Source organism: Peromyscus californicus, unplaced genomic scaffold (genome assembly GCF_007827085.1).
Source record: "Peromyscus californicus insignis strain IS unplaced genomic scaffold, ASM782708v3 Scaffold_8__1_contigs__length_139910024, whole genome shotgun sequence".
Taxonomy (NCBI): Eukaryota; Metazoa; Chordata; class Mammalia; order Rodentia; family Cricetidae; genus Peromyscus; species Peromyscus californicus.
The window spans coordinates 10504723-10576811 of NW_026294606.1; the positions used below are offsets into that span (position 1 = coordinate 10504723).

At 42.0% G+C, this 72089-nt stretch overlaps 1 long non-coding RNA gene across 1 annotated transcript; it reads left to right on the forward strand.

The window, feature by feature from the left end:
• The first annotated feature begins 23026 nt into the window (after nucleotides 1-23026).
• LOC128104033 (uncharacterized) lies at nucleotides 23027-43021 on the forward strand. The gene is made up of 4 exons (XR_008215846.1): nucleotides 23027-24195; nucleotides 29532-29608; nucleotides 30609-30694; nucleotides 42722-43021. It is a non-coding gene; the product is annotated as an uncharacterized LOC128104033 (long non-coding RNA).
• The last annotated feature ends 29068 nt before the right edge of the window (nucleotides 43022-72089 follow it).

The window sequence follows — 72089 nt, forward strand, 5'->3', positions numbered from 1 at the left end:
TAGCTGGATGGGATCTTGCCCTGAGGTCACCACTCCTTTTATTCTATTTCTTAATCTGTTTAATCTCCTTGAACACAGGACTTAGTTCCATTCCATTTCTTCCTCAAGTTTTACATTTTGTAATTTACCCCCCTCAGTTTGCTCCTTTTCATTATAAATCTTCATTAGAGTTACCACTAATAACCACAAGAGAGTCTGTACCAGGTTGTTTTGAGATTTCCTCTGCCAATGGAATTAATCCAAAACTCTTCACTTTAGCCTCAGGCACTCTTCAGACAAGGGCAAAAGGCAGCCACACTCTTCACCAAAACCTCTGAAGAACAATCTCTAGGCCACCCATTAATCTTCTTTTCTGAAACCTCTTGAGCCAGCCCCCTCACAGTTCTTCAAATCACACTCAGCACCACTGTCTTCTGTGCCCCTACTAGCAGGACCCATTAAGCAGCACTTCAAGTACTCAACTGCTCTTCTAATCCATAGTCTCAAAGTCCACATTCCTTCAAGCAAAAGCATGGTCAGGCCTATCACAGCAGTACCCCAGTCCCTGGTACCAACTTCTGTCTTAGTTAGGGTTTCTATTGCTGTGAAGAGACACCATGACCATGGCAACTCTTATAAAGGAAACACACTTAATTGGGCTGGCTTACATTTTCAGAGGTTTAGTCTATTATCATCATTGTGGGACACGGTGGTGTGCAAGCAGACATGGTGTTGGCTACATTTGATCAGAAGGCAATAGGAAGTGGTCTATTTCATTGAGAGTGGTTTGAGCATATATAAAACCTCAAAGCCAGACTCCACGGTAACATACTTCCTCCAACAAGACCACACCTTCCTTCAACGAGGCCACACCTCCTAATAGTGCTACTCCTGTTTGGATCCATTTTCTTTCAGATTACCACAGTCCATCTAAATAGTGCTTGGAGTTCAGTCTTGGAGCCACTCAGTGTTGATATGCCTGCCAATAGGGTGCCAGAAGTGGTCCTGGCTCAGTGAGGGCTGGGTATGGCTTTAAGCATAGAGTAGAGCTTCTGTAGAGTTAGGAGGTTCTTAACATTCATCGTCAGAAGTCTGAGGGTGGTTCCCTGGGAGTGCAGATCACAGGCATTAGAGGTGAGGGTGGCTATTGGGGATGGTCCTCAGGAGAAAGGGTGGGATGAATTTCTGAAGGAGGTGCTCAAGACACACCAAACGCACTTCTATAAGCATAAGCAGATATGCTAGTAGCAGTCATATGAGTGTAGCAGTTTTGAGTAGAGGAACTACATTCACAAAGAAATGAGCAAAAACATCCCAGTCATTGTGGTCGGTAGTTGTATGTACTAGTTTATAGCTGTGATCATCAAAAACACCCTGTGAAATAGCCTGTTCTTTGGTGGAACTGACCAAAATCTGAAAGTAACTGCTCCTGTATATGCAGTTGGCCAAAGAGCTGAAATGTAGAGAAACATACCCTTCACAAATGCAGACGTACAGAGAGGACATTTATTTATCAGGGAAGCTTGGAAGTGTTTGCACACAAAGAAAATTGTTGTGAAAAAGCACTGTCACAGAGTCACATCTACAAACACACATAAAACCAATTAGAAGTCTTCTCATAGTTTATACCTTTAGTATTGAAAATGACGTGAAGATGAAATACACAGCACAGAAAATTGTACAAAATAATTTTGGCAGTTTAAAAAGCTAAGCAAAATTGCCAAAAAAGAAACAGAAACAAAGGAACATTTAAAAAAACAAAAGCTCTTGACATCTGAAAGTCTACCCAGCGCTAGGCCTGCAGTGTGGAGGAGCCTGTGGGGGTGCACATCATTAACTGCAGTCTGAAGGTCCTGATATGGGAGAACACTTACGGTGCTTTTTTTTTTCTGGCCATGGCTTTCCTTACAGAATATGTGCACATGGTGCTATATGTTTTGAAATTCCGTGATCTGACATCCACTCTTAAGAATGCCCCCTGTTACAGCTGCTTCTCTCCTGTGCCATGCTTCTGTTTTGATTTGGGTACATGAAAGTCCATCCCCCAGATGTTAGTACATGGACCACCAACTTGGCAGAAATGATCCTGCTATTAGAACAGCAGCACCATCAAATGCCCCCTTATTCTACTGTGGACATGATGATTTTGAACTAGTCAGTGACTTCACTGGCTTCACGCACACACTTTGGACTGAGGAATTGAAGGGATACAGCTGGCACTGACCTGGAAGCCTCCTTCCTGAGGGTTAGCTCATAGAACTGGAAGAGGCTATTTATGCCTCCAGGGAGAAAAACCATCAATAATCTTACCCAGATGTAATGATCAGAAATGCAAAATAGCCCTAAAGGTGCAATAGAGGCACTTATATCCTGGGGGTGGGAGTTATTAATCAACAGCCATTCAATTGGACATAAGGCCCTCTAAATAGGAGAAAATTCATGTCTGTTACTGTAAACACATCCTATTACCAATGGCTGGTGAGGCCATGGTCCATGTAGAAGAAACTACTACTGCCATATTCCTAAACCAGAGTAATTTCTAACTGCATTTTAAAGTCCCCAGCTTTCGTCATCTAGAAGGCATATTTATACACCAAAGTCAAGTAGTGATCTCATATCTACAGTATACCTTTTCATGGTTTCAGTTCTTTCAAATGAACACCAGCCTGAAAATACAAAATGGAAAATAAAGAATTTGTAAGTTTCAAATTGTGTGCTTATCTTAGTTAGGACTTCTATTGCTGTGAAGAGACACCAAGACCACAGCAACTCTTATAAAGGCAAACATTTAATTGGGGTGACTCACCTACAGTTCAGAGGTTCAGTCCATTATCATCATGGCAGGACATGGTGGCATGGAGGCAGACATGGTGCTGGAGAAGTAGCTGAGAGTCCTACATCTTGCAAGCAACAGGAAGTAGATGGTCTCTAGGTGTGGCTTGAGCATATATGAAACCTCAAAGCCTGCCTCCACAGTGACACACTTCCTCCAACAAACCATACCTACTCCAACAAGGCCACACTTCCTAATAGTGCCACTCCCTTTGGGGGCCATTTTCTTTTAAACCACCACAGTGTTGATGGGAATGATGCAATAAAATGCCTTACTGTCAGATCATATCTTGCCCAGGAAGCAAATTCCCCGATTGTCCAGAGTATCTACAATATCCTGCTTTGTAGCCACCTGAATTATCAGATCAACTGACCTGGTACTGCAGGGCTGTGTTCAAGCAGCCCTTAGGCAGTGGCCCAACACTGTGCTGATGCCAATGTTGCTTCCCTCACCTTATCTCTTCACACAGGCGTTGAACCACCTAAGGTCTTCACAGGAGGAAGAGCAGTGATCAGGGAGCAGGAACTTACTTTCAGAGAGATCACATTAACTTCACTTACGTCCTCTTCATAGTTGTTCAATTTCATTATGTTGTTATATATGAATTCATAAATTAAACTTCGTTATAGGTATGCATATACAGCAAGAAACACATGTACTTCAGTACTGCGTGTTTTTTCAGGCATCCCCTGAGAGTCCTAGGGTGTATCTCCCACAGATAAAGAGGAAACGCAGCTCAGTTTCCTCCCAGTGTGGTCCCCAATTGTCTGCTCCTCTCGCTCTTCCACTGCATGTCCTGTGTGTGCCAAGAAGTGCTAGGTAGGCCCTAGAGTTCGTTGATAAGTAGCTTGCTTTTCATCTCAAGGAGTCCTTCATCCAGTGTAGAAACATAAGCCAGAAACTGCCTTCCAGTTCACTATGATGAGAGTGTTGGGTGTGTGAACCAAACGGAAGTGATGGCAAAGGAAGATGCCTGGGAACATCACGTGCTGATGGGCAGCACGGCTGAAAGCAGAAAAGTCTACAATGTTTCTGCACCCAGCTCTGCTGTAGCTGATTCCACATGGCCCACAACAACACTATCCTAGGGCCTACAAGGATTCTGTTCCAGCTATAAAGAGTGCCTTGCTTTTGCTGTAGGCAAAACAACGCTCCAGAGATTTTCCAAGTGTCTACCCCAGCAGTGCAAAGTCACCCAAAGCAAAGTCTAAGAATTTATATATGACATATATATGCTCCACAAATATTTGGCTAATGAGGAAGGCTAAGACCACATTTAAAACTATTCTAAAAGAAATGTTAGTTAAAATTCCTATCTAGTTGGTAATAGCTCTGTCACTGTTATCCTACTTTTCTTTTTTCCTTTTCATGTAAAATGTGCATGTCCACGAGCTCTTAAAGGGACCATAGACAGTTATTTAGGTTTTAGAACTGACTTTTGAGTGTGCTACCTTTACATCATATTAAGAACACCCTACCCCAGTGTACACTCTACTCTCACCACACAGCATACCATGACTGGTGATCCAGAGGAAGTTGTGACTCATCCAGCCCTTGATGTACACTGTTGCCACCTCATGTGTATCTTGGCTTTTAAGGCCAGATGTTATATGACTCTCTGCCTGCAGGACACATACTACCCCTTGAACACCTTGCTGAACTGGTCAGATCACAGAAGGTACCACCCCACCTAGTCCTCTTACACATTCCCTCTGAACTTAGCATACTCCAGTTGGTGAGGTTAGAGGATTGTGAGGGACCTGCCCTCAGCAGGTCAGAAAAACTGAAGAGGAGGTGTGGAGTTGGCCCAACTGAGTACACAGAGGAGACTTCATCTGAAGAGTCAAAACTCAATTCTTCATTTTATTTTTCTTCTTTTGTTGTTTGTTCCTACTTTATTCCTTTTCTGTTCTGTTCTTTTACCTTGATGTTCTTCCCCCATCTTCCCTGATGTCCTCCTCCTCCATCTTCCCTGATGTCCTCCTCCTCCATCTTCCCTGATGTCCTCCTCCTCCATCTTCCCTGATGTTTTCCTCCATCTTCCCTGATGTTTTCCTCCTCCATCTTCCCTAATGTCCTCCTCCTCCTCCATCTTCCCTGATGTCCTCCTCCTCCATCTTCCCTGATGTTCTCCTCCTCCATCTTCCCTGATGTTTTCCTCCTCCATCTTCCCTAATGTCCTCCTCCTCCTCCATCTTCCCTGATGTTCTCCTCCCCCATCTTCCCTGATGTCCTCCTCCTCCTCCATCTTCCCTGATGTCCTCCTCCTCCTCCATCTTCCCTAATGTCCTCCTCCTCCATCTTTCCTGATGTCCTCCTCCTCCATCCTCCCTGATGTCCTCCTCCTCCATCTTCCCTGATGTTCTCCTCCTCCACCTTCCCTGATGTTTTCCTCCTCCATCTTCCCTAATGTCCTCCTCCTCCTCCATCTTCCCTGATGTTCTCCTCCCCCATCTTCCCTGATGTCCTCCTCCTCCTCCATCTTCCCTGATGTCCTCCTCCTCCTCCATCTTCCCTAATGTCCTCCTCCTCCATCTTCCCTGATGTCCTCCTCCTCCATCCTCCCTGATGTCCTCCTCCTCCATCTTCCCTGATGTCCTCCTCCTCCATCTTCCCTGATGTTCTCCTCCATCTTCCCTGATGTCCTCCTCCTCCATCTTCCCTGATGTTCTCCTCCTCCATCTTCCCTGATGTCCTCCTCCTCCATCTTCCCTGATGTCCTCCTCCTCCATCTTCCCTGATGTTCTCCTCCATCTTCCCTGATGTTCTCCTCCATCTTCCCTGATGTTCTCCTCCTCCATCTTCCCTGATGTCCTCCTCCTCCATCTTCCCTGATGTCCTCCTCCTCCATCTTCCCTGATGTTCTCCTCTTCCATCTTCCCTGATGTCCTCCTCCTCCATCTTCCCTGATGTCCTCCTCCATCTTCCCTGATGTCCTCCTCCTCCATCTTCCCTAATGTTCTCCTCCATCTTCCCTGATGTCCTCCTCCTCCATCTTCCCTGATGTCTTCCTCCTTCTCCATCTTCCCTGATGTCCTCCTCCTCCTTCATCTTCCCTCATGTCTTCCTCCTCCTCCATCTTCCCTGATGTCCTCCTCCTCCATCTACCCTGATGTTCTCCTCCTCCATCTTCCCTGATGTTCTCCTCCTCCATCTTCCCTCATGTCTTCCTCCTCCTCCATCTTCCCTGATGTTCTCCTCCTCCATCTTCCCTCATGTCTTCCTCCTCCTCCATCTTCCCTGATGTTCTCCTCCTCCATCTTCCCTGATGTCCTCCTCCTCCATCTTCCCTCATGTCTTCCTCCTCCTCCATCTTCCCTGATGTTCTCCTCCTCCATCTTCCCTGATGCCCTCCTCCTCCATCTTCCCTAATGTTCTCCTTCACCTTCCCTGATGTTCTCTCCTCCATCTTCCCTGATGTTTTCCTTCTATATATTTTCTTCTATCTCTTCTGTTCTTTTTGCCTTACAGTTTGTATATATCCAGAAAAATCTTTTAAAACAATATAAAATTTACAATGTGGTTACATTCTATTTTTTCAAGTGAATGATTAAAATGAATACAAGTAAAAAAATAGCATATTCTCCTTTACCCGTACATGATTAAACATTTTACATATTACAGGCAAAAAACAAATTATTCCCAAGGACTGTCTAAGCAATTTGTTATAAATTAACAAAGTATAAACAAGCAAGCTATTTTTCTCAGCCAGTTCTTTTCCTGGCAGACTGCTGTTTTCATTTCCAAAGAAAGCATCAGTTTTATCATTTATCTCAAAAGGTAATCTTGCAAAAAAAAATCTTAAAAGAATCATAAATCTAAAGTTTTATATATAAAAAGCAACCAGTCATTTCTACTTTAAGTTCTGAGAGTGCACATCCACTCATCAACAATTTTTTTATGAAATCATAGCAGGAAGCTGAGAGCAAAATTAGGTACAAGAAATTAATCATCGCCTTTGGTCACCAACCCATCCTGGCAAGAAAGGCACATCAGCTAGTAATAACTAGGCTGCCTTTGTTCTTGTTCCTTGACCTCAATGAGCCCCTCACTCAACTATTAAAAGTGTGCCGTTCTAAACTTTAAATTGTTTCCCAAGATTTTCTACATCAAAGCCATTAACAAAAAACATCTTAACCTAACTTTACCGACAATCTATATCTCTAAATTCTTTCTAAGATTGAATCATTAACCTGCTCTAGCAGGGATGTTTAGAAAATATCAGTCACTATTATTCTAAGTACCAGTGACACTGCCCAGTGAGGAACTAGAAAGCCCCTTAGAGTTTTCTTACAACTCATAGATTATGAGGGACGTGGTGACTGCAAGGGTAATAAGTAGAGCTATGCTCAATGACAGCATGAGGTCCTCAGGACACATAGTCCTCCTATTCCTCAGGGCTCTGTCTCTCTGAGACATACCCTGTGGTGATATTGTGTTCCCCAAAATACTGTGCACCCTAATAAACTTATCTGGGGTCAGAGAACAGAACAGCCACTAGATATAGAGGCCAGAAAATGGTGGCACACATGCCTTTAATCCTATCACTTGGGAGGCAGAGATCCATCTGAATCTCTGTGAGTTTAAAGTCACACTGGAAACAGCCAGGCATGGTGACTCATGCCTTTAATCCCAGGAAGTGAGCCTTTAATCCCAGGAAGTGAGGGCAGAAAGCAGAAAGGTATATAAGGCGTGAGGACCAGGAACTACAGCCTGGTTAAGCTTTCAGGCTTTCGAGAAGCAGTTCTGCTGAGATCCATTTGGATAAGGACTCAGAGGCTTCCAGTCTGAGAAAACAGGATCAGCTGAGGAATTGGCAAGGTGAGGTGGCTGTGGCTTATTCTGCTTTTCTGATCTTCCAGTGTTGACCCCAATACCTGGCTCAGGTTTGATCTTATTAATAAGACTATTTAAGATTCATGCTACAATACCCATCATGTTAATGTTGACTAGTGGGCTGTTTTCCATGAGTTCCAAAGCTGCTTGCTGTTCCTCTTGTATGTCCTCCAAAAGAGGATGCAGAAACTGGCCCCCAACTCCCAACACACACTCCCTCTATAGTACATGCACCCCTGTTTGTAAAACCAGAGGATGTGTGGCCATGGTGCATACTCTCTTGGCACCATGCACATTCAGGTGGTCATGTTGGAGGACATACAACCCTGTCAGCACACACTTCTGCTGTACTCTATGGATCCCAGCTGATGAGGTCAGAGGCAGTAATCCAGTAGCTGAGCCAGGATCGTGTCAGCTACCTCATCCATGAATCAGCACTATGTGTCCTCAGGACTGTTCAGAAAGAACTGAGCAGAGCCAAGACTTGCCAAGGCAAGGTAACACCAAACACCAATCTAAGCGATCAATCAACACACATGACCAGAAAGAATTAAACAACTCCAGATGTGTAAGTTCCACTGAAAAACAAGTAACATGAAAAGCCTATTGAACATATCTCTTTCCCAAGTCACCAATCCAATAGTAATGGCGCCAGTCAGAGCAGTTTAGACAGAATTTCAGACAATTAAGAATGATCATAAATATGCTCAAAGAGTTGAGAGGACATGAATAAACTTGTGAATTCTAAGACAACATGAATAATCTCTAGAATGGATTCCAAAGCCACACAAACAGAAAATGAAATAAGGAAGTCTTTTGGGATATGAAAATAGAATTTATCAAGGAGAGAGAAATACTAAAGAAAAACAAATTAAATGATGTTGAAAATGAAAAATTCAATAATTCAAATAAACTCAATGGAAAGTCTGTAATAGAATAGATCATGTGGAGGACAGAATGTCTAGGGCTGAAGATGAGGTGGAGGAACTGGATCATTTGGTCAAAGTATGAATGGAACATATGAGATATTTGGGACACCATGAAAAGACAAAATGTACAAATTACAGGTGAATAATAATAATGATGATGATAATAATATAACACAAACACAAAAGTTAATGTCTCCATTTAAGAACAGAATTTAATTAATTAGCAAAGCATTTAAAATCTCAAAAGCTAAAAGTTATATAGTCTCAACACAATGGCTATTATTATTATTATTATTCCATGCCAAAGACATTGAAAATATTTCTAATAAACTCATAGGAAAACATTTCCCAAACCTAGGGGAAAAGATGCCAATGATCTAGGTATATGAGGCACACAGAACACCAAGCAGATAAGAACAAGAAAAATTCACCATGTCCTATTATGGTTAAAACACTACATATCCAGAAAAAGGAAAGAGTTTTGAAAGCTGTAGGAAGGATTGAGTTACATGTAAAGGCAAGACCATCAGAAAAATAGCTGATTTATTGAAGGAAACTTTCAAAGTCAGGAGGGCTTGGAAGGGTCTATTTCAAGTTCCGAAGATCACAGCAGCTAACCCAGGCCGCCTTTCTACAATGAAGTCAGGCTACAGGCATTTCTAACCACTATGTCAGCTCTGTGGAGGAATCCAGAAGAAGTACTTTGGTCTGAAGAAAGCTGAGAGATGACAGGGACAAAAAAGATACCAGGACAATTGTTGAGCAAAGAAGGACCAAGATAACACCACAAAATCAACGAAATTTCGAAAGGAATTCATGAACACCTGTCAATACTAACTGTGTATGGATGGACTAAATTTCATAGTTCGAAGACACATACTCGCAGATTGGATCAGCAGATTGTGCTGTGGACTGTAGCATGAATCTTAAAAGGTTCTTATTAATAAAAACAAACCTGGAGCCAGGTATTGGGTTAAAGCTGGAAGATCAGAGAAGCAGAAAAAGCCACAGCTTCCTCACCTCGCCAATTCCTCAGCTGATCTTGCTTCCTTAGACTGGAAGCTTCTCTGTCCTTGTCCAAATCGATCTCAGCTGAGCTGCTGCTAAAAGCTTACAAGCTTAACCAGGCTGTAGTTCCTCATCCTCATGCCTTAAAAATCTTTCTGCCTCCTGCCATTACTTCCTGGGATTAAAGGCATGAGTCACCATGCTTGGCTGTTTCCAGGGTGGCCTTGAACTCACAGAGATCCAAGCAGATCTCTGCCTCTGGAATGCTAGGATTAAAGGCGTGTGCTACCACTGCCTAACCTCTACATTTAATATTATGGCTGTTCTGTTCTCTGACTCCAGATAACTTTATTAGAGTGCACAATATTTCGGGGAACACAGTACCACCACAGTGGACCATACAGTACACACCATATCTGTTGAGCCTGCTTCTGTATCTACTCACTATTCTTTTCACAGGTTCTGCGGTGCAAAGCTGCTACTCTAACTCCGATCTTCAGTTTGTTTCCTTGACATCTGGAAGCCCTGTTGTCCATCTCAAAGACTGTCTCAATGCCAACTCCCTGAACTGTGCTTAGCGTAGTCCATACATGTAAGAATTCGAGCTGTGGCTCTTCATCATGTGTCAATGGACAGAAAAGCCTGTGCCGCTGGGGGGACTCCCACTGGGAGGACTCCTACTGGGGGGACTCCATGGCCCATCATAAAGACTGACTGAAGGCAAGAGAAACAGGGCCAAAGCATTCGTGCCCGGCTTTTTTGTCTCATTCAGAAAGTTCCACAAACACAAAAGTTAACTTCTCCATTTAAAAACAGAATTTAGTTATTAGCAAAACATTTGAAATCTCAAAAACTATGTAGTCACAACACAATGGCTATGATTTTGAAGTTCATCTTGCATATTTTACACAGTTGTAACCAGGCTGTGAATAAAATCTTGTAGCCTGCCTTATTTTTATAAATATTATTGACACTTCTATTTCATCATATGTCCTAATAACTGTAATTTTTAACAACAAAATAGTATTTCTTTGAGTGGATAAACTGTAATTTACTTGGCTGTTTTCCAGTTCTTTCACAGTTATGTGGTTGCTATATTTTGCTACTTTTACAAACTGAGTCAGGTAGAGCGAGCTAACAGAAACCAGTGCTGTGTAGTTAGGAAGCATGAAGGCTAGAGATGTGCTCACAGTTTGTGAGGGGTTCAAGAACTACAGAGTTTGGGCAGTTGTAGGCATCTGAAAGGCAGGGGCAACCTGACAGTCTGCTCTCATGGGTGCTGCTGGCGTGAATCAACAACATCAGCTGTGGTTTCCTGTCCTTGTACAGTTATTTCACAAAATACAAAGTCTCAAGAGAGAAGACATGTGCCAGACAGAAGAGAAATAAAAGCCATATGCCTAGATTCATGGTAGGGTCAAAATTGTACACAGTTGGGCAGAGGTAGAAACCTTTCAAAGAAAATAAAGACACTGGGATGGGTAAACAATAGGTCACATTTCCATTGTATGAATACTGCATTTTCACACACATTGCTTTTTTATAGGTTTTGGAACATTTTTCTTAGTTGAAATTTCTGAAAGTAGAATAATTGGGTAAAAAGGTAAAACTCTTGGGGTGGCTTGTACTGTGCATTTTCAGTTATGTGAATGTGTGTGTGTGTGTGTGTGTGTGTGTGTGTGTGTGTGTGTGTGTGTGTGTGTATACATGTCTGTGGAAGCACGGAAAAACCCTTGTCAGAGGTCAGCACTCCCCACAGACACAGGTTCTGCATCCACACATCCAAACAACTTGGGATCAAAACACAATGAGTATGTATGGATATTTTCCTCCCCACCATTCCCTGATAATACAGTATAACAAAAATTTATACAGCCTTCCCATCAAGCATCAGAAACAATCTAGAGACAATTTAAAGCATTTGGGTGAGCGTAGGTGATATTCAAACATTACACCATTGTATATGAGGAACTTGATTATAGTTGAAGTTTTCTCCGGTCCTGCACGGCCCTGTAGTTGGGACAAATCTCTCCCAACCGTGTCCCCACAGTCCCAAGTAAACACACAGTGGCTTTTATTATTTACAAACTGTATGGTCTATGCAGGCATCTTGCTAGCTAGCCCTTATAACTTAACCCATTTCTATTAATCTGTAAGTTGCCTCGTGGCTGTGGCTTTATCGGTCTGCTGGCATCTTGCTGCTCCTTTGGTGGTGGGGGCTGGCATCTCTCCTCTCTCTCTTCTCTTCTCTCCATATATCTGCTTGGATTTCCTGCCTGCCTCTGAGCTGCCTTGCCATAGGCCAATGCAGCTTTATTTATCAATCAATCAGAGCAACATGTATTCATAGCATACAGAAAGACATCCCACAGCACTTTTATAGGCGGGAGCAGGGAGAAGGAGCATGTGACCCTTCTCCAACTCCTTGTAAGAGGTCATGTACAACTAATTGCAGGAAGCACCACCTCCTTTGGGCCATATAGTCCAAGGTCATGGGTGGAGCAAATACCACTATACTTGATCAGCTGTGGATTTTAGTATCCATGGGAGTCCTGGAACCAATCCCCTGTGGGTATTAGGGAGTGGCTGTAGTTGGGAGTGGTAGTTAGTTGAAATGAGGAATTAGGAACTAAGTAGCCATGGTAAACATTTTATTCTAACAGCGTCTATGTCTAAACATTGTGCTGGTGATCTTCTGGTATAGGGCCAAGACTGTTGTGAGTATCATGCTGTTTCCTGCACAAGAACTGACGATGTGTGCCATTCTAAATTCCCAGTATGGAATTCTGTGAAAGGGATAGTTCTAGAAGAATTAGCTTTGTAAAGCAACTGGATTTATATATATATTTCTACTCAGCTCTGAAGCTCTCACTGTTGGCTCACCCACACCCAGTTCAACATCTATAATTTTACATAAGCAATTTGCTTTTTTTTGAGCCCTTCCAAAGCCCTCAATTTAGTTTTCATTGAAACAGCAACTCTCTTATTTATCCCACTTCTATTTAATTGGTTTTCATAACGTTTATTTTAATTACATAATTAGAAAGACAGTTCAAGGAGCCTTAGTGGGCTTGGGAACTAATAAAATTCATTCTTGGTAAACAGACAGCTCTGCTGGTGGGAGCATGAGAACACAGAGTGCCAGAGAGTATCCCAGGGTGGTGAGTGGCATTGACCCAGTGGGCATCAGCTTGCCTGCCTCAGAGTGACTGGCAAATAGGCTAAGTGGAGTGGTTTAGAAGAAATCTTCCATACTGGTTTAAATGAAATTCCCTCATGTCATGATAACAGCACACTCACTTCTCTCTATCAGATGGCTATATACAGATTCAATCAACTGCACGTCAAAAATAAATACGTAAATAAATTGCATCTGTACTGAACATGTAAACTTGTTTTGGTTGCTATTCCATAAAACAATGCAGTACAGTAGTGATTTATGTAGCATTTATATTGCTGGATATAAATAATCTAGAGATGATAAAGGTACCCAGGACTGCCCAGTTTTCATTGCAAACACTGTGCTATCTAATTTCAGGGACTGATTTGGGTATCCTCAGGAGGTTTTGGAACCAATAGGCCAATGGATGCCAAGGAACAATTGCACAGTGCAAAAGCCACAACTCCAGGGCTGGCGAACACGCATGTACAGTCAGTGTTACGGTAGAATGTGACTTTGGATACAGAGAAGATACAAGGCTGTTTCTGTACAGCATCTCTTTACATTTTTGCCCATCTTCTTACTGAGTAGTAGCTTGTTCCGTTGTCAAAATCAGTTACTTACGCATGAGCATGCATGAGGCTATTTCTTGGCCCTTTATTCTGACATATTTATGTATTTCATTCTACCAATAGTACAATCTTAATTTCTATAGCTACATAAGATAATAAATTTGAAACCCAGGTAGAACAAGATGACCTACTTTATTCTTTCATAGAATTATTTTATATATTCTAGCTTTTTACTTTTTTTTTTTTTTTTTTTTTGGTTTTTCGAGACAGGGTTTCTCTGTGTAGCTTTGCGCCTTTCCTGGAACTCGCTTTGGAGACCAGGCTGGCCTCGAACTCACAGAGATCCGCCTGTCTCTGCCTCCCGAGTGCTGGGATTAAAGGCGTGCGCCACCACCGCCCGGCTCTAGCTTTTTACTTTAATATAGGTTTTACAAGAATCCTCCTCTCTATTTTCTTGCCTTTCCACATGTTCTTCAGACTAAAGTTGTCATTCGCTACATAATCTTGAAACATTAAATCTGGATATCAATTTAGGGAGAATCAATGTCTCTATTTCTTGAGTTTTCTAACTCATGAACATTATATTTTTATTTCTGAGTTTTAGTTATCTGAAAATGCCTTGAGTTTCCTTAATTCCTGAAGAATATATCCATTGGCTATTTAACTCTGATTTGACAGTTATGGGAGGTATTTTCAGGTTTTTGATGAGAACCCACTGCCACTCCATTTGTCTCCAGCAGATAAGTGCCTTCACAGCTTGCTCTTCAGTTTCTAGAAGCTGGAATCTGATGGGTCTTGTTATGAATTACTGGCAGGCTCTATAGGCCTAGGTACAGCCCACACCAGACAGAATAACAGCACCTATCCCCTGGGCTCTATACTTTGGCCTACAACTTCAGAAGGAGACTTTAGCTTTATTTGAGGCCAGGCTGGATCTAGGCCTCCAAAACCCCAGTGGAGACACCCTATTGGATCTGAAGACTCACCAGTCACTGGAACCTTTGGTCACTTAGGCTAGAAGACCAGAGAGGAAACAGAAAACAAAGGAATGAAACACCCATCCAACAAAGACAAATGCAGGAATTAACACCTAGACCTACAATCACCCCAGATGCCTAAATGTCACTGTAAGAACACAATTAATAACCAAAAGGGCAATGTGGCTCCTCCAAAACCCAGTGATCCTACAACAGCAAGACCTGGAACACAAGAAAACAAACTTAAAAATAACATTATGAAGATGATAGAAGTCCTTAAAGAGGAAATGAATAACTCCTTTAAAGAAATCAAGGAAAAGACAAACAAAAATTTGGAGGAAATCAATAAATCCCATTGAAAATGCCAAGAAAGCCAAGAAAAAAGAAAAACAGGTGAAGGGAATGATTCAAGACCTGAAAATGGAAATAGAATCAATAAATAAAACAAACAGAGGGAATTCTGGAAATGGAAAATCTGGATAAGTGAATAGGAACTGCAGATTCAAGCATCACCAACAGAATATAAGAGATGAAAGAGAGAATCTCAGGTGTTGAAGAAACAATAGAGGAAATGCATTAATTGGTCAAAGAAAATGTTAAATCAAAAAAATTCCTAATACAAAACATTCAGGAAATCTGGGACATCATAAAATGACCAAACCTAAGAATAACAGGAATAGAAGATGGAGAAGAATCCCAGCTCAAAGTCACAGAAAATATATTCAACAAAATCATAGAAGAAAAATTTCCCAACCTAAAGCAGAACATGCCTATGAAGAATCAAGAAGCTTATAGAACACTAAATAATAGGCTGGACCAGAAAAAAAAGTCCCCTCACTACATGACAATTAAAACACTAAATATATAGAATAAGAAAGAATATTAAAAGGTGCAAAGGAAAAAGTAAAACTAGCATATAAAGGCAGACCTATTAGAATTATATCCAACTTCTCAATGGAGCCTCACTCTAAAAGCAAAAAGGGCCTGGACAGATTTCTTGCAGATGCTAAGAGACCACAGATGCCAACCCAAACTACTATACCAAGCAAAACTTTTGGTCACTATAGACAGAGAAAACAAGATATTTCATGACAAAGCCAAATTTAAACAATACTTATCCACAAATCCAGCCCTACAAAAGGTACTAGAAGAAAAACTCCAATCCCAGGAAGTTAGCTACATCTATGAAAACACAGACAATAGATAATCTCACATGAGCAAAACCCCAAGAAGGGAAACACACACACACACACACACACACACACACACACACACACACACACTGCGATTTTGTTCCATTCAGCCAATGGTTTTGGGGTACAAGCCCTAGGGCGTGGCTTTGTCTGTGTATGTGACCGCTTAAGAGCTGAGGGAGAGTTGTCTTTTGCTCTCTTGAGTGGCCAGGACCAGGTCAAGTGGCATGGAGCAGCTTGCAGTTGGTTCCCATCCCACCTGGGACAGAAGGACAGGACAGTGGCGGCTGGACCAGCAGGATCAGCAGCGGTGTCTTCCTTGTTCTGTATTAGTGAGTCTGTATTCTCATTGCACTCCCTTAATAAATTAATAATAAACCTCTGTGAATTGTGACATTACACACACACACACACATACTACCACCACCACCACCAAAAAAATAACAGGAATTAACAATCATTGGTCACTAATATCTCTTAATATTAATGGACTCTATTCACCAATAAAAAGAATGGATATGAAAACAGGATTCATCCTTCTGTTGCATACAAGAAGCACACCTCAACATCAAAGACAGACATTACCTCAGAGTAAAGGGTTGGAAAAAGATTTTTCAATCAAATGGACCTAAGAAGCAAGTTGGTATAGCTATCCTAATAACTAACAAAATAGACAAAAATATCCTAACATCTAACAAAATTAATCAAAAGAGATAGAGAAGGACATTTCATATTTATCAAAAGAAAAATCCATCACAATGATGTCTCAATTCTGAACATCTTTGTCACAAATACAAGGGAACCCACATTTGTAAAAGAAACATTACTGAAGCTTAAATCACACATCAAAGCCCACACATTAATAGTGGGAGACTTCAGCACCCTACTCTCACCAAGGAACAGGTCTTCCAGACAGAAACTAAACAGAGAAATAATGGAACTAGCAGATGTTATGACTCAAATGGACCTAACAGATATCTACAGAATATTTCACCCAAACACAAAACAATATACCTTCTTCTCAGCACCTCATGGAACCTTCTCCAAAATGATCACATACTTAGTCACTTCAAAAAGGAAGTTTTAACAGATACAAAAAAATTGGAATAACCTTCTGTAGCTTATCAGATCACCAGGAAATAAAGTTGGCATTCAACAATAACACAAACTACAGAAAGCCTACAAACTCACAGACACTGAACAACTCTCAACTGAATTACCAATAGATCAAGGAAGAAATAAAGAGAGAAATTAAAGACTTCCTAGAATTCAATGAAAACGAATGCAAAACCTGCTCAAACTTATGGGATACAATGAAAGCCGTGCTAAAAGGAAATGTCATAGCACTAAGTGCCTGCATAAAGAATTTGGAAAAATCTCATACTAGCAACTTAACAGTACACCTGAACGCCCTAGAACAAAAAAGAAGCAAATACAGCCAAGAGAAGTAGATGGCAGGAAATAATCAAACTGAGGGCTGAAATCAATAAAATGGAAACAAGGAGAACAATACAAAGGATCAAGGAAACGAAGAGTTGGTTCTTTGACAAAATAACAAGACAGACAAATCCGTATCCAAACTAACTAAAAGGCAGAGAATATCCAAATTAACAAAATCAGAAATGAAAAGGGGGCCATAACAACAGACACTAAGGAAATTCAGAGAACCATTAGGTCATACTTCAAAAAATTGTACTCCATGAAATCAGAAAACCTAAAACAAATGGACAAATTTCTTGATAGATAGCACATATCAAAATTAAATCAAGACCAGATAAACAATTTAAATAAACTTATAACCTCTAAGGGAATAGAAGCAGTCATTAAAATCTCCCAACCAAAAACGGCCAGGGCCAGATAGTTTCAGTACAGAATTCTACCAGAATTTCTAAGAAGAGCTAATACCAATACTCCTCAAATTTTTCCACAAAACAGAAATAGAAGAACATTGCTAAATTCTTTTTTATGAGGCCACAGTCACTCTGATACCCACATCACACAAATACTTAACAAGGAAAGAGAATTACAGACCAATTTCCCTCATGAACATTGATGCAAATATACTTAAAAAAATCCTCACAAACAAAATCCAAGAACACAACAAGAAGATCATCCCCATGATCAGGTAGGCTTCATCCTAGAGATGCAGGGATGGTTCAACATACAAAACTCTGTCAATATAATTCACCATATAAACAAATTGAAACAAAAAAAACCATATGATCATCTCATTAGATGCTGAAAAAGCCTTTAACAAAAACCAACACCCTTTCATGATAAAATTGTTAGAGAGATCACGGATACAAGGTACATACCTAAACATAACAAAAATAATATACAGCAAGCCATCAGCCAACATCAAACCAAATGGAGAGAAACTTAAAGCAATTCCACTAAAATCAGGAATAAGACAATGCTGTCCACTCTTTCCATATCTATTCAATATAGTACTCAAAGTTCTAGCTAAGGCAATAAGACAACAAAAGGAGATCAAGGTGATACAAATTGGAAAGGAAGAAGCCAAACTTTCACTATTTGCAGATGATACAATTGTATACAGAAGTGACCTCAAAAATTCTACCAGGGAACTCTTATGGCTGATAAACACTTTTAATGATGTGGCTGGATACAAGATTAACTTAAAAAAATCAGTAGTCCTTTTATATACAAATAATAAACAGGCTGAGAAAGAAATTAGGGAAACAACAACCTTCACAATAATCACAAATAATGTAGACTATCTTGGGGGTAACTCTATCCAAGCAAATGAAAGACCTGTATGATAAGAACTCCAAGACTTTGAAAAAAGAAATTGAAGAACATAGCAGAAGATGGAAAGATCTCCCATGCTCATGGATAGGTAGGATTAACATAGTAAAAATGGCAATCTTACCAAAAGCAATCCACAGATGCAATGGGATCCCCATCAAAATTCTAACACAGTTCTTTCTAGACCTTGAAAGAACAATACTCAACTTCATATGGAAAAAAAATTCTAGGATAGCTAAAACAATCCTGTACAATAAAAGAACTGGAGGTATCACCATCCCTGTTTTCAAGTGCTACTACAGAGCTATAGTAATAAAAACATCATGGTACTGCCATAAAAACATATGGATCAAGGGAATTGAGTTGAAGACCCAGACATAAATCCACACACCTATGGACACCTGATTTTTTGACAAAGAAGCCAAAATTATACAATGGAAAAAAGAAAGCATCTTCAACAAATGGTGCTGGCATAACTGGACATCAGCACATAGAAGAATGCAAATGGATCCATATCTACCACCCTACACAAAACTCAAGTCCAAGTGGATCAAAGACCTCAACATAAATCCAGTTACACCAAACCTGATAGAAGAGAAAGTGGGAAATAGCCTTGAACATGTTGGCACAAGAGACAACTTCCTGAACAGAACACCAGTAGCACAGACACTAAGAGTGACAATTAGTAAATGGGACCTCATGAAACTGAAAAGCTTCTGTAAGGCAAAGGACACTGTCAGCAGGACAAAACGACAGCCTATATAATGGGAAAAGATCTTCACAAATCCCACATCCAGTAGTGGGCTGATCTCCAAAATATATAAAGATCTAAAGAATCTAGATATCAAAAAACCAAATATTCCAGTTTAAAAATTGGGTATAGATCTGAACAGAGAATTCTCAACAGAAGACTCTCAAATGGCCGAGATACACTTAAAGAATTGTTCAACATCTTTAGGCATCAATGAAATGCGAATTAAAGGGACTCTGAGATTTCCATCTGACACCTCTCAGAATGGCTAAGATCAAAAACACAAATGACAGCTTAGACTGGAGAGGATTTGGAGCAAGGGAAGTACTCCTCCATTGTTGGTGAGAGTGCAAACTCATACAGCCACTTTGGAAATCATTATGGTGGTTTGTGGTATTGTATTCCCCCAAATATTTTGCATGCTAATAAACTTATCTGGGGTCAGAAACAGAGCAGTCACAATATTAAACATAAAGGATAGGCAGTGGTAGCACACGCCTTTAATCCTAGCATTCCAGAGGCAGAAATCCATGTGTTCAAGGATACAGATGGGCATGGTGACTCATCACGCCTTTAATCCCAGAAAGCAAGCCTTTAATCCCAGGGAGTGGTGGTAGAAAGCAGAAAGGTATATAAGGCGTGAGGACCAGAAACTAGAAGCATTTTGACTGGTTAAGCTTTTAGCTGGTTAAGCTTCAGGCTTTCGAGCAGCAATTCAGCTGAGACCCATTCTGGATGAGGACTCAGAGGCCTCCAGTCTGAGGAAAGAAGACCAGCTGAGGATCTGGCAAGGCGAGGTAGCTGTGGCTTGTTCTGGTTTTCTGATCTTCCAATTCACCCCAATACCTGGCTCAGGTTTGATTTTATTAATAAGAACTTTTAAGATTCCTGCTACAGTGGTTTCTCAGAAAATTGGGAATGGATCTACCTTAAGACCCAGCCATACCACTTTTGGACATATAACCAAGGGATGCTCAATCATACCACAAGGACACTTGCCCAACTATATTCATAGCAGCTTTCTTTGTAATAGCCAGAACCTGGAAACAACCTGGATGCCTCTCAACTGAAGAATGGTTAAAGAAAATGTGGTACATTACACAATGGAGAATTACTCAGCTGTTAAAAATAATGACATCATGAAAATTGAATGCAAATGGATGGAACTAAGAAAAATCACCCTGAGTGAGGTAACCCAGACCCAGAAAGACGAAAATGGATGTACTCACTTAGAAGTGGACATTATATGTAAAGGAAAGGATAGCCATACTACAACTCATAGACCCAGGGAGGCTTGATTGGTGACTACCCCAATTGTCATTAGAGAGCTTTCCTCCAATAACTGATGGAAACAGATGGAGAGACCCATAGTCAAGCACTGGGCCTAGCTTGGGGAATTTTGCTGAGGAGAGGAAGGAAACCATAGATACAGCTAACCTGGGCTTATTGGAGCTCATAGAGTCTGGACTGACAGCTAGGGAATGTTCATGGAACCAACCTAGGCTCTCTACTTATGTGTGACAGTTGTGTAGCTTGGTCTACTTGTGGGACTCCTAGCAATGGGAGCATGGCTGTCCCTAATGCTTTGACTGACCTTTGGGCTTTTTCCTCATACTGGGTTGCCTTGCCCAGCCTTAATACAAGCGGAGAAGCTTAGTCCTACTTCAACTTAATATGCCATGCTTTGTTGACACCCATGGAAAGCCCGCCCCTTTCTGAACAGAAATAGAGGAGGAGTGGATGGAGGGGAAGAAGGGAGGTGAGGGGAGGGAATGGGAGGAAAGAAGGGAGGGAAAACAGTCGTTGGGGTGTAAAATAAATGAATAAATTTAACTAATATAAAAAAGAAGGCAATAAAAAACTTTAAAATTGAGTGAATATATTTTCAACTTTCAATATTGAAATTCAGGTTCATTTACGAGTTGTAAAATACTTAGTAATTCATAAAATAAAAACTTAAAATTACCTTTTGAAAAAATAAATAAATAAATGCTTCCTTTTATCAGTTTCCTCAGTCATGGTGTTTCATCACAGCAATAGAACAGTAACTCAGACACCCAGACCCTGACAGAATCCCTGCTACCCTCTGAAACTTCATAAGCTGGCCCTCACTCACTGCCCACAGTTCTGTCAGCGTTACTGATTGCTAAGCATCACAAGAATGGCCCATTAAGCTCTGTCCACAGCACTCAATGACTTTTCTAGTCCAAAGTTTCAAATTTTTCACAAAATGATCAAAAGGCTTAAAAGCCACATGGTCAGGTTTGTCACCGTCAACCCTGTTTGTGTTATTACTTCTGTTATTCTTGGTTGCCCACCAAAACTAGATTATAAGACCTTACTGCTGTAACAAGAAATCTTGATACTGATTTCTGTGTTAGCTACTGTTCATTTGCTGTGAGAAAACATCCTGACAGAAAGAAAATGATGAAAGAAAGGGTTCGTTTGTGATTACAGCTCCAGAGGGACAGAGTCCACCATGGCAAGGTGTCATGGCAACAGGCAGGGGAAGCACAGTTGGAGTTAACAGGAAGCAGGATGGTTACATTTCATCCACACATGGGAGGCGTGGAGGTTTACATTATTTATTTACTTTTAATTCTTGTCAAGTTAGGGAATTTTCAGTCTTGAAAAAATCCATCTCTTTATTGTCAGGTCCCCTCCCCTCCCTGTGCCAATTCCCTTTCCAAAACTAGGAGTGTCCTGTGAAAGAGAGGCAGAATGTGGGGAAGGCCCAGTGTTCTGCACCAGGCATTTCACAGCCCTCTTCCTTATCTTCTGACTTATAGTTTTCCTGTCTCATCTTCTGCAATGGTCCCTGAGCCTTAGGAGATACAATATAAATGCTTTGTTAGGAGCTGAGCCATCATCACCTGCCACTTATTTTCAGCACCCAGTGTAGCCACGGAGTCTCTGCATTTGCCAACATTCACTGGAAAGAGAGGCTTCTCTAATTAAGACTGGGAACAGTGATTATTAATGAATGTAAATACATATTAAAAGTTAAAAGGCAATCTATACTATGCACATTTAGCTAAATAACGGACTTAGGCCTCTACCCAGGACCTTTGTCCTCCCCATCAGGAAATTTTGAATAGTTTTATAGGGCATGGATTCCCTCCTATGGAGTGAGCCCCAAGTCCAGCCAGAGGGCTGTAGGTTACCCCCACGGGCTGTGCCACCATTGCTCAAGTGGACACTCTTGCCTGGAAGGTTGATATCATAGTTCATAGAGTTCTCAGCTGGGTAAGACCACTGATGGCTTTCCCCACCCAGAAGCCTGCATAGAGCGCCTTTGAGCGCTGTGAAAGTTAGCTAGTCGGGAAGAAGGTTCCCAACTTGGTTCCAGCTTGATTTTTCTATTATGCAACCACAGTGTGTGGTGTCTTCAGCAGTAAGGTCTTATGATCTAGCTTTGGTGGGCAACCAAGAATAATGACAAAAGTTTGTATTGTTTTGGGGACTCCGAAACCTCCTAGAGTAACAACTCATAAGACGGTATTGTGTGCCTGGCACTGGGGTTTGCCTTAATAACCCATGGATTCTAAAAGGAGCTTTTGCTGGCTGTGTAGAGTATTTTCTTTTCAACACCCCCCCCTTTTTTTTTTTTTTTTGGTTTTTTGAAGACAGGGTTTCTCTGTATAGTTTTGGTGCCTGTCCTGGATCTTGCTCTGTAGACCAGGCTGGCCTTGAACTCACAGAGATCTGCCTGCTTCTGCCTCCTGAGTGCTGGGATTAAAGGCGTGTGCCACCACCGCCTGGCCCTTTTCAACTCTTTTTTTTTAAAATGAATTATAATTTTTAGCTTAGTTGCAAGATAGTAGGCTTCCATATGACTTTTCATGTCCTTTTCTCAGCCCACCTCCCCATGCTGAACACAATTAGAGATTCCAAACTAGGCTGCACATCTGAGGTGTGCAGTTCTTGTCTTCCTGTGCCTGGGTTGCCTCACTCTTTGTTTTGTTTTCTGGTTTAACCCGTTCTCCTGAAAATACCACGAATTTGCTTTTCTTTACAGATGCACAGAGTCCCACTGTGTAGTTGTGCTCTGTTCTTGTTTTCCCTTCATCTGCTGATGGACAGTACATCACCCCTCAAGGACGGTCAGATTTGGGACTTTGAATTTCTGGATTAGGGACATTCAGCTTGAATGTATCTTGAGATGTGTGAAGCAAAAGGATAGTCCAGAGAGCTTGCTGCAGTGATCTTCCCCGGGCTCCAAGGCTTCCTCTAGTCCACCTACCTCGCTCTTCACTGCCTCCTGTGTGTCATGTCTACAATTTAGGAGACTCAGAAGCACTTAGCAAGAGAAACAAGGGCAAGAAAATTGACTTCACCTTCCCAGAAGTGAAATTCTCTACCACTAACTCAATAGGTGAAAATCTGAATTTTCATTTTGAACTTCAAGAACAGAACTGGTTTTTGTTTTGTGATTTGCCTGCCACATCTTGTACCTATTTACATAAAGGTATTGGGGGGGGTATTGCATTTTTGGTGAAAGAATTTGTTTTACCAACAATTTTAGATACATGTATAATAAATATTTTGATTAATTAATCTCCAAAGGATGGGATTGTGGACTAGTGAGATAGTTCAGTAGATAAAAATGTTTCTGCGCAAATCTGATGACCTGAATGTAGTACCTGGAACCCATGGTGGAAGGACTCCTATAAGATGTCCTTGGACTACCACACCCATGCTGTAGCTTGTACACACTTGTGCTCACCCCCACACACTGTGGTTTGAATGTATTCATCAAAATTCAAGCAGAAATTGCATTCTCATTTAAGTTCTAAGTGGGGCCAGGCATATTGCTGGAATGTGATTGGGCCATGAGGATGGATTTATTCACTATGATTAGTGAGTTACTACAGGAGTACCTTTGCTAAAACAGCAGCTTCTTCCTGGCTAGCTGCTTGGTCTCACCATGTTATACTCTTCACACTGTGCCTTGCGGCACCACAAAGAACCAGATCCTGGTACCATGCTCTTGGACTTTTATCTAGTCTGTGGTATTCAGTGATAATTGCAGAAAACTGACCCCGGCAAGCTCCTTAGGAGTTTTTCTAAGACTTTGAGACTGTAATTGACAATAACAGAACAAGTGATTGACAGGACGGGATGGCGAACATCTTCAGTTTGGCAACCTCTGTGAAGACTGCCATTGGAAGACCACTTGATGATGATGGTAATGATGACGACAACAACCGTGATCATGTGTGTCGTCGGAGGGCGTGTCTATGATTCACCCAGAACGGTGGTATCCAATAGTGACAAATGAAGACCTGTGCTGCTCAGGAGCATTGGTACAGCATAGGGAGGAAGAGAACCAGAGAACTACTGTTCATTAAAAACCAGGCTCCGTCATGGGATTCTTGGGTATTCAGTACTCAAAACTGTCACCTATTGTAGTAGAGGGGGAGAATCTAATACAATTTCTTCTGAACTCCATACTCTTCTTGGCCACCAAAACTTAGATTTAGGTTGAATATAATTTAGAAAATTCAGAAAATGCATCATGACATTCTATTTTCTCCTTATGAACCTATGACAGACTTTTCTGCCCTTTCCTTTCATACAATGAACATGCATTTGGTTTTTGTTTGTTTTTTCAAGACAGGGTTTCTCTGTGTAGCCTTGGCTGTCCTGAAACTCACTCTGTAGACCAGGCTGCCTCTCAAATACAGGAATAAAGGAGTGTGCCACCACCACCACCTGTCAAACATGCATTTGTTTTAAAGGTAGGAAATAAAAATATCCTTATAAACATGCTGACCCTTTATGAATTCACCAGTCTAATATTAAGTGGTAATTTTAGGTATGCTCCTGATGAACAGAAGTTTAGAAATGCAGATTAGTTTAACAAACTTGTCAAAATTATACTAAAAGAATCTTCTAATCCTAAACAGTTAACAGCAATATTTACCACATAGGTGGTTGAATAAGTACTCAATTTTCTGTTTGCCTAATTTTTCTATGGGTCTATATTAGGTCATTTAAATGAGACTCATCTCAATTTCAGTTGAAGCATAAAGATAATCTAGCTTTGTTCGAGATATTGACTCCCACACAGAAATTTCAAACTAGATGCACTAAGAGTGTTGGACAACTTTATAATCTTTAGCTTATATCATGGTTATTAAGAAGCTGAGCTTAAAGCAGATTTGGGGGAAATTTGTCTGAAAGTTTTGAACGAATTAGAAAACAACTTTCAGCAGTCATTTGAAGGGCTGAATTGCAAAAAACCTGCATTTGTGGTGTTTAATTGTCAGAGAAAGTATGAGCACTGCCCATGGACTGGATGTGGCCTGGCAAATGGACGAGGAGAGATGCAGGGTGTGTGTGTGTGTGTGTGTGTGTGTGTGTGTGTGTGTGTGTGTGTGTGAGAGAGAGAGAGAGAGAGAGAGAGAGAGAGAGAGAGAGAGAGAGAGAGAGAGAGAGAGAGAGATTTGTCACCTAGCGTGACAGCTTGACATTGACTTAGGTTCCAAGAAATATGCCTGACATCAGGAAGGACCATCTAGGGACAGAGTCGATATTTGCAACCTAACTCGCTAAGTCCATGCCCATTCCCCTGACACAATTTCTCAAAAGACTGCCCTGAGGTGGGGCCAGCATTCAAAAACCAGACTCCTGAAGGGCCAACTGGAGGTTTGACTAATATCTGAGACCTAGTCTCAGGCACCAGTGTCCAGGAGGGTGACAGGCATCAGGGAGCCCTGGCAGGAATGTCTACAGACTCAAGTTGGGCTTTCTTTTCTGTTCTTCATTTCATTAATAAAAAGAATTTAGAAACGGACCCAAGAGAAAGCTCAAGGACAATTATGTCAGAGTTTGAGAGAAACCAATAGGGTAGGCAGCCTGTAAATCTCAGCAGCTGCCAGGAGGAGGGGGAAGGGGAAGAGAGGCCTTTTGAGTTAGGATTCAGGAAAGTGAAGGTAGTGTGTTCAGCAATGGGGATCATCAAGCAGGTTTATGGAGGGAGGGGAGGAGGCTTCAGATAGAGAGTAAGAATGCCAGAATATCAGGGCCAGTATGATCAATCAAGGGATATGGCTATATACATGAAAGCAATCTCTTAAGAGCAAGCGTGGCCCAGCAGTTCTGATGCTGAAGAGCCATTGGCTTGGGCACCATCATCTCCACTTTGCAGGAAGTTGAAGAACATTCAGGCCAGCTGCTTACTCAAGATCTCACAGGCAGAAAGTAGCACATTCAACCCACATCTGGGCACAGGCTTGGACCTCCTCCCCTTCCTTGCCTCCCTGAACATTACTGTAAGTGAAGAGGTGATTATGGACTGTGACTAGCAGGTGGGACTTGTTCTCTCAGGGGGGTATATGAGTTGAAAATGTAAACTGCTTGAAGATGTGCTTTGACAAACTCAAGGGTGAAAGATTTGCAACAGCTTATGAGCACCAGGGGAATTTCCAGTAATGTTTGTGAGCTCCGGTAATGGCTTTGTGTCAAGTCAGTTCCCTCTGTAGCTCACAGCATGCTCTCCTGGGTGTGGGAAGAACGTTCTCATGTTTGACACAACCCACTCTATAGCTGAGTATGGGTGGGAGCTAGGAGCGAGAGTGCCTGTTAATGCCTGCTGTATGCCGGATGATTTATACATATTACCAGAGTCTTCACTGCAGTTCTGGGAGATAAATATTATTACATAAATTTATTGTGCAAGAAAACAGAGCTCTGAGAGCTTGCCAAGGCTACCCAGCTTGGATGTGGCAGAGGCAGGTTTTCAGTTTGGTTCCAATGAATAGCTCTTTGCAAGGATGTAGAGTGCTTAGATTTTGGGTCATGTTATGCAGGTGGAGACACCATCTTTTTTCCCTCTCACTTCTTATGATTTCTGTGAAAAGATGAAGAGTGAGAGCGAAGTGAAGGGAATTACAGAGATATGATTTCCCTTCTCCTCCGAGGTTATACATTTTGGGAATTTGTTTATTATGACTAAGGAAGAGGATGGATCCAAGTCTGTGGGGCAGGGAGAAAGGAAGGCACCCAGTGGTACTCAGATGCAGGAAATGGCATCAGTGTCAAATCTCAGGGCAAGAAAGCCTGGCCGACTCCAGCCAGCCTTGTGATCCTCCAGCTTGGAGAGTCTGAGAGGGAAGGGGGCAGCTGCCAGGCTTCTGCAGTCACAGGAGAGGAGAGTGCCAGGCTGTAGTCATAGGAGAGTGCCAGCACGGCTCCCAGCTTCAGAGGGATACCTTGGCTGGTGTGAACTTAGTACTTCTGAAGCACAGAGTGGGAACTGTTGCCAGCACATGGAGGGCTCAAGGAAGGGCTCACCATAAGCAAGTGAAGTGATGTTTTTCTCTAAATTAAAAATAAAATATGTGTCTGGGTGTTTTGCCTGTAAGTATGTCTGTGACCCACAGGAGTGCTTGGTGCCTGTGGAGGCCAGAAGAAGGTGTCAGGTCCCATGAAACTGGAGTTACAGGTGGTTGTGTGCGGTCAGGTGGGTGCGGGGAATTCAACCTGGGTCTTCTGAAAGAGCAGCCAGTGCTCTTAACCACTAAACTGTCTCTCCAGGCCCCTTAATTTTTCTTGTGTTTACTGAGGTAAGGTCTACCCTAGCCCATTATAGATTCTAGTTACAAATTGATAGCCTTGGCTTTGAGTTTATTGAAACTACAAGTCGGAGGTAAAGTTATCTAGATTTGACACTCAGTAGAATTTATTAAAAATAAATTTATTAAAAATGAATTAAAAAACCTACTGGGTTCTTTTCATTAGCTTTTCTGATATTATGTACTGAAATAAGTGTATCCAAAGTTTAGCTCAAATAATTATTTTTTATTATTTATGTACATGTATCACAGTCTTCCCATTATGAAATCTCTCCCAAATTACTGAGTTTTATTGTGTCACCAGAAGGGGCCACATCATATATTAAGGAACTGGGAACAAACGTGAGTCATAGGAAAGGCAGGAAACTCACAGTTAAGGCTAACTGAAACAGGCTTCCAGTTGTAAAGAATGGGGAATTTTTGCAAGAGTCTGACTTCTTTTGATGTCCTGGACCAACGAGCATTGTCACGGTTCTCTATCACCAAGAGATAAGATGAAAAGCAAACCACATAAACCTTCTATGCCAACTAGAGGAGGTAGTGAGGCAAGGTCTAGGACAGTAAAATTGTGATGTAAATAGATCTGGAGGCTGTAATTAGATGACAAGGAAATGCAGGGGAGAATGCGCCTGACTTAGCTAAAGGTGGTTCTGTTTCAGGGTCTCCATGCATGGGTGCTGTTATTTTCCTCTGATTATCATGAGTAAATCAAAGGTTCGTTGCAGCACTATTCACAATAGACTATGAGAGCAACTCAAGCATTCCTTAACAAGTGAAGAAATTGTGCTCTCTATGACAGAATATAATTAAGCCACAGGATGGACTCCTGCCATTTGTGATGATGAAGATGAACCTGGCTAACAGCCAATGTGAACTCATCCAGATACAGAGAGTCACCTTCTCTCTTACATATGGACTCCCAAAACAAAAACAAACAAACAAACAAAATTCATAGAAGCAGAGGTGTTTTCCTGCTGGATCATAAGGGAAACAGGGGGGGGGGATGTCTGTTAGAAGGTACAGACTTTCAAGATGAGCCAGTTCTGGGGATGTGAGGTACAGTGTGGCAGTGATGGACATGCAGGATGGGTGGTGTTGATCATTATACGTGTCTCTATATATAAGTCATATAATCATCTCATCCACTTCCTTTGGTGACTAGATACTTAGGAAACTAAAAAAGGACCTAATATGAGGGAACAGGAGATATTCTTGGAAAAAGGACCTAGTCATAGGAAATAGAGAGCAAGCGTGGAAGAGACCTTAGACTGTGTCTTTGTTGGTTTGGAATGCTAGAGCAAAGCACCACGGACGGAGTGGTTCATAACAACAGAAGTTTCTCGTTGACAGGAGATGGAGGTCTAAGATCAAGACACCAGATGGTTCTGGTGATGAGTTCTCCTGACTCCTCCTTGTATCCTCACATGACAACAAGAGGACAAGAGAGTCTGGGGCCCTTGTATAAGGACATGAATCTCATTCATGAGGACTCCAGCCTCAAGACCAAAGTGACTTCCTACCATCACACTAGTGTACTACCAGGTAGAGGTTAGGATTTCAGCACAAGAATGGAAGGAGCTGGGGAGAAGGGGGTGCACACAAAAGTTCAGTACCTTGCACACGGTATTTTTAAATTTGTGCCAAACTTGTTCTGAGCTTCCTGATAACCTGGGTAAAGGGGGAAAACAGTAGGACCAAAGGCTGGTTTTGTCAACTTGACCAAACCTGGAATCACCTGGGAAGGGAGCCTCAATGAGGGACTATCTAGATAAGGTTGTCCCAGGGCAAATCTGTAGGGGATTGTCTTGATTAGTGGGGGAGACTGCCCACTGAGAATAGCACTATTCCCTGGGCAGGGCATCTTGGACTGTAAGACTGGAGAAGCTGAGCTGAGCTCCAGTATGCATTCATTTATTTCTTTTTTGCTGTTTCGTTATGTGCATAGTGTGTCCAGATGGCCAGAGGCCCTGCTGCTGTGCCTTGTCAGCACTGATGGGCAGTAACCTGGAGCATTGAGCTAAAGTAAGTCCCCTTTCCCCAAAGTTATCTTTGTCAGGGTCTTTTATCACAGGAATGAAGCCAAGACAGAGACTACCAGAGCTCTTACAATCTGGTGGAGGGAAGCTGCTAACCCAGAATTGTAGCTCTCAGCTGAGAGGGAGTTTGTCCCATGATTCTCCACTTTGGAACATCAAATGCCATATAATTTTGTGAAAAGATTTCTAAGCCAAGATAAACAATGAAGCTAGATGTCTCATTTTTTTATAAATGAAAGTTTACTACTGTCATTTTTGTATTTATTTCATGTAATACCACACCCTGCCATTTCATTGATTTGATGAATTATTAATTAGAAGTAAGTATCAATTTAATGATTGGAATTTTATAAATAAGTAAAAATGAATTAGCAAAATAAATTCATGTACAACATTCTGATGGGAAATATATTCACAGTTTAAAATATGAAGCCCAAAGTTACCTTTTTAATAGTTGTCCACTGGGGACTGTATGGTATCCCCTCATGGATACCCAAGTCCACAGCTGAGGTTCCTCATATACAATAGTACTATATTTGCATATAAATTATAATCATCCTCCGATATGATACTTGCAATCAGGATGTCCAACCTTTTGGCTTCTCTGGGCTATACCTGATCAAGAATTGTCTTGAGCCACACATAAAACACAAACACCAACTGCTGTGTATGTCTTTCTGTATGCTGTGAATATGTGTTGCTCTGATTGGTTGATAAATAAAGCCATTTGGTCTACAGCAAGGCAGGTTAGAGGCAGGCAGGAAATACAAGCAGATAGGAAGAGAAAGGAGAGGCAAGGCAGACGGGTTAGCCGCCGCCAGGAGAAGCATGACGTAAAGGTATCGGTAAGCCACAAGTCACGTGGCAAAGTATAGATTTATAGAAGTGGGTTAATTTAAGATATAAGAGCTAGCTAACAAGAGGCCTGCCATAGACCATACAGTTTGTGAGTAATATAAGCCTCTGTGTGTTTAATTGGGCTCCAGCAGCTGCAGGACCTGGTGGGACACAGGAAAACTCCAGCTACAACCAACAGAAACTGATGCCTTGATATCTGGTCCAGTGGAAGCAGGTACAGTTCTCAGTGAGTTCTCAATGTGTTAATTAGACATTTTGTTTCGAGCTTCACTCTTAGTGTGTGCATTCTTAAAAACAGTTGCTTACTGGGCTGTAAAGATGGCTCCATGGGTGAAGGCTCCTGCCCCTAAGCTTGATGATCTGTGTTTCATTCCCAGATCTCACATGTGGAAGAAGAGACTCGACTCCAGCAAGTTGCCCCTCAACATTCACACACTGGGGCAGGTGCATGTCCACACGCATGCACACAGACACATAAATACGTTATTAAAAGGTTAGAAAAATAGCTGCTCAGAGATACTGGTGGCAAGAACAGATGCGATTGTAAATCTAGAGATATTTTTCTTGGATAGACAGATCTGTAAAGATACAATCATGGCCTTTGGATGACAGACAAGTAGCAACTTTCACAGCTCTATTTTCTTCTTCACGTAGTAGCAACCACAATAACTGGGAACTTGATAAGGATGGTGTATTAGTGTTCTTTGGCTGGAAATTTGCAAGAACTGTAAACTCTAGAATGTAGTCCAAAGGGGAGATAACAGGAAGGTGCTGGGGGAGTCCCCGTATTAGTTACTTTTCTGTTTCTGTGACAAAACACCATGACCAGGGACACTTAAGGAAGAGAGAGTTCATTTTGGTTCATGGTTCCGGAGAGATGGGAGTCTGTGGTGGAGGAGCTGAGCAGGAAGCAGCAGGTCCGGTGGCAGGCGCAGGAAGTGAGAGCTCACAGCTTGAACTGCAAAAGCAAAGCAGTGCCATACTTCCTCCAGGAAGGCTGGACCACCTGTCCAGGCAGCACCACCACTGGGGGACCAAGCGTTCAAGTGCCGAGACTTAGAGGTCATTTGCTCTTCAAACCACCACATTCCCTAACCGTGGTAACTGGCATGTTAGGGAAAGCTCAGACCTAGTGTGCACTCCACAGTTTCCAGATCTGATTCCATTTGTCCCTCTAGGGCCCTGTGCACATCTGTGTGGATACAGAAGCCCACAAGACTAGTCTGTTTCCACTTCAGCCCCTCCTTAGACGTCGCTTGTGTCAAGTGCATGGCTCAGGTGCACACCACCTTGTGCAGAACCAGGCAAGAGATTCAGGAGGTCCTGGACATGGATTTGGGCTGTTCAGTCAGGAATCCCAGGTCATAGTACCCAGACCATGGTACAGGCGGACATAGAAAAGAAGTGTGAACCAGGTTATCATGCTGACTCCTGACCATGGGGAGGGCTATGACCAGAGGACAGCTGAGTAGGCCGTCTAAAGCGTGTGGCCCCGCATAAAGGTCTCTCATGTGGGTCTAAGGATGTTCTATGAGGAAGTACAGGGATGAAAAATGCCACCCATTTGTTACACATATATACCTCTGTATGCGGAAATCAGATAAACACAAGAGTCAGATCATGGATGCAAACGCCCCGTGTCAAGAGCTCCACAGCACATGTGACTCATGGTGTCTACATGGAGAGCTCAGGTGCAGGGCACTTTCATTTTCACAATCCTTCTACCGGGACAACTCTAGCCCTGGAGACTCTGAGAAGAGTGATTTGCCTATGGTCATGAAACAGAGGCCCTGGAGCTGAAATTTAAATCCAAATCTGTCTGATTCTGAATTCTATGTTTGTGTTACTTCCCTAACTTTGGAAAAATAAGACAGAACTTACTTCTTTCAAGCTGCTTTTAAAACTGTAAGGCGAAAATACACCCCTGTAAGAGCTGTGATGAGGGTTAATGAGGTCTGTGAAGCCAATCCCACAAGAGAGCAAACTGTTGTTTTCAGTAACTTTGGTTTCCTTCTCCAGCCTCTGCGGGGTTGGGAGGGACGCGCAGGATGAATACATGCTTTCTTCTTCAAATACTGTAAATCAGAGAAAAACGGCCTGAAAGCAGATGAAAGGCTCTCTCTCCCCCTGGTTAACATCAACCCTTTGTCATGGGGAGACAGTTCTGAGGCGCGATACCAAGGGTTAACTAATTCAACTCCAAATCCAATACTTTTGCTTCAAAGATAAAAGTGATTTCAGATGTGACGTGGGCTTTCCCCCTCAAAGACAGAGGGATTGTATTGATTGGTCAGTATCCATTGCTCACTTATAAACAAGAGAGGAGCAAGAACCCACCAGACATAAAACTGCCCCCACAATAACTGGCTGTTTTCTTAGTGTTGCCTTTGAGATTGAGAATGACAAACGTCTGAATTGCATTAAGTTAGGGTGCACAGGGAAGTGTCCTGGGTGACAGGGCAGGGCGGGTGGGTGTGGGCGGGTGTGGGTGGGGATGGGGGTAGTGGTGCTGGTCAGTGCTTCCCCCTGCCCTGCAACCTTCAAGACTCTTTCCTCTCTAAGGTTACTCCCTTCTGGGGAGAGAAGGCTGGATAGGAAGGTGGTATGGACTTTTTGCTTTTGAATGTATGAGAGTCTGTGAAAACCTGGAACCGTCTTTTAAAAAAAATGGCAATAGCTTGCTTTGCCATTGTAACCCAGGACCTCAGTGAGTCTGGGCGGGGGGGTTGTGCCATTTGTTAACTAAGGTACAAAAGGAATCCTCTCTTTCCTTTTTCTCTCCCTTCCCTTCTCTTTCTTTTCACTTTAAAATAATTTCTAAAATTTAAAACTCTTTTTCATACAATATATTTTGATTTTGTTTTCCCTGGCTCCTTCCAGATGCTCCTTCTCCCTACCCAGCACCCTCCTCCCAAACAAAAACACCAAAAAAAAAAAAAAAAAAAAAGAAGAAGAAAAGAAAATCAAAACAAACAAAATTCAATAAGACACAAAAATGCCCAAACAGAACAAAATGAAACAAAAATTCTGCCCCTTCCCCCAAAAAATACCCATGGAGTTTGTTTTGTTTTAGCCAACTATTCCTGGGCATCCAGTCTGCCCTGGAGTGTGGTTGATATACCCAGTGACTCTCCATTGGAGAAGACTGGTTTCCCCTTCCCAGCAGGTATCAATTGCAAATAGCTCCGTGATTAGGAGTGGGGCTTAGCATCTATATTGCTCAGCTACTTATCATGCTATCTTTCTCTTTCTTTATCTATTTCCAGACTATCACAGATGGAAAGTCAGATTGACCATGAAATAAATTTTTTTTTTTTTTTGCTCTAGATTAAAAGAGATGAGAATTGCTCATGGTTGGAATCATGTTAGAGTCATTTATTCATCCATTCATTGGCTGACTCAACAGATATTCCCTGAGCCTCCGTGATGTCTCTCAGGCAATGGTCTAGGCTCAGGAGATCCAGCTGTGAGTACGCAGACAGAGCTCTTGCTCAGAGAGTACACATACTAAGCAGGGAAGGTGGTCTTCAACATAACACATTCCAAATGCAGTGTGCCAGATGGGTGCAAATGCACTTCAGAAATAATGAATCAAAGGCGAATGATATAGGACATGGGTGTATGTGTCTTAGATCAGGCGATCTGGGGGTTCCTTTGGGAGATGGCACCCAAGCAGATATCTTCATGTAAGTAGGATGTGAGCCAGGTGAGGATTTGGTACAAGAATGTTGTGGCAGAGGACTCGTAATAGAAAGATTGCATGACGGGAATGTTACTCCTAGCCCATTATGCACCACAGGGAAAGGGAGAGACAACGCTTACGGTTTCCAAATAATTGAATAAATCACAACATAAGTGGGTCACTGATGGAGCAGGGCTGCAGGACAAGGACTCAGGAGCCTTGTTTCTCCTGACAGCCCTGAGCAGGGGCAGAGGCGGGGTTTATAAGCATAAAATTCACAAACATTTGTTGCCAAGTTACAGTACAATTTTCACCAATCAGGATTTAGAGATCAGGGGCTTCCTTGAGTGTTCCATCATTGTCAACCAACATATAATACAAGCCTTTCAGTCCAACCAATCAGATTCATTTGTCCTTTGGTTCTTAGGAACAGTCATGATGTTTCTAAAGAACTAAAGATACATAATGACTATTTCTATAGTTTAGGGAGGAGGTTGGTCAGCCATTGGAGAGTTCTCAGCCCCCATAGGGCTGGGAACCTGAGCTTTATTTTACCCTACAGGTAAAATGGAGTCTGAAGTCAAAATGGCAGTGCTCAGGCCTGTGGTTGATATATTGTGCACCCCAATAAACTTATCTGGGGGTCAGAGAACAGAACAGCCACTATATTAAACATAGGTTTAGGCAGTGGTAGCACACGCCTTTAATCCTAGCATTCAGGAGGCAGAGATCCATCTGGATCTCTGAGTTCAAAGCCACACTGAAAACAGCCAGGCATGGTGACATATGCCTTTAATCCCAGGAAGTGATGGCAGGAAGCAGAAAGGTATATAAGGTGTGAAGACCAGGAACTAGAGCCTTTTTTAAGCTTTTAGCAGCAGTTCAGCTGAGATCCATTCATATAAGGATTCAGAGGCTTTCAGTCCGAGGAAACAAGATCAGCTGAGGAATTATCGAGGTGAGGTTAGCTGTGGTTTGTTCTGCTTCTCTGATCTTTCAGCATTCACCCCAATACCTGGCTCCAGGTTTGTTTTTATTACTAAGACCTTTTACAATTCATATTACATCTGACACCCAATGTGGGGCTTGAACCCACAACCCTGAGATTAAGAGTCTCATGTGTTGCCTGCTCCCTTCAGGAAAGGGCTTCACATGGTTGAAAAAACAGGAAAAAAGTGTCAGCCCAGGTCAGGAGCTTAGCAGACAGAGGAGGACAGAGGCAGAGGTATGGCCAAAGGAAAGTAAGGGGCTGCTAGAGCCAGAGACATTGAACCAGGCCTTGTGGGCTGGATGAAGGGGTTTTAAGTAGCTTTACTGGAGTGCAGCCATACCCATCCATTTACTAGAGTCTCTAACTACTTCACACTACAGCAGGAGGCGCGAGTAGCTGGAACAGTTTACAGCTGGCAAAGGCTGGATATTTATATCAGGCCTTTACCAGGCAATTTTTCTCTCTCTAGCTTTCACTATTATTTGGAGTGTCTTGTCCTAAAACCTTCTATTTTTGGCCTTGCAGTGGCATTATGTTATCTTATAAAACAGAATACATTTTTCCCTCATGCAATATAGTCTTCTTTGTATTTTAAATGACAGGGTTAATTCTTCTGACCCAGCTAAGGAGGTACACACCTGTAATATCTGCATTCTTGAGATTAAGACAAGGTGGTTGCGAGTTTGAGGCCAACCTGGGCTGCATAATGACATCCTATCCCTCCACCCGAATTTAACCTTTCTATACAGTGTGGCTATTTTTATTTTTGCACACACCAGTACCATGTTGTATCTTGCTTCCTATTTAACCCAACCCTCCCCCTCCTCCCTTCCTCTCTCCTCCCCTCCTCCCTTCCTCTCTCCTCCCCTCTTCCTCTCCTCTCCCACCTCCTTCATTTCTTGAGACAAGATAATGCTATATAGCTGTAGCTGGTGTGAACTTACCATTTAACCTACACTGGCTTTTATTTTTTTTATTTATTTATTGACAAGCTCTCCTTAGGTAGCCTTGGCTGACCTGGAAGTCATTACATACACCAGGCTGGCCTCAGACTCACAGAGGTCTGCCTACCTCTAGAGTGCTGGGATCAAGGGAGTAAGCCACCATGCCTGGCTCACCTACATTGGCCTTGAAGTCATTGTTTCCTCACCCCAGCCTCAGTTTTGGGATAATGGGTTAAAAAATTATATATATATATACTCTTTTCACTTATTATTTTCTGGATGTATGTCACTCATTTTCAATGAATACATTTCTGTATTCCTCTTTTCTCTTTTAAATAACATCAATAAAATATACATATTGTAATGGTCTGACTTTGCAAATTTTTTTTCTGGCCCAATGATGTAATATTTAGCAAAAAGTTTCTTCCTTAGAGGTAATTGTTTCTCTATTTACTTCTTTTTCAGTATAGCTAACTGTACTTTAAGCTTAAACTTTTTTTTTTTTCAGCTTAGGAAGTTTTTCAAAATAGTTGTTCTCATCAAATAGTGCTCAGGTTTCATGAATCAATCTCCCTGGAATGTGAGCTCTTCTACTGTGGTTCAGCATCACCCAGGGGTGCCCGGTACCCATGCTCTCCATTTTCATTCAACATCCTGAGGATTTGCCTCAGGCTGCTTCCATTTTCTGGTCCCCTTCTTTCTGTTTCTTAGCTTGGCATGCCCTTTTAGCACAGCGCACTCCAAAGCAGTCTCCTCAGAAAGGGGCACGGTGGTGCTGAAAATATCCTGAGTCTATATTCCTGCCTCATTAGCAACTTGGCTGGCTCTAGAATCCTACACAGGATTTTTTTTTCCCCTTCAGGATGCTAAGGCGCTTACTATTGCTTCCTAGCTTGCACATAAAAAAAAAAATCCAAAGCAATTCTTACACCTGATATCTTAGATGTGACAATTTTCTCCTAGACGTGATTTCCCCCCACCCCCTGCCAGTGCTCTGAAATCTTACAATTATTTGTCTTGGTGTGAGACTATTTTTATCCACTGTGCTTGCTTTAGGATGGGTTCTTTCAATCTGTACTCTCCTGTCCATCTGGGAATTTTCTCAAGTATGTTTTAATGATAATTTCTCTCTCTTCTACTTTCTCTCTATTTCTTTCTCTTATTTGAATATTGGATTTTTGGGCCTCTTATTTATTTACTTTTTTTTTATGATGGGCAGGCTTTCCTCAATGTTATCGGGCAGCCCTACTGAGTTGCTCACTTCTGCTTTTCCCCCAAGGCTTTAAAAAAATTAACTGATCCATTGACTTTTTTCATACATGTATGTAACACATTCTGGGGACACCACAGCACCCTTTCCTATCTCCCTTCACTGAGTCCTCCCTATCCCAGCAAATCTTTCTCCCACTTTATGTCTGTTTTGTTTTGTGATCCATGGAGTTTACCCAGGGGAGCCTACCTGGGCTTGGGTGTGGAGCTATTCACCGGAGCATGGGTAGCTCACAGAGGCTGGATCACTGAAGACAATGGTTCACAATGGCTGTCCAGGGAGGGGGTGGGACCCATGAGTCCTTTCCCCATCCATGACTGAATGATGGTACATTCTATCCTAGGTAGGTCCGGTGTAGATAACCATGGATGTTGTTAGTTCGTGAGTAGACAGACACATGATGCCTGAAGTCAGCATTTCCTGGCCACCTCTCCATGGCTGAAATCTTACATTCATTCTATGCTCTCTTCTTCGATGTTCCTTGAATCTTAGAAAGGGTGATATGGATATCGATTGAGATCTGAACACTCAGTAGTTACTTTTTCTCAGCATCTTGACCAGTCATGAGTCTTTGCATTAACCTCTGACAAGGCTGAGGGCAGCTCTAATCAAAGGGTATAAATATAAACATGCAGGAGATGGTTTAACACCATGCCCACGTCTCAAAAGAGAAACAGTATGATCCTGGACAGGAGCTATGCCTTTCTCCAGCTATGGACCTTTGACCAGATCACTAGTACCAGGCATGAATTTCTTCCTCCTGAGCAGACCTCAGATCCAATCAGCACACAGTTAGTTACTCTTATAACAGCCACAACACTGTATCATGTGCGGCACCTCTTGCTTGGCAGGATGGTATTGTAGGATGAAGTCCATAGCTAGGTTAAGACCCTTGGTGACTCTTGTCCCCAGTGACCTGCATAACAACTTCTACCACCATGGAAGCCAGCCAGCAAGAGAAAGCTTCCAGCTCAGTTTCAGCATGATGCCTCTGTATCTTTTATCCAAAGTGTACGGTGTCTTCAACAACAACATCTTACGTCTGGTTCTGGTGGACCACCAAGAGCAATGGCACTCATCCATATTGCTTTGGTTGCCTCTGGGGATTTCCTGGACAACAACTTGTAGGCTAGTATCCCAATCTGGCATTGGGATTTTTGTTTAACAGCCCATGACTTTGTGGTTCTGATTTACCCATTCTATCTATGCAAGGTAGATAAATAAAAAGAGGAATATCTGAATTAAATGACATTGTAGCTCAAATGGATCTGATAGGCATCTACAAAACATTCCATCCAAACACTGCAGAACACATTTTTTCCCCCACATCAGTCCATGTAACTTTCTCTAAAATAAATCATATATTAGGGCACAAAGCAAGTCTTAGAAAATATAGGAAAACTGAAAGAATTCCTTGTACTCTATCTCATCACAAAGGAATCAGGCTATAAATGAACAACAAGAGAAGCTCCAGAACACAAACTCATGGAGGTTAAACAGCACACTAATAAATAACAAGCAGGTCCTTGATGAAAAAGCCAGCAGGAAATGAAAGCATTTCTGGAATTGAATGAACATGAAAAGGCAGCAGACCAAAGCCTATGAAACACAACGAAAGCAGTCCTGTGGGAAGTTTACAGTCTAAATTCCTATGTTAAGAAACCAGAGAGAGCTCAGATAAAGCATGCACCTAGTGCTCTGGAAGAGGAACAGTTCAGACCCCAAGTCAGCAGAAGTAAAGATGTCAGTAGGACCAGAGCAAAAATTAATAAAATAGAAATGAGAAGAATACAAAGAATTGATGAAACAAGGAGTTGGTTCTTTAAGGATAAACAAGATTGATAACCCTTTGGCCAAAACAACCAAAATAAAGAGAAGAGACAAATTAATAAAAGTGTATAGATCCAACAATCAGCAGTAACCAAATGACTACCTGGAAAGTGTGAAGGGCAATTAATCCTTTCCCCTCCCAAGTTGCTTTTGCCCAATGTTTTTGTTAGAGTAACAGAAAGCAAACTGGTACAAATGCTGTTCAGTGGAAGAAGTTGATTCCAACATACCCTTCCCTCATGATACTGTGTGTTCCCAAGTGACAACTTAATAAGGACTATGTCTCTGCAGGACACAGGGTGGAAGGTATCTGTATGTATAAATAGTCCTTTCATGCTGGGCAAGATATAAAGGGTAGTGTTTTGTCTTCTGATTTTCCTTATGCTTTTTGATGTGATGGATGTGTTAGCCCTAGGAAAAGAAATGTACTTGAAAAACCTAATCTCTCTTTAGAGCCAGCATTTCTTCGGCATATCAGCCAGATGCCAAATCTCCAGCATTTATAAACAAAAACAGGACAGACTGGCCCAGCAGCCCTTGATGCCTGGAGTGAGTGAAAAGCCGCCCAGACTTGGGATCTGCGATGAGATTATTTCTGGTATTAGCAGGCCTCTGAAGTTTGTGTTATCTCAGTTCGCCAGAGCCACAGAGGCCAGCCTTCCCGCTTCTGCAGCAGGCTACACTGGGATGTGATGTGGCCTCTTCACTTCTGTCTCAACTGTTCTAACACCCAAGCATCAAGTACAGGGTTTTAGAAAAACAAGACTCCATTTAAAGCCTCTTTCATCTCATTTAAAAACTTTCTCTAGAGGGTTTGTAGGTCTCTCTGACAGGGTCATATTCCAAACAGGAAAAGTCTGCACGTGACTTGAGAAAGAATTTCTGCTCAGTTGAAGTAGTAAAGTACATCCTTACCCTATTGTCCTTTTGGGGCTCAGACAAAAAAAGTACTCTAGAGTTTTAATACCTTTTTTTTTTTTTTTTTTTTTTTTTTTTTTGGTTTTTCGAGACAGGGTTTCTCTGTGTAGCTTTGCGCCTTTCCTGGATCTTGCTCTGTAGACCAGGCTGGCCTCGAACTCACAGAGATCCGCCTGGCTCTGCCTCCCGAGTGCTGGGATTAAAGGCGTGCGCCACCACCGCCCGGCCGAGTTTTAATACCTTTTTTAAAAAAAAAATAGACAGGATCTCAGGCTAGCCCTGACCCCATGAACCTCTCACCTTGGCCCTCTGAGTGCTGGAGCTACAGTCTTCCACCCCTGGGCCTAGTCTAGGCTGAGCACTTTGAGAAAGAAAATCTGCACATCTTAGAAGCTACTGTGGAAATAAGTCTTGAATCTCCCCTGTTTTCTCCCTTCACCCCAAGCTCCTTTGGGGGCTTTCTATGAAGATGCCTTTACTGATTGAAGGAAATTCTTCTAGAAGAAATACATTAATCTCTACCTCCCTCTAGACTCCCATTGGCCAGAGAAGATTAATGAGAAGATTATTGAGGGCAGAAGAGACCTGAGTAGGCACCACACGCACAGACTTTGCATCTGCTTTAGAGGACGCTGACCTGCCCAGCTTTACTCCTAGTGCACCCCCACTTTGCCCAGAGCTCAGAAGATCTTTGTCCCAGGCTCTCTTCTGTTATTGTCCTCTAACAACCACTTCCTTCCTCTCCAAATTGCTTATTTTAAGCTGTAATAAACTTCAAGAACAGGCGTGAGGACTTTCAGTAGGCTCTGAGTTCTTCTAGCACTTTTTAAGAAGAAGAATCCTGTGGACTGTGGATCCCAGCCAAAGGCTCATCCTTGTTAAAGATGCATCCAGGCAGATGAACTGATTAGAGTACAGAGAGTTAGAATGTTACAGACGCACGGGCAAATTATCCCAGGCTCCCTTTCGGTCCTTTCAGAGGCATTGTTGCTGGCTTCCGTCTGACTTACACCCCTTGGCAGTGCAGTGAGATGCCACTAGCATGCAACAGTGTCTGAGAGCTGCAGCAGGGAGTCCCTTCCCCTCCTGTAACCCGCACACCTGACGTCCTCACCAATGCATTTGTCATTACCACGTCCAGTGTGTTTAGGACCTCCTTTTGTTTTACAGTTATCAAATACTGTATGAAATCATCTAAACGTTGGAACACACTATTTGGAAGAATCTGAATTCACATTTGCTGGCTGTGGCAGCTCAACTTTGTCTCAAGAACAAATTATCTCTTATCTCCTTGAGGTCAGACCTGTGTGCGTTGGCAATCAGATTTTAATTGTCTCCCCATAATGTGTGCCATGAAACAAAAACATCTGGCTGTCCGTGGAAGCCCGTTTGGGCTGGCTGACATTGCAGGACAGTGTTGATGCTGAGGGGCAATCTCTCAGCTCTGATTCTTTGACGGCCTGTCCTTCCTCTCACCTGTGGTGGAGGGAAGCGGACCCATCCAGCTCAGGTGTCAGTAAAAAAAGGCACTGCTTTTCTGACACACAGGTGCTGGATGCTAACATGTTCCCAGCCTGTGTCCCCCACTCTACCTCTAGCCCAAATGCCTGCCACCGCAGGCAGCTGATGGGGTGGCTGGAGGCTGTTTTCCCTCTACCTCCTATGTGTCCCCATGAGGGACAGGAGCCCTGACCACCCATAAGGCCTCACTGCCTTTCATAAGAACCAGTTGGGACACCTGAGACTGTGGCACTGGAAGGGGAGAGAGACCTTTGGCATGGGCCTACAGCCTAGAGACCATTAGGAAGGCCTCCCGACAGTGGTGGGAGACCTGGGAGAGGGTCAGGGTGGTCACAGAGGCTCAGTTCACAGCTGGAGCCCACAGGAAGAGTCCTTCCTCAGCATAGCAAGGCAAAGCATCCTCACAGGGCACCAGACCACGAGTTTCTGTGCTTCCAGCCCTTAGAGCAGAAGGATGCTTGTGACCCCACAAGCACTCCAGTGACCCAGGGAGAGTGTGGGAGTGTGGGGTGCTAGAGAGGTGCACCTCGACAGTTTGCCGAGCTTGCCAGAAGTCTTTAAACCCTTGTGGAGTGGCGGACATCACTTGTCAATGCTGGAGAAACCGGGTGTTCCTGTGCGGTCAGACCTTGTCTAACGGGCCCTCCGAACACCACACCGTGAAGACTTGTGTGGGAGTGTTGCAAGGACAAACGCCTGTCATGTGACAGCACTTTCAGCTTCAAATACGCCATCCAGTGAGTATCAAAAAGGCTTTGCTGGACACGGCTCACAGAGCAGACAGGAGTTCTCAGGCCCTTTCTTTCCCTTGCTCCCCTTTCAGAATATTGGTGAAAGGCAGTGTGTTTGAAAAAGCCTGCAAATAGACATTGCAGCAACAAAATATGTTTTCACCGTTGCTTCCCAGAGTTCTGGAAATTAGACATCCACCCCTTCTCCCTCACTTCAAACAAGGATAATCTCTGACCCCTGCCTCCTGAGTGTTGGATTACAGGGTCTTATGCACGCTCGGCAAGTGTTCTACCGACTGAGCTGTATCATCATACACTTGTCTGCTAGATTTGCTTTTGTTCTTTCACTTCTAGGGTCTTCTCCACCTGTGAAGGTGTCAGATGTGGAGAAGGAATTTCTGAGTGTGGATCCTTGTCATGCCAATTTACCGCCAGCATCCAGACACACAGGTTCAAGATGGTCCATCTCCACCACTGTGGACACTGTGTGTTCCTTGAGCCAAGTGTCAGCAGAAACTGTGGGAACTGGAGGAACATGAAGGCTTAAGGATGTCCTTAAAAAAATGTCATCTTCTACAGGAGAAAAGTGGTCCTTACATCCTTGGGGAAATAGTGCAACTTCAAAAGAGCTGTTCCGTCAAGAGCCCTGCACATCTTCCCACCCTCCCTCCCCCACCTGCCCTGCCCACGTTCCTGGCATCTGAGGACAACAACAGGCAGGAAGTAAATGAAGAGAAGCAGCAAGGGCTCCTCCAGGTCCGGCTCACCTGATTTATACACCATGCTGGATGTCAGCTCACCTTGGAACTCTGCCCCACAGGATGGTACTATAGATACACTTAACACCAACAGTTCTGAGAAGACAGAGAGTGCTATCTCATTTAGTGACAGATCTGAGGACCTCTTGTCCTACCTGGAGGACACCACTTCTGCTTCTCACTGAGCTCCATGGGATGATGGAGGCTGAGACTGAAGGGACTGGCAGCCCCACCACATTCAGTCACACATCCCTCGATGTATTGTGGTTCCTGGGGGACATCAACTGCAGTGGGATCCCCGGACCATGGGATGATGCTGAGGTTACCAAGAGCATCAACACCACTAGAGACATGAACGTAATTGACCTACAGTTCAGTGAGAGAACACGCAATATTATATACTGGTTGGAATCTCCTCAGGATGGGAACATTGGATATGAAAATGGCAAGAACATAACCCTGAGGAACTACCACCTACATCTAACAAGGACCAGGAGGCACCCACATCCTCTAACAAGAACAGAAGAAGGGGCTGGAAAGGGGTGAGGAGGCAGATTATTCACCTGACTCACAGTTTATGCTGTTGCCTCTCCACCCTGACAAAAAAGGAGACACAATTTGTAGTCAGACTTTCTTTGGACCACCAACCCCCAAATAATGACATGGAAACTGCTTATTAACTATGAAAGCTTGGCCTTATTTTAGGCTTGTTCCCAACTAGCTTTAATAACTTAAATTAACCTGTTTATATCCATCTACGTTCTGCCACATGGCTCGTTACCATTCCTCCATACTCTAAGTCTGACATCCTTTGCATCCTGCTGGAGAATCTCTGCCTCTCAGATTCTTCCCCGAGTTCCTATCTCTGCCTGGAAGTCCTGCCTATCCTCTCCTGCCTAGCTATTGGCCATCCAGTTCTTTATTAAACCAATCAGAAGGTACCTTTCACATAGTGTGATCAAATATCCTGCAACAACAATCTCCTCCATGTTATCTGGGGGGTTTCAGGGAGGACCCCTTAGGATAGCATTACACTGGGTTCCGACTGTTGAAATATTCCCATTTGTACTCTGCTTGCATTTTCATAGAGCAGAAATATTACCCATGTTTCTCTTCCCATGTATAAAATCTCCCTGAAGAGTTATGGACTTGTTCCTCCATGAACATCTAAGATATGAGAAGAGCCTCTTGTGCTTCATTTTCTTCCTGCAAGAAGCTTTGTGTGTGTGTGTGTGTGTGTGTGTGTGTGTGTGTGTGTGTGTGTGTGTGTGTGTATGTGTGTGTGTGTGTGTGTGTGTGTGTGTGTGTGTGTGTGTGTGTGTGTTTGTGTAGCTGCTCCAATAGAGAACCCATGTTTGGCTTCCTACATCAACGTTGGATGACTCATCACTACCTCATAAGGTCAGAACTGGCCATATTATGAGACTATAAGGACAAATAACAAGCACACCCCACAATTCTCATTGAGAGTCAGAAAGCAATGGTCTGCCATATGTGAAAATGGAAGTCTGACCACAGTGGCAGCCAGTCAACCATCTCATGCCATGGCCCCAGTGACAGCTGGCTCAAAAAGGTAGGACATTCAGTGTCAGTGTCTCTCAGCCCCTATTTATCCCAGACACAGTATGTCCGTGTGAGCATAAGTCATGGCCAGTGCAGGGCACCACAGTGTTTGGGGGAGTGTTTTGTCAATGAATGCCTTGGGTTGGGAAAGTCTTCTAAGCAATCAATGGAAGCTTCTCACAGCCTCACTCCCAAGGACTTGGGACATGGAAGTAGAAGAAATGGTAAACTCAGGATGACTATTAAATTATTATTTTCTGCCATGGAGGATAGCAAATGGGACCAGAATACTCAATCTGAGTACTGTGGAAGTAGAGAAACTGAGTCATATGTCTGCCCATCTCTACTCAAGACAAAGGAAAGACCTAACCTTAGGCAATATGGGAAAAATTAGCCCCTGACACATTGAAGTCACAAGAGCCATTATGGACACCATCCATTTAGCCACACTGCTACCCTTCAGCACTTCCTAGGCACAAAGCCCAGTATGCACTGAAGCCTTTGCTCAGCCTTGGAAATATTCACTTCTGGTCCTTCCAGTCAGAATATCCACACTTTTGATCTTAACAAGTGAGGATACAACTTCTTTAGCTGGTCCCTGATTCCCCAGTCTACTCACAATGACTAGAAATTGATAACTATGGTCTTTTTTAGTTTGCAGGCTCTCATAAGTCATACACTCTCAACAATGTGGAGACTGTACTCTCCTCCAGCTACTTCTGTATTTGTACAGAGCTACAACAGGGGATTGACCACCACAGAGGGTCTATGAACCATATATTCTATAGATTAAGTTAGGCTCATGAGAGAAAGTATGCATTGAGAATCTTATCTGCAAAACATCCCTTCTTGTGTCAGGGACGATAGCTCACTAGACCAAATACTTGTTCTGCAAACACAAGGACATGAGTCCAGATCTAGCAATCACATAGAAGCCTCACGTGGCAGTGTGAGCCTATGATCTCCCCTCTATGGAGATGGAAGGAGACAGACCCTTTGGGATTCCTGTGCAGTTTCTCTAGCCTAATTTACAACCTCCAACTTCAAGGAGAAGGTCTCAGTAAACAATGACACTTGAGACCTCTGTCCTACTCACATATGAGTAAACACATGCAGGTGCTCTAGAACACACACACGAACTCATACTCTTGTATACACACACACACACACACACACACACACACACACACACACATACACACACACACACACAGAAGGAGGTATGAAGAAGAGGAAATAGAGAAAACCATCAATTAACATTTCATCTTTCAGAAATGATTGTTTTTATGTGTGAAATTTATTTCTCAATCTGATTTTGTCCAGCAGCATTCAAATGAAAGGATCCTGCAAAACTGTGGTTCAACTTGATTTTTGTCTTATCAGCTGTGTCTACTGAAGAGCAAGAGCTTGGCTTGAATCTGTGAAGAACAGCTTATCCTATGCCACACATCCTCATCTAGAACCTGGAAGTAATTTCAAAGTGTCCTTAAAGAGTTATCATTTGTAGAGGGCACCAGGCCCTTGTGCTTACATATAAGCACTAGGGAAACCAGGAATGTTAAACACACACGGTTGTAGCTTCAGTGGAAGAGATACATAACTGTTTTTCTCTGCGAAGAACAGGAGTGGATGTAGAAAATACTGACCTGTGCATCTGTAGGGCCAGGCCACACCTGACTCTTCCCAACTATTATGTTTATCTCAGACTCTTCCTCCCTAGACCTTTATCTTGAGCTTTGTTTCTCAGTCAATGAAACCCATCCTTATGGGAAATGTCACAAGTACTTTGTAATAGGCTAGGTAACACTCCATGCTATTGTAGGGCCAGGTCAAATCTGACTCCCACAGACTTTTATGTTTCTCTCAGTCATTCTCCCCAGATACTTACCTTGAGCTTTGTTTCTCAGCCAATATAAATCTAATTTTATGGGAGAGGTCATATGTACTTTGTAAAGAGTTTTTGATGTAAATGTTTCTTAAGATTTATTGTGCACATAGGTACTGAGTTAATTATCAGCAGGAATCTTTTTTTCCAAAATCATGCTGTGCTTAAATATTTATAAAATAAACTCCCTGGTATCAGACTCTAGAAGTTTGAAACACTGGCTATTGAGTCATGTTGAACCGAATTTCCATCTTGCCTCACTCAGACCATTACTCTGCTGGCCCTGGTGATTGCAGAGACCCCCACTATTATAACTTTACCCTGATCTTGATGGACAGATGGATGCTAGAATTCAGAACAAAATGTACAAAGGGAAAAGTTCAGTCTTTGGTGGAAGAGACTGGCAGCAGAGACATTATGGAGAAGGTTGTACCCATTTCTCCACTCAGTCACAGGAACCCTCTGGCATTTAACACAGAAAGAAATAGATGGCCCAGCCTCAGAGGCCATGCTGGCCAAGACGAGTAATGTCCTTTTTCCACCTAAAATGCCCATCAGACCCTCAGTGGATTAGATGGTGGACTCTTCATGGACTGTTAGTTTACAGTTCTGAGTCCAGTGTTTCTGGCATTCTGGTCACAGACACACTCAGGAAAAGGGTTTATTCTATGCATCCCAGAATCCATGCAAGCCAAACACAAACCTATCACAATAATATCCTATTTTTTTCTGGTAGTTTTTGTTTGTTGTTAGTATGTTTAGGAAATATGCTTTTCTTGATTTGTGTGCCTTAGAAATCATCAATATTTTAAGGCTAAAATAGGAAACTAACTCATGTATTTTTCCACTGTTGTTTTTATTTCATGTATTAGGATTCTCACACATAACTTGGAACACTACAATGAATAATAAGTCTTAGTGCATATCCTGTTTGCTCCAACACATGGGTGTGTCTGACATTTATGGTTACTGAACTATTGAGTAACTTTTTGAATTACAGAAAGCTAAAGGGAAGACCAGACACTCATCTCTACAGGGAAATGACTGGTCACTGCCACGCGATGATGCCCTCTGTTTCCCTTAAATAATTTGTGTGTGTGTGTGTGTGTGTGTGTGTGTGTGTGTGTGTGTGTGTGTGTGTAAGAGAGAGTGGCATGATTTCAGTTGTATGTGTGTGTGTGTGTGTGTGTGTGTGTGTGTGTGTGTGTGTGTGTGTGTGTGTGTGTATGTGTATGTGTACGAGTGAGGGTACATATGTGTCTGTATGTATGTGTACGAGTAGGTCTCGTGCATGCCAAATTGTGTATTCCCATCATCATCACAGGATTGTGCAATGAGCCCCTTTGTTCTATTTTCTTTCCTAAGAACCTTTCTTGGGGCTTCTGGTAAGATGGCAAGTTGGAGAGGAAAGGGTTTATTTTGCTTACACTTCTATAGCACTGTTCATCATTAAAGGAAGTCAGGACAGGAACTCAAGCAAAGCAGGAACCTAGAGGCAGGAGCTGATGCAGAGGCCATGGAGGAGTGCTATATATATAGAAAGGGGATTTATTATAATGACTCACAGACTGTGGTCCAGATAATCCAACAATGGCAGCCTATGAATGGAAAGTTCAGGAATCCAGTAGTTGCTCAGTCCACAAGGCTGGGCGTTTCAGCTGATTTCAGTGAGTGTACCTGGAATCCTGAAGAAGTAGGCTCTAATGCCAGTGAAGGAATGGACTTGTTAGCAAAGTAAGAGCAAGCAGGCAAAGAGCAAAAGCTTCCTTCTTCTAAGTCCTTGTAGAGGATTCCAGGGAAGGTGTGGCCAGATTAGATCTGGATTAAAGGTGTGTATTCCCTCCTCAGGATATGGATTAGAAGTGAACCTTCCCACTTTAAATTAATCAGAAATTCCTCACAGGTGTGCCCTCCATTTTGGGGTGTTAGTTAATTCCAGATGTAGTCAAGTTGACAACCAAGAACAGCCATCACAATCATATAAACAGTGGACTCCTTCATGAATGTAGCTAGTCTGCCAGTTCTCTAGGGATGCTGTACAAAGAACCACACACTGAGTAGCTAAACAAGAGAAATTGGTTTTCTGACAGTTCAGAAGGCTGGAAGTCTGAGCTCCAGGGGCCAGAAACGTCCATCCTTCTGAGACGCTATAAGGGAGGGTATCTTTTGTAGCCTCCCTCCTGATTTCTGTGGTTTTCTGGAAACCACTGGGATTTCTTGACTCATAAATGGACCATTTTGATCTCTGCCTCCATCTTCACATGATGCTTTTTCTATGTTTACATCAATGTCCAAATTCTTCCACAGCAGCACACAGTCATGCTGGACTAGAGCTTACCATCATCCTGTGCGGTCTTAGAGTAACTATTTCTACAGTGACCCTGCTTTCAAATAAGCTCACATTTTAAGCTTCTGGAAGTTAGAGCTTGAAAATGTTTTGAAGCAGACATAATTAAATCCATAACAAGTGTATTAATCAATGTTGTGGGGCATCTAGCTTCAATGTCATCCAGAATGAATTCCTTAGAAGTCTACAGATTCCTAAAATGGTATGGAAATTTAGACCCTAGAATAAAAGTACAACTGTAAAACCCTGAGGATTAAAAAAAAATAATAAGATTAGGAGTTTTCTTAACACCTCACTGAGCAGCAGAACTTAGCCCCCCTTCTTTTTTGTAATTCACCTCCTTTGGGTCTCTTCAGAGTACTTCATTTAAGTCTCATAATATTTTGATATTTCTTTCTTTTTCTATCCACATGCCATTGGTTTATAAGAAGTTCAATTGAATAATATGCTTATAAAAGCAGATTCACCTGCTACCAGAAACAAACATGTCTTTTAGGGAGCACAGAGACCCCAGTGACAGTACAAGTCCACAGGTTGACGTGAGCAATCTTGCCCATAGGGCTGCAGCTATCAGTCTGCTTCACACGTCATGGAGAGGTTAAGTCAAGACTGAGTGATGGTGTTATTGTCTAAGGGTTGGTGGGAACCTATAGTGGAAATGGGAGCAAGCTGCCACCTCTTTAAAGACTGCTCTTACACCTTCTGAGTCATTCTTTCTTGTTGTTTTAGCTAAAATTCTCTTAAGAAACTCAGAAAGCAGGCACTGTGAGACTTTGACTCACTCTTAGATGATCTAGAACAAACAGGGCTCTTAACAGTGAGTTGAGCATGCCCAGAAACATGCTTGTCCACTGTCTTAGTTAGGGTGTCTATCACTGTGAAGAGACTCCATGACCATGGCAACTCATAAAGAACACATTTAATTGGGGTAGCTTGCTTACAGTTCAGAAGTTAGTCCATTATCATCATGATGGGAAGCATGGTGGCATGCAGGCAGATGTGGTGCTGGAGCAACTGAGAGTTCTACATTTTGCAGGCAACTGGAAGTCAACAAAAGAGACCTCAAAGCTTGACCCCACAGTGACACACTTCCTCCAAAAAGGCCACACCTCCTAATAGTTTCACTCTCTTTGGGGGCCATTTTCTTTCAAACCACCACATCCACTGTCCTTTTCAAATATGTGTCCTATGATTTTGAACTGAGCATACACAGAAGAGCTTATGCCCATCACATTTCCTGTTTGAATATGTGAAGCTGAATGTGCTCAGCAATATATTCTCACCTACGTGCTTTTTTGCATAGATGTGCAACAGGCTTCCTACTGAAATCACATCTTCTTCATTCAAGAAGGACGTTGCTTTGCAAACAGCCCCACTGCTGTGCATACTTGCTTTGAGTCATAGATCTTTCTCCACTTTCAACTTCTGATCGTGCCCGTTGGTTTCCAATGCATCAAGAGGGGAGTCCATTGCATTCAGTCACATGAGAATCACATTGAAAATGGTGCAGTGAACGTCCCGAGTCATCTTACTGGCAGACGGACACATGCCTTAGTCTGACAAACACCGTCATTCAGTCATCACTTCATTTTGAAAACAAAGTGCCCACAATTGGCTAGTCTATGCTAAGCATTGGAGGTAGAAGCAAATGACCAAGGCTCAGACTTTGGACATGCCAGGAGAGAAAGCAGTGATTTGATTTCATGTATTTTCCAGAGCCACAGAAATGTCCTGAAACAGAATTTGAAAGGACATCACTCTATTAGTTAGATTTCTCCAGAGACAGAGACTCAATGGGGTTGAGGACTCTGGAGTGGAGGTGACTTTAGAGAAGTTTCTTTTCAGAAACTAGGATATATAATTTTAGAGTTCAGAGACCCCCAAATCTGCATAGTGCCCCAGTGTGTTGTAGACCTAGGGAACAGCACCCTTGTAGTTCAAGTCCAATTCCTTGTTGCTCAGGAAAGGTCAATGATTGGTTCTATTAAGCCAACTCTTTAGATGACCCCTGCCCACTTTGCAGAGGATGCTTTGCTGAGTTCACTGATTCACATGTCACTCTCACCCATCCCTCCAACTCCCAACCATTCAAAAATATCCAGAATCATGGGTTACCAACTTCCGCATATCTAGACATGATGACCCAGCTAAGTTGATATAACATTAAACTGTAGTGAAATGAGAAGCTTACCCAATACTTATTTGGGATGGAACCCTGTCATGAACTATACACCCAGCTCCACCTGATGCTCTAGCTGCTTCCAGTTCCTTCTCTTTGCTTCTCTTACCTTCTACTCATGTCTCAGAGAGACTTTTCTGTGAGACCTTGTGCTCTTTGCAAGCCACCTATGACCCATCACCTTTGATGAAACCCAAACATGTTTGCACGGCCTTGGCTTCACCTCACTGTAGCTTTCTGCTAGGATTTTATGCTCATCTCATTGCTGTTGCCCATGTTCCTGCAGAGCAGCCTTCCAGACTTCTGAGCTTGTCTGGAGCTACCACAAACTCTGACCTGGCCTGTGCTGTGCTCCGACTACAGAGCCTTTCTCCTTCTACTTCATGAATCATCTTCAAGCTGGAGCCCAGCATCCCCTCCCGTGGGAAGCCTGTTTGCCCTCAAAAACAGACAGAATTCCTCCTTCCGTAGGGACTTGTATTCCTTTTCTGTTTTTATAATAAAATACCTGAGACTAGATAATATACAAAGAACGAAAGTTAGCTTGGTTTATAGTTCTGGGCTGGAAAGTTCATCTTCTGAGGACTCAGTGCTGCTCTGTTGTGTAGTAGAAGGCATCACATGGCAAGGTAGAGGAAGCTTTTTAGAATGCCCTAGCTGCCAACACAGAGATCCTAACCTCAAGACACCACCTAGCCTTAACTACTCTCCCAAAGACCCCTTTGCAAATACTACAAGCATTAAGGGAATCTTAAGATTAAGTTTCCACTACATGAACTTTTGAGAGACACATTTAATCACAACAAGATTCCACAGTTTTGTGCTTGCCATTGTACTTCATGATGGCTATTCCTGGTGTCAACTTGCCTACATCTAGGATTAAATAAAACCTAAGTGGCTGGGTACAACTGTGAAGGATTTTTTTTAACTTAAATAATTTGAAGTAGGAAGAACCACCTTTAATCAGGATCTTTATCGTGGGAATGCCACCTGTAATCTGGACTGCACCTTCTGGTGTCAGCCTATACGAAGGACATGGAAGAAGAAAGCCCTTGCTCTTTGCCTGCCTAATCTCACTCTTGTTAGCAAGTCTATTTTTCACTGGTATTAGAACCCACTTTTGGGGGGATTCTAGCTTATACTGAAGATCAGATGAGTCCTCCAGCCTGGTGGACTGAACAACTACTGGATTCTTGGACCTTTTGTTGGTAGATAGCCATTGTTGAACTAACCAACTGTAAGCCAATATATATATATGGAACACACTCATGACTGAGCAAATAATAATGTGAAAATGATGGTTTTAAAGAGCTGGAATGCCTCATTAGATGCACAGGAAATTCAGGGTGGATGGAGAAGGAGAAGAATTCTCAATATTCTAGTGTTAAATCTCCCAAGGCAAAGTTAGACAAATTCCTATTTTGGAAGTGTGTTGCAGAAAAATCTATCTGGACAGGCAACGAAGCCTTAGTGGTAGAAGGACCCAAGACATGTCAAAGGTGCTTGGAATTGCAGTACTTGAGGAACCAGGAACTTGAGGGCAGCTCCTTTCTGCATCAGCTCCTCTGTGTCCAGCAGGAGGGTCATTTTTCTTTCTTTCTTTTCCTTTTCCTTTTCCTTTTCTTTTTCTTTTTCTACAAACTCCAGTCAATGAGCCCGGACAGCAGAAGGGTAGAAGGGCTGGAGGCGAATGTATGTCCAGTGACAAACGTCATTTTCCTAAAGAAGGTTTTCCATCAGCGGTGTGGACACAGACGTCTGAGTCTTGTCACATCACTTCCCAAGGGGCCTTGGAGTCAGGCAAAAATGTTCTCTCTTATTCAAAGGAATGGGCCCTCATTTGTCACAAAGATGAATAATCCATGGGAAGCCCCAGGCACTGTTAGGATTTCTATTCTAAGCGCGCGCGCACACACACACACACACACGCACGCACACACACACACACACACACACACACACACACACACACACACACACACACACACACCCCTACAATGTAGCCTCCCCTTTTATTTTTTAATCAGATTGTAATGCACTCCCCACATGCATTCCTCTGTGACTACTGGTATAATGGAAAAGACACAGCTGTGGTGGTGGAGGTTTTCCTTGTGAGTAGAGTAGATGAGAACAGAGAGCAAAATAAAGTTACCCAGGTATCACTCACTACTCCCTTAGTGCATTCTCAAGGGCCAAGAAGATTTCTTCCCACTTTGGAGATGAGGAAACAGGCTCAGAGGCATGAAGGACATGCTCAGTTACCTACCTGTGTGGGTCTGACTTGAGTCCTCTTTTGTCTTCTTGCTCCCTGTACCTCTCAGGTTTATGACTAGACTAGGCACAAACCCAGCCTTCCTAAACAGCACAAGTGTCTTGGCTTAAAGCTCTGAAGGCCAGGAGTCCAAGACCCAGGAACTGACTGAAGAAGTTGCTTCTGAGGTCTATCTCCTTGGCTTGCAGATGGCCACCTTCTCCTGTGTTCTTGTAGTATTTCCTGTGAGTCCCTGAATGCCAGTGTGAGTCCCTGAACGTCCGTGTGAGTCCCGGAATGCCTGTGTGAGTCCCATGCCCGTGTGAGTCCCAGAATGCCTGTATGAGTCCCTGAATGCCCGTGTGAGTCCCGGAATGCCCCTGGTGTTGCTGCGGATGTCTATCCACATTCCCTCTTCATTTTTCTAGATGGTCCTTGGGATTGATAAATTTCCTTTTGCTGTGATACCAGTCATATCAAGCCAGGCTGTATGTTTGTGGGCTTTCTTCTTAAATATCTTCCCATCTCCAAATTCAGGCACATTCTGGGGTATAGCAGTTGAAAGCTTCACTATATAAACTTGGTGGGGGCAGAAAAATTACTCCCCATAATATCCAGTGTGCATTTATTCCCTGAAAAGGTCTTTTCACTCTACCTTGTTCAGATTTTAAACATTTTGGATTCCAGACACTTAATGATGCCAACCTGCCCCAGGCAACTGAGACAGGCCAGTGCATCTGCAGCTAAGAAGACAGAACAGAGTAGAGATCCACGCTGACCCATTTCTGCCCAGGCTCGATCAAGCTAGAACGAGGGCCCCCCACATCTCTGACTCTGAAGACTGTCTAGCCCTAGGCCTTGCTCACCATTTCCAGGCTCTTGTGGAAGCATGCACATAGGTTTCTGCATGCACATGCCTTTATTCTTCATCTCTTAGGGCAGTGGTTCTCAACCTTACTAAGGCTGCGACCCTTTAACACAGTAAGTACCTCATGGTGTGGTGATCCCCAGCCATAAAATTATTTTGTTGCTACTTCATAACTGTTATTTTGCTACTGTTATGGGTTGTAATGTAAATATCTGATATGCAGGATATCTGATATGAGACCTCCAAAGGGGTCATGACCCACAGGTTGAGAATTGTTGTTCTAGGAGGTATCCCAGAAAGTCAGATGGTCTGAACGGCCTTTTATTCGTGAAATTTCAAGGCAGCTGGAAAAAAGTTCATCAATGGATCTGGCTGAAGCTGCTTGTTCCTAGCCCCAAGATGTCTTGAGTAGGTGAACTGGTGCCTACCTACCTCTCTGTGGTAGTTTGAATGTAATTGGCCGCCATAAGCTTATAAGGAGTGGTACTATTAGGAGACGTGGCTTTGTTAAAGTAGGTGTGGCATTGTTAGAAGAAGTGTGCCACTGTAAAGGTGGGCTTTGAGGTCTCATATATGCTCAAGCCATACCCAGTGTCCCATTTCACTTCCTGTTGCCTGCTGGTCAAGATGTAGGAATCTCAGCAACTTCTCCAGTGACATGTCTGCCTGCACACTGCCATGTCCTACCATGATAATGGACTAAACCTCTGAAACTGTAAGTCACTCAATTAGATGTTTTCCTTTGTAAGTGTTGCCATGGTCATGGTGTCTCTTCACAGCAACATAAACTCTAACTAAGATACTCTCCATACTGAACCTCACCTCTCTACCCATTGCAAGTGAACTTTCTTATTCCCAAGCTGTAAGATCCAATATATTTGGCACACTCATGTCTTTGTGGCCTTCAACATGATGTTTCCTCTGTAAAGAATACCTCTTCTGTTGACATGCATTGTGGGGCAAGAGTTAGAGAAATCTTTAAGAAGCTGCCCAGATCACACCCAGAAGGTTAAGTGACTATTAATTAGAATGTAGGTTTACTTGCAGGCAACAGAGAGCCTAATTCTAATGTGATAACTCAATGCAGTCATCTCAGTAACTTCAGGGGATTAGTTCCTGTGGGTATTGGAGTCAATGGGTCCTGAAGTCCCTTTATAAAGTGGTGAAGTTTTTGTACATAACTTAAGCACACCCTCCTGTACATTAGATCATTTCTATATTATATGTAATGCTCACTGTGATGTGAACACTGTAAATAGTTGTTATACTTTATTGAAAAAGAATGGTAAGGAAGAGCTACCCACATTTTCTTTTCAAATATTTTGGATGCCTAGCTGCTTGGGTCTGCAGATAAAGACTTCGTGGGTGTGGAGGACTGGCTGTAGTTAGTGTCCTTCTCCAGGAAGAATCTCAGCTAGGAGGTGGCTCTGGTGGATGCTGTCCCCAGAGCCCCAGTTGCTTCTTTATTGTTCTGTTATTCTTAGTATACTTCTCCTGCTCCTAAGGTTCAGGATAGCCCACCAGTAATTCAGCCATTGGAAAGCGAGAGAAAGAAAAGCGAGGCAACATTTTACCCCCAAGGAAAGAGCTCGACATGATGCATATCCTTTTAGTTTGTTTCTCAGGAGTCAGGGTTACTCACAGGCCACTGCTAGTTGCAGGAGAAGGAAATTACAGGCACCAAGGGGAGATGGTTCATCAAAAAGATCACTCTTTATCACCAAGTTGGCCTCATTCCATAGATGCAGGGATGGTTTAACATAAGTAATAAATGTTATTCAGCACATTGACTCAAACACAGAAATCAAGGCTAATTACATTGTGAGCCAAAACAAACCCCTCTTTAAATTGCTTTTGCCAGGTATTTGTCACAGCAACAAGAAATACAATTAATGTAAGATTCAACACCTTCATGCTAGATTTTTAAAGGATAAAGGAGATAGAAAGGTAAGAATGAAAGGGAGGGGGGGAGAGAGAGAGAGAGAGAGAGAGAGAGAGAGAGAGAGAGAGAGAGAGAGAGAGAGAGGAGAGAATAACTTTCTTTTAAGGGTACCAATTTCATCATGAGACCTTCAGTCCCATGACCTAATCACACTCCATCAGGTTAGTGTCCCAACATATGTGTTTGAAGAGAAATGGGACACAAATAGGGGGCTGAATGGGGAGACAAGCTAGCTAATCAAGGTAGATAAAGTCTTGCCATTCCCCTGAGCCTGACCTAGAGAAGGGCTTGGCATTCTCATTGGTGTGGGGCATTGGAGTCCTTGGCATGTATCTTAGTCATTGCTCTATTTCTGTGATGGGACACCATGTTGTGGGATATTTTCATCACACTCTGACACTCCTGAAACTGACAGTACAGTTTACCTTGAGTCAGAGGGCAGAGCCAGCTACTAGCTGACCAGAACCAGCCATAGAGTTTTAGGAGGACACAGGACATAGAGAAACACAGGAAGTGGTAGGGAGGGGTTAGAAAGACTCATGGGGCTTTTGGATCAAGAAAGGAGAGAGAAAGGTCACTGGTCACTTCACTGCACTTTCTTTGATCAATCAGGTTTTTACCCTAATATCTGACTCGCGAGTTTTATTTAATAATAGAACAATGTAAGTATCACTTCATTTGGCACCCAATGTAGGGCATTACTAAACTACACCAAGGTGGTGAATCCACCACCTTTCCACTGCCATTGACCCTCTGTGGGGGTCTGGGATATTCTGTTGCAGTCTTTCTACAGCATCCTCCAGCTGCTGCCAAGCCCTGGCCCCAAACACCTCTGGAGATAGCTGCTTACTGCTGGCCAACTTTGTCATTCAAGTGGCCCCCATGTCCTCAGTTCTCACAACAAGCACTTTCTCCGGAACCCCTCCCTGGCCTGCCAGTGCAGACCAGCTTGGCTGCCTTGACACCTGCTCATACTCACTCAAGATTTTACTGCTGCTGCCATGGCTGCGAGCTGCTGAGGGGCCTGGCCATGCACTGCCATGTCCTCTGCCTAGAGGTGCTGAGCAGTGACAGCTAGCCACACCCTCCCCCGGCCAAGTGCCACAGACACAGCTGATTACCATTGCATAGCTCTGCCTTCGCTGTGGTCAGCAGCTGATCTGGTGAGACATGGGAATTCTTAAATGGGGAATTAGGTTTAAAAAAAAAAGGAAAAATCTTTCCTATTTTAAGAATTAAAAATATCTCAATGCAGGGAGCTAGGACCTGTTTAGTGCTACTATGGATGACTTACAAATGGAAAAAAAATAAATGAGGGGATAGACAACTTAGTTGGGATTAACATAATACTAATTATAATTACTATCAGTTTGGTAATTCGTATTTTACCCTTAAAAATGTTTGATAACTGTGTCAAATATGAAAATTTGACCAATAAGATACAAACTTTAGAAAGACTTACTATTGATAAAATGCAAGCCCTAGAGGACTTACTATTGATAAGATACAAGCCTTAAAAAGGCTTACTAATGAAAATAAGAAAAGTATTCAGACACAGGCATAGGAATTGAGAGAATCTATCACATCATTACATTATGATATTGAAGAGGAACAGTCCAAGGTTATTAGAAAACTAACCTTAGTTTATCCAATTACCATATAAGAATCTGGAAAACGGAGAATGTTAACAGATTTAAGAGCCATAAATAAGGTGATTCAGCCAATGGGCTCTTTACAGCCTAGAATTCCCTTGCCTTCTTTATTATCTAAAGGATGGTCTATTATAGTGACTTGTTTAAAAGACAGCTTTTTCTTTTTAACTATACCCTTACAAGAACTGGATAGAGAAAAATTTGCCTTCATAGTGCTTACTTATAATAATTCTTAGTGGAATAAATCCCAGTGGACAATTCTTCCACGAGGGATGTTAAACATCCCCAACTTGTGTCAATATTTTCTACAACAGCCATTGGAAATAATTCATAAACAATTTTCTCAATCCTTAATTTACCATTATATGCATGGTATCTTGTAATAATTCATAAACAATTTTCCCAATCCTTAATTTACCATTATATGCATGGTATCTTGTTAGCTGTTTCAGATGCAGATACCCTAGGAAAAATGTTGGAAGAAGTAAAGAAAGTTTTGCCTTGCTGGGGATTACAAATTGCTCCTGAAAAAAAAATACAAAGAGGAGATTCTATTAATTGCCTAGTATGTAAGATGGATTGTAGTGGGTAGCCATTCCAGCTTTGATCTGGAAGTTCCAACCCCCGTTGAGACTTTGGCAACTGTCACGCCTACAAGGTGGGGCCAGGGGAGGCGCCTGGAGACCTGAGATCTGGATGGGCGGCACACTCACTCGGTTCCAGGACCTTGGACGGTGAAGGTGGGCCAAGCAGAGCTCCAGAGAACACCGCTGGACTGCGATACACCTTCCCCAGACCCCGCGACCTACCTATCCCTTAACTTGTAAGTTACGCCATTAAATAAATCTCCTTTTAACTACGTGGAGTGGCCTTAATAATTTCACCAGTATCTGGTGCTCATGTGGGGCAAATTCCAAAGGCCTGGGTGGCTCCCACCCTCAGCCTCCTCCCTGGCAAGCGGGTACCTAAACCCGCCTGCAAAGTTCCATATAACCAGGGAACGCCTACACGGTTCCATTCCCGAAAAAGGGAGCAGCTAGTCCAGTCTCAGCTCCCTAGCTTAGCCCCAAGACCAGCGAAAGAGGCACTCCCCGGCTTCCTGAGTGCCGGCGCTGGCTCCGGCTCCTGCCATCTTGACTCCAGCGAGCTGCAGTCAGCCAAGATCACCAGCAGGCCTTGCTTTGGAGCTGTACCAACGCCACCTGCTGGCTGAAAAGTACTACTACACCCCCCAAAACCACGAAAGGTAAGTAAAAGTACCTGATAATTTTACACCTTAAAATTGACTAACAAATTTTGAGTAATTCTTGTAATATGGCTGACAACATTACCTCACAAGAATTTGAAAACCTTTTTGCCTGTATGATGAACGACATCTTCCTGGAAATATACGACCTTCCTAAGGCATATCTGGCCTGTACCATTTTGGCATTCATCGTAATAATTCACACAGTGTTCAAACACTGGTTTAATAACAAGAACAAAGATGAGTCATTATTGGGACTGATACAGGATTTAAAAAATAGCAATGAAGGCTTACAGAAAAAGATTCTTTCTCTGGAATCTGCTAACCAGGATTTACAGGCTTTAAAAGATAGCAATGAAAAATTGCAGAAAAAGATTCTCTCTCTGGAATCTGCTAGCCAGGATTTACAGGCTTTCAAAAATAGCAATGAAGGCTTACAGAAAAAGATTCTTTCTCTGGAATCTGCTTTAAAAGATAGCAATGAAAACGTACAGAATAAGATTCTCTCTCTGGGATCTGCTTTAAGAGATAGCAATGAAAGCGTACAGAAAAAGATTCTTTCACTGGAATCTGCTGATCAGAATTTACAAAACAGGCTTGTACCAAAAATTGATCTTATTGATAATAAATGTGAATATTTAATGGACAGAACACTAACTCTCCAGACACTATATAAGGAAGAAAGATTATCATTAATTGATAAGATAAGGTCCATGGAATCATGTGTTTCTGAGGAACATAAAAACTTCTATGATTCCATGAGAAATATGGAGTCCCTTGCCAGAGAGGAGGTTCACTCCCTAGAACAGACCCTAGGTGCTCATTTGCAAGCCTTAGAAGAAACTCTCAGTAAACATGACAAGGGACCTAATAAGCAGAAGGGCAAGATCATAGAGGTTGTAACATCTCCAAATGGCTCTCACACAATGGCTTATCCTGTTATCATCCATGAGAAACCAGCAGATGACACACACCCCGAGCCATATAATACATATACATTACAACCAATTTCAACAAGGGACTTTAAAAATATAAAGGAAGCAGTAGTTACCTATGGGATACACTCCACATACGTAAGACAGATGTTAAACTCATGGTCTACCTCACATAGAATCATCCCAGATGACTGCCATCAGTTAATTTCAGCTGTTCTAGAATATAGCCAACAGCTACAGTGGAAAAGCTGGTTGAGAGAAGAGGCAAAAAATTTAGAACAACAAGGTAAAATCAGAGGTTTTGTGATCTCCCAAGATCAAATACTTGGTGAGGGATGATTTGCTGACAGGAATGTACAAGCCACTTATGATGAGCATACAATATCCCTATGCCGTACAGCAGCTCTAAATGCTTGGGAAAAAATTCCAGAACCTGGAAAACCAACTGAGGTATACACAAAGATATTTCAGGGACCTCACGAACCCTTCACCAATTTTTTACAAAGGCTGAACACAGCTATAACAAAAGCTGTATCAGACAAAGAATTAAGAAAAGTATTAACTGAGTCCTTGGCATTTGACAATGCTAATGCAGAATGCAGAAGAATACTTACACCATTAAAGATCAGATCAGCTCCTTTGGAAGAATGGATTCAGTATACTAATGGTGTTGAGTCTCGTAACTACAGTATTGAGGCTTGGATAGGAGAGACAAATCCCAGAGGTGAAAGAAGGCCCCGTGTTACCAAATGTTTTAAATGTGGTACAACAGGTCATATAAGTAAAAACTGTACATGGGGTACTCCTAGAAGTAATACTCTTTTTAGGAATAGCCTAAACAGGAGACCCCAACCACCTCCCGGATTATGTAGAAGGTCTGGCAAAGGCCGACATTGGACCAGTGAGTGCAGATCAAAAATAGATATACGAGGCAACCCTTTACTGGCGGGAAACACCTCAGGGGGCCTCTTGCAGGCCCCCAAATCAAATGTAGTATGAACATTCCCAGCCACTGTGGAAGAAATTCCTCTCCAGGACAACTGAATAAACCAATGCCTAATGTAAAAACCGATACTGCAATGGATGATAAAACAGCCCTGATAGGTGGATCACAGTTTACAAAGAACACTATAAAACAAATATTTTGGCAGACTTCCGTAAATGAACAAAGACCAAAGCTTAGAATTTGAATTAATGGCCTGGTTCTGGAGGGCCTGGTAGACACAGGTGCAGATGTGACTATAATTACACCAAAATCATGGCATCTGAATTGGCCTCTTCAAGAGGTAGATGTCCAACTTTTAGGGATTGGCACCCTATCTCAGATAAAACAGAGTTCGAGATGGGTTGAATGCATAGGGCCAGAAGGACAGAGAGGAAGGCTGAAGCCATATGTAGCAAATGTAGCAGTAAATCTTTGGGGCCAAGATCTGTTACAACAGTGGAATACCCAGTTTAAAATTCCTACACTTTCAGAAAAGGAATACAGACCAATGCATGTTTCTAGGAACAATATCATGACATGCTATAAAAATCAGTCACCAACTATTCAGGCTGTTCACAAACAGAGCACAACTGCTGTTGAACTCTCAGAAGTACCAACTGCCTTACCTTTAAAATGGCTAACTAATAAACCTGTCTGGGTTGGACAATGGCCTTTGACAAAAGAGAAGCTACAAGCTTTAGAACAGCTGGTTCAAGAGCAGTTAAATGCTCAACACATTGAAGAATCTACTAGCCCTTGGAATTCTCCTGTATTTGTTATTTAAAAAAGTCTGGTAATTGGAGAATGCTGACAGATCTGAGAGCTATTAATAAAGTAATTCATCCAATGGGCTCCCTACAGACTGGGATGCCCTTGCCCTCTCTGCTACCTAAAGAATGGCCTATAATAGTTATTGACTTACAAGACTGTTTCTTTACCATACCCTTACAAGAAAATGATAGAGAAAAATTTGCCTTCACAGTACCTAATTATAACAATTCTCAGCCAGTCAAGAGATATCAATGGAAAGTCCTCTCACAGGGAATGTTAAACAGCCCTACTTTGTGCCAATACTTTGTGCAGAAACCATTGGAGATAATTCGTGTAAAGTTTCCACAATCTATAATTTATCACTATATGGATGATATCCTATTAGCTGATCCAAAATTAGCTACATTAGAAAGCATGTTTGAAGAAGTAAAAAAAGTTTTGCCTCTCTGGGGACTGCAAATTGCTCTTGAAAAAATACAAAGAGGAGATTCTATTAATTACTTAGGATATAAGATAGAGCTACAAAAAATTAGACCCCAAAAGGTACAACTGAGGAGAGATCGATTGAAGACTCTTAATGATTTTCAAAAGTTATTAGGAAGCATTTCCAACTTACTGGGTATCATGGGAATACCCAAAGATGGACTACAAAATTTGGCGAATAGTCTAGAAGGGGACAAAGAATTAAATAGTCCAAGAGAATTATCAGCCGAAGCTGAGAAGGAATTGGCTCAAGTAGAAAAGACAATTCGAGAAGCACATGTGGATCGTGTGGATCCAGAACTTAAATGCATTCTTGTCATATTCCCCTCCAGACATTCCCCAACAGGTATTTTGATGCAGAGGGAAGATATTATATTGGAATGGATATTCCTACCATGTAAACCAAATAAGAAATTAAAGACTTATATAGAAAAGATCTCTGATTTGATTCAAAAAGGTAAACTAAGACTTCACCAGTTGACAGGAATGGACCCAGCAGAAATTGTAGTACCTTTAACTAATGAAGAAATTTCATCACTATGGAAAGATAATGAATACTGGCAGAGAGCCTGCAGTAACTTTTTGGGAGAGATTAACAACCACTATCCCAAAAGCAAGAGAATAGTATTATTCATAAAGAAGACCGAATGGGTCCTTCCTCACATTGTATGACAAAAGCCAATTTCTGGAGTCCTCACATTTTATACTGATGCAAATAAATCAGGGAAAGCAGGATATAAATCAGGAGACTTAAGTAAAGTGGTACAAAGTCCATACAGCTCTGTACAAAAGGCAGAACTATATGCCATTCTTATGGTACTGAAGGACTTCACAGAACCCCTCAATATAGTCACTGACTCTCAATATGCAGAGAGAGTTGTTTTACATATTGAAACTGCTGAATTTATTCCTGATAATACAGAATTAACTTCATTATTCATACAATTGCAGGAAATCATCAGAGAAAGGGAACATCATATATATATATATATAAAACACATATCAGATCCCATACAGTTCTGCCAGGACCTCTAGCACAAGGTAATGATGAGATTGATCAGTTACTAATAGGTAATGTGCTAGAAGCTTCAGAATTTCATAAGAAATACCATGTAAATAGCAAAGGTTTGAAGAAGGATTTCTCTATCACTTGGCAACAGGCTAAGGATATTGTGAAAAAATGTCCTACTTGTTCCATCTATAACCAACTTCCATTACCTGCAGGGAGCAATCCAAAAGGTATACAAAGAAATGAAATTTGGCAGATGGATGTGTTTCATTTTGCAGAATTTGGAAGATTAAAGTATGTACATCATACCATTGACACCTATTCAGGATTTCAATGGGGAACTCCTTTGAGTTCTGAAAAGGCTGATTCTGTGATTACACACCTATTAGAAGTTATGGCCATCATGGGAATACCTGTACAAATTAAGATAGACAATGCCCCAGCATATGTCTCCAATAAAATGAGACAATTCTTTGCTTATTACAATATAAAGCATGTTACAGGTACACCACACAATCCCACAGGCCAAGCAGTCATAGAAAGATCCAATCGAACTTTAAAGGAGATGCTAAATAAACAGCAACAGGTAACAATGACTCCTAGAAATAGATTGCATAGTGCTTTATTAACCTTGAATTTTCTCAATGCTGATGAGAAAGGAACAACAGCTGCAGAGAGACATTGGACGACAGACAAAATTCCTGAACTAAACCAACCGGTTTATTTCAAGGATGTGCTGACCTCAGAATGGAAACCTGGATATGTTCTACGTTGGGGAAGGGGTTTTGCCTTTGTTTCTGCAGGAGAAGAAAAGCTATGGATACCAACAAAATTAATAAAAATTCGATTCGAACAGGAAAAACCCCTTGATGAGGAGAAGTAAAAGATCATCCACCAATGTGACATCTCTACAAGTTGTAAGAAAAATTTAACAATCAAAGGTTGGGGTAGGGTTCTGTTTTTGTCTTTCCAGGATGATGGAAATACCCATCTGCCAAAAATCATAAGGCCTTGGATATCCGGATGTTTACAGCAGAAAGAAAGAATCTATTGGTACCAATCTACACACGTTAAAATCCCACTGTCTAACATCTATCTCTCTATCAATCTAGAAAAGTTGTGGTTCCAATTCAATTATAAGCCAAGCTGGCTTTGGAGATGGAATTGGCTCACTCCTTCTCTAAACCCAAACACATTGCTAAAAGAAAAGTTTGAGAGATTCTTCAGTCCCATATCAGAAGAGCCCTCTGGTGTGGGACAGAAGGAAACCAATAAAAAGGGACCATTGTCTTCTAGATTCTAACTCTCTCCATGCTTACTCTTGATTTCTCAGAATCCTTTCTTACATGCTATGTCCTCTTTAAATCCAAATCTTCCATTTTGATAACAAATAAGTTTTTCTAATAGCAATCTCAGAAGTCTCCAGAAGGAAGATGGGGCCCCAACAACAGCAACTCTACCCAATCCAGAATGATGCCATGGTAATCATCATCATACTATACTTCTTACCAGAATTTCAGACAATCTTACCCATTACTTTAAGACTTGCTGCAGAACCTACAGTTAGTCTAACTGAGATTTAACTATCTGAGCTTTCTCACAGTACCCAACAGAGATAACATCACCCCCTAAACAGCAGGAAGCAATTCTAAGAAAACGACGCCCCTTCTCCCTTAGGTTTCATAATTCTCAGGGTTATGGATGATGGTTATAGGGTTGGGGGTGGAAGAAAATATTAAACTCAGTATTCTAAAAAAAAAAGAGAAAAAAGGGAAAAGAAGAAATGGAATGGATAGGTATAAGATTTTATGGTAGATTATTGTGTATACTAGTAAACAAATTTAGTAAAATAGCAGCCTTAAATAATTTGCACTGTTATGGATTCTTATATGTTGATACAAATGTAAACTATTTTTATATTCCTGTTTAAGATAATTTGTATATTGATACAAATACAGAACTATATTTGTTAATAATGTACATATATTTCTACTCTTATTTGAAATATTTGTATATTGATACAAATGTAAATTTATATCTGTCATACTTTATGTATGTTCTACTTCTGTTTAGGATATTCAGTATATTGATATATATTTAAGATTATTGTCATATTGCATATCACACTACATACTCCTACCTCTGTTATAAATATTGATATATATTTAAGATTATTGTCATATTGTATGTCGCACTATATACTCCTACCTCTGTTATAACATCTTGTGTATTGTCACAATTTTGAAGTCATCATTCTTTACCATACACTTGCTTTTAGACTGTTTACCTTGTTTACTTGAAGCCTTAGTCCTTAGGTTATTTCGGTAGATAAGACTTATAGATTTATAGTCACCTATGCTTGTCATCTCTATAGTTACGTTAGTTAGGTCATCCAGATTTACAGATACATAGACCAGATGGACAGGTAATCTTCAAACACTTCATAGACCTAGAGAAAATGGCATTTAAATAACTTAGAATTCTGTTGACATGAGACACAATTGCTCCTGGCTGCACCAATTTGATCCCGAGAGAATGTTGGGCTTTTAAGACATTTCCATTTGGAAGTTTGTCTTCTTGGCACAAAATGGCCTACTGGGCAAAGAACTGCCCTTGCCTCGATGGCTGACAGTACAAATGCAATGCTGTCCTTTCTGGACAAGCGGGACACAAGGAAGCGACCACTGTACTCTGCCAAGACAGGGTAAGATGGTCTTTCAGAATTCCTGCTTCGGAAAATGGTCTGTCAGATACTTTAGGCCTGTAGCCAATTTGAATGCACCAACAATGCTGAGAAACATTAGGTGACAGTCCAGGCTGCCAGCTGTCTCGGTCTACTCTCGCAAGATTCCCGAAAGTTGCTTGCATCCATCTACCATTTCTCAGGTACTATTATATTCCTTCTCAGGTCTTTGATGGGATTGAAGACTAGCAGTTATAGTTACAACTTAGTAGATAGAACATATTAAGTATTAGATTCAGGTTCTTTAGGATAGGACACCTTTTGGAATGATCTTTGTAACATGCCATTTACCTATGCTCTATATTTCTCTGGATTTTAGTATGTGTTTCTTGCTTGATATTGTTTGCATTGGTTGTACTTCCATCTTATCTAGGTCATTATCCCTCATTATTCCTGGACAATATTTGATAACCATTCCTTTGTATATAGTCTTGTATTAGGTTAGAACCTTCTTATTTAGACAAAAAGGGGGAGATGTAGTGGGTAGCCATTCCAGCTTTGATCTGGAAGTTCCAACCCCCATTGAGACTTTGGCAACTGTCACGCCTACAAGGCGGGGCCAAGGGAGGTGCCTGGAGACCTGAGATCTGGATGGGCAGCGCACTCACTCAGTTCCCGGACCTTGGATGGTGAAGGTGGGCCAAGCAGAGCTCCAGAGAACACCGCTGGACTGCAATACACCTTCCCCAGACCCCACGACCTACCTATCCCTTAACTTGTAAGTTATGCCATTAAATAAATCTCCTTTTAACTACGTGGAGTGGCCTTAATAATTTCACCAATAATGGATTTAAGTAAAAATTAGGAGAAATCAATTGAAAACTATTAATTTCAAAAATTGCTGGGAGATATTAACTGGCTATGACCCACAATAAGGTTAACTACACAAGAACTAAGTAATTTATTTCAAACCTTACAAGGTATTAACGACTTAAACAGTCCAAGAAAATTATCAGCTGAGGCTAAGAGAATTGGCTTTGGTAGAAGAGAAATGAACAGGATGCACATGTGGATTGTTTGGATCTAGAGCTTGATTGTGTCATAGTCATACTACCTTCTATTCATTCTCCTATAGGAATTCTTATGCAGAGAGAAGATAATACCTTAGAATGGATATTTTACCAAACAAACAGAGTAAAAAAATTAAAGACCTATGTAGAAAAGGTTTCTGAATTGATTCTGAAAGGAAAATTAAGGCTTAATTTATTAGCAGGGATAGACCCAGTGGAAATTGAGGTACCTTTTACTAGTGCTGACATTTTCCTCATTGTGGGTAGAAAATGAACACTGGCAAAGAGCTTGCAGAATTTGTTTTTTTTTTTTTGGAGAGATTAGCAACAAATATCCCAAAACAAGAGATTTCAGTTTATAAAGAGAACTAATTGGATCCTTCCTCATATTGTATGGGGAACACCAATTTCTGGAGCCCCTACTTTCTATACTGATGCAAACAAATTAGGAAATGGAGATTATAAGTCAGGAAATTTAAGTAAAGTGACTCAAAGCCCTTACAATTCTATTCAAAAGTCATAATTATATGTTATTCTCATGGTATTATTAGATTTTCCAGAACCTATTATATAGTCACTGACTCTTACTATGCAGAGAGAGTTGTTTATTACATATTGAAACCATTGAACTTATTCCAGATGATTCAGAATTAACTTTGTTATTCATTCAATTACAAGAAATAATTAGAAATGGAAATCATCCCTTGTATATAACACATATTGGATCCCATACACATCTACCAGGCCTTCAAGCACAAGGTAATGATGAACTTGATCAGTTATTGCTAGAAAATGTGCTAGAAGCTTCAGAATTTGATAAGAAACACCATGTTAACAGCAAAGGTTTGAAAAAAGATTTTTCCATCACTTGCCAATAAGCCAAGGAAATGTCCTACTTGTTCCTTGTATGACCTAAACTCCATTACCTATAGGAAGTAACCTAAAGGGTATTCAAATAAATGAAATTTGGTAAATGGATGTATTTCATTTTGCAGAGTTTGAAAAATCAAATTATGTGTACCACACCATAGATACATATCCAGGATTTCAATGGGCAACTGTTGATTGGCTGATCAACAATGGGCTGATTCTGTAGTTACATTTATTAGAAGTCATGACCATTATGGGGATACATACACAAATGAAGACTGACAATGCTCTAGCATATGTCTCTAGTAAAATGAAGCACTTTTTTGCATATTATTACATAAATCATATTACAGGTATACCACACAATATTACAGGACAAGCGGTTATAGAAAGATCCAATCACACTTTAAAAGATGCTTACTAAACAGAAAGAAATGATAAATACCCCCAGAGATATATTACACAGTGTTTTATTAACTTTAAAAAATTTTAAATGCTAATAAAAAAAAGGAACAACAGCTGTGGAAAGACATTAGATAATAGAAAAAAGACTGCTTAATTAAATTAGCCTATATATTTTAATGATATACTGACCTCAGAATGGAAACCAGGATATGTGTTATGTTGGGGAAGAGGTTTTACTTTTCTTTCCACAGGAAAAGAAAAGCTATAGCTACCATCAAGATTGATAAAGATTAGATTTGAGCAAGATAGATGTCTTGATTAGGAGAGGTGATAGTTCCTCAAACAGCTTGGACATTCAACCCAAACTAACTTATAAGACTAACAAATGTCTTTCATTTGATCAGATCAAAATTATTAATTTTTATTGTTGAAAAATAGCAGTTTTTCTGTTCCCCAAAAACATTTTGTCTTAACAAAGATCTAACCTGCCATAAAAGGAAATCCCCAAAATTAGGGCTGGGGCAGGGTTTTGTTTTTGTTTTTCCAGGAGAATAAAAGCATTCAACTAAGGAATCTGGAGACCACTGGACAGATGAGACATCTGAAGAAGAAGGATGAATCATCAAGAGAAAATGTCCCAAGAAAAGGAGTAAATTGACTTAATGGTATAGCACATATCCAACAGGGTAGAATTTCACAAATCTTTTCAAATATTTCTTCAGTTTTCTACAAACATAATAGGCAAATGGTGTTTTTGTAGTCCCAATTCAATTAAAAATCAAAGCTGGCTTTGAAGTTGGGGTATGGCTCTCTCCTTCTCTAAACCCAAGCATGTCACAGAGGTTTTGGAGAACCCAGGGCATATAAAGAGACACAGGAAGTAGTAGGGAGGGGTTAGAAAGATTTGTGAGCCTTTTGAATCAAGAAGGAGAGAGGGAGGTCACTGTTTGCTTCACTGTGCTTCTCTGATCAATTGGATTTTTACCCTGGATTTTATTTAATAATAGAACAATGCAAGTAATCGTTTTAGCACCATGACCAAGACAACTAATAAGAGAAAGCATTTAATTGGGGGTTTATATACAGTTTCAGAGGCTTAGTCTGTTATCATCACGGCAGAGAGTATGGTAGCACGAAGGCTTGGTACTGTAGTAATAGCTGAGAGCTACATCCTGATTCAAAAGAAGGGAAAAAGAGAGTCACCAGGTCTGGTACGGGCTTTTGAAGCCTCAAATCCCACCCCCAGTGATACACTTCCTCCACCTAAGCCACACCTCTTAATCCTTTTCAAAGGATTCTATTCTCTGGTGACTAGGCATTCAAATTTATGAGCCTATGCTATTCTTATTCAAATCACCGCAACATAGGTGTGTTCATACCAACAATATACATCCCCTCAGGGCATCGTCTGCTCCCCACTGTTGGGGAAAGCTACCTCCATGGAAATGCCACTTCAGTGGAAACCTGAAGGCTGAATTTTCCAGTTAAAGAGTGAGCGTAGGTCAGAGAAAGTGGAAGCAATGCTCCTGGCATTTGTTATGTAAGGGTCAGATGGTGGAGCAGGAGAAAGACCATCCTCCCAAGGAGGACAGCCAGATAGAGGCCTGGGGAGTGGGAATGGCTGCCAGCATGGAAGGGTGGGCAGTGGCGTTTGGTTGGGGGTGGGGGTGATGGTGTTGGAAGATCAAAGCCGAGAGGAGAGGCTCAGTACAGCTCAGCTGACTCCCTAAGAGCCCAGCCAGGCTTCTGTCTTGTCCTGGGACTGCACAGGGCAGTCGCTGTTGATTTTAATGGAAATAGACATAAATTATTCACAAGTTACAGCTCACACAGTTCAGAGCTACATGAGGACTAAGGAAAAATCCTGTTTTCTGAGTACTGGCCATAGCCTCAGAGGGGAACAAAGCTCCCAGCCACACAGCTGACTCTGGATGTCCAGATGCTGCCTGTCACAGAGTCTAGGCTCTTGCCATCCCCTTACCCAGGAACTCTGGTGATGCCAGTTCCTTAATGTTTGCTCACTCTAGAGGCCTAGGCTGAGCTGTCCAGCGAGGCTCCCCTGAGTACTCACTTTCTCTCATGGTGTTCTTTGCTGTTGTTTTGATATTTGCTTTACACAGCTCACAGTTAGTGGTGAAATTTTCATTTGTGTGCTTCACGTCCCTTACTTCAGCATTCTGCAAGGCTCATAAAGTCAGGGTGCATTTGGTTCTCATTCGTCTTTGAACCCCATGCCTGACTGAGCATCTGGCACATTGTATGTACTGACTAGATATCTGTTGAAATGAAATTCAACAAAAGGAGCTAACTGTGCTAAGAACTGGCCTTTTATTCCCCCATCCTCTTTTATTTTTTTTGAGACAGGGTCTCCCTGTGTAGCTCTGGTTCACTTGGAACTTACAGTGTAAGCCAGGCTGGCCCCAAACTCACAGAAATCTATCTGCCTTTGCCTCTTGAGTCCTGAGATCAAAGCCATGTACCTCAATTCTGGGCCTAGAACTGGTCTTTTAAGCCTCACAGGAAGCTAATGTATTTTCCTTTTGTGGCTGTAAGCCTAGCCTTTAATGGCTGAGCCATCTCTCCAGTCCAGTATTTTCCCATTGCATAATTGTGGAGACTGAGGCTTAAGATTAAAGTGTACACAGGCAGAGCTGAGTTCATGTTTATCTAACCCTCTGACTCCAACAGGACTTTCCCTTTGATTGGCAGGCTCTGTAGGTAACACCATGCACATTTCCTGTGAAAGCGTGTGTCCTAAAAGGTGTCCATAATCTATCTTCACTTCTCTCTTTTTATTTTAAAAATTAGTTTCTTTCTTTCAATGGCTGAATCCAGTCTTGACCCTTTGGTCCTGTTGAAAACACTGGTTTCCTAATGGGAGTAGTGTTTACCCTCAGTGAATCTCATGAGCTTTGTGGGCATCACTTCTCTATTGGTTCCTGGCTATAAGATAGAGTTTTATCAAGGGGGATGTGCTGAGAAAATCCAGAGCACTGTGAATGTAACTACTGACAATGATGCTGTGCACATCTCAGAGTGGATTATAAATGTGCTACCGATGATCTTTTCCTGGGGTGGCAGGGCAATGCTGATGTGCCGATTAATTTTACGTGAAATAAAAGTCACTAGCATGGTGACAGAGACCTGGATCTTCAGATGCTGCATGTGCAACCCTAGCTATTCTCAAGAACTTGAAGACAGGGTAGAGATCACATGTTTCCTTGTCAACTGCCTCCCAGGGCTATCAAGCAAATACGGCATAACAAGATGGAATAAGCCTAGGCATATCCCCTCATATCAAGGTTGCATGAGGCAACCCAGTAGGAGGATATTGGTCTCACAAACAGACAAAAGAGTCAGAGACACCCCACTCCATTGTTAAGAGTCCCACAAAAAACTCCAAGCTAAAGAACCACAGCAGGTATGCAGAGGGCCTGGTGCAGACCAATGCAGGCTCCATGGTTGCTACTTCAGTCCCTGTGACCCTTAAAATTTAAAAAAGAAATAAGCGATCTCTACTGAGTGGTGGTGACAGAAGTGATACCTTAATCATTCAGTCCTAGTCCTCTGAAAGTACTACCAACATGTTTTGAGGACTAAATTATCTTGACCCACAGATGGTGTATTGGCAGTCTAGTTTTTATTCTTCATGGAAAATGGTCATTATCTTATTTGATCTAATCAACAGTGATAATGGAGACATAAATCTTATGCAGAAGTCACAAGGAGAATGTTTAAGGCAGAAACTAGCTGCCAGAGATGCGGAGCACTAAGCATGGGTGAGGAATCCAGTCCAGAAAACCCAGCCAAACACAGCGGA